We start from the raw sequence: 72,089 nt of genomic DNA on the forward strand, positions 1-72,089 counted from the left end.
TGACGGGTGGGTCCAGGGGCAAAAAGGACATTTCGCATTTTCAAATTTACGAGAAACTTTGAAAATGTGTAGAAAATGATTAAGAGCTCTAAAAAAAATAATTAAAAATATGAAAACCACTCAGCATAAAATTCTCTATCAGAATAAAATATAAAAAGGAATTTTTGGAGACAAATAAGAATAAGTCATAATTTGATGAATATTTAATTCATTAAAAATAACACACTCTATTTTAAATAATAAAATAAGTCCATAAATCCTTTTGGACTTTAAAAACACCTTGACAATATTTCAAGGTAGTACTTTACCCTAAATTGAGTATCCCCAAATTATTCTTAGTAATCACCTCTCACATAAAATGATAAAACACCGAAAGGGGGGAAACAAACCCTAAAAGCTGAATCATGCATAATTGCTTCTTTAACCATTGCCCTTATCGGACAATGATGCTATTTTTCAGCAACGGAGGACAAGGGTCAGTCCACACCTTCCAACTGCAACACTTTGCAGTCTTCAGGCAAGTTCATCGCTTGCTCATGTCATTTGAGTAATTTTATCAAATTACTTGCAAAGTACTATATTTATCGCTTGTGCATAAAAAGGCAAAACCACTATTTTCATAACTATGAATATGACTATGTGGTTGGCAATGGAACCATGGATTGTGTTGATATGGTGGAGGTTCCATTGCAATGGGTTTATATCCATCTAGGATTAAACAACAAATGTCGTCCAATGATTCTTGTGCCGTAATACCCGTGTTAACCATAAGATCTGGAGTGGGACGGAATAGTCAATTGTATTTCCACCTCTTGTACATCAACATATGCGCTTTACCGTAGACACTTGTATTCCAAGGGGACATGCGGTAGGCTGGGGAAGCCTTAAGTCCCCACGGCATTGTCCATAGACACTTGTAGCCCGAGGAGCAAGCGGTAGGCTGGGGAAGCCTTAAGTTCCCCACGGTTATTGCGGTCTATGATGGGTTGCATCTCCCGGCGAAAGAGTTTATGGTAGAGACCTGAACTGTTGTCGTGGTCGGGGGCCGTCCTTAATTGGTATAAGAGCACCGGCGAGGACCTAGGGTCGGAGTTTGCAACAAAGGGTGGGTGTATGAGGTAGCGGATGAATATGATTGGCTATGACCTTATACCGGGCCTCACACCAAAGGAAGTGTGGACGGTAAAGCTGCCCGGTTGGCACCAAGGGTAAGATCTCTTATGGGTAAAGCAACACACCTCTGCAGAGTGTAATGAATCGTGACCTGTCACTCCCTGTTCCGGGATTTGGAACTGCGAACGCTGCCGGAAAGGAACTCCATGAAGTTCTAGTAAACCGGTGAAGGCTGACGGACATAGTTCTTCTGAATAAAAACAACCTTTTGAAGAAATGGTTATGAAAACTTGCATTGGTATTAGACTTTCTAGTCTAATGCTGTAGCTAGTGCATTAAACACCTCTTTTCTATAATGAACTTGTTGAGTACGCTCGTACTCATAACACTCTTAAATCCCCTGCTTAGATTGTATGAATCGACTTGAGGAGGGCAACGACGACCCCGAAGGAGCAGAAGACATCTGCTATGAAGAACCAGACATCTCCGGAGGTATAGAAGGAGTTGACTACCTCATCGTCTACGGAACCGGGGAGGGTTCCGGAGGAGAACAAACTTAGACCTAACTAATAGTAGTAGTATCCGAGCAGTACAAACACTTAGTAATTAACTGCTCGTTGAGAACAAATGTATAACTTATTAAGACTTTTATATTGTAAGTTGAGTCGGGTTCGCCTCGAACCCAGGAGTATTCCTCTTAGGACCCAAGAGAAACTCCGAGATGACATGTATATATGGCTTGTAATAATAAATGAATGAGTTATGGACCTGCTATGTTCTGTTGTACTACTCTGAGGGATGTAATATTTGTGGATTGGTACTCCGTGAATGTTATATCAACGACTGGCATTCTACAACATGCAGTGGTATGCAGGGTCACCACACTAAGTATAAGAGATTAGATCATGTTTATTTCGCTTTGCATTAGTATTGTCTAAGTTCTAGTCGGCTGAATGTCCGACAGCATGGCGTAACGGCGGATCAGCAACACAGAGATATAGCGGAGTGCATGCAAGCAAATCAGCAAGCTAGGAGATGGGTGCCGGTGTATATGGTTTAGTGAAACTAGTCATATGCATGTGTATTAGGTGACCGAGTGAGCAGTACAGTGCATGTAGAAAGGCAGTAACACTACATCTAGTGCCCTAAAACCACAGAGAGCAAAAGAAGTCCGAACCAATACGGTTGCTCCAAATAATTTCGTAAGTCATTCCGTAACAAAATCATCTGTAGGTTTAATTCTGGTACGAAGGTGTAGCTTACGTGCAAGTGTTGGAGTTGGTAGTGTCAAGATGCGTATGCACGCATTGTGTTGGCCTGGTTGTCTGGCCGTTGAGAAGGAGCAGCGCAAGTGATAAATGTGGCGGCGGCAGTGAGGTGGAGCCGGCGGGGTTGTCGGCATTATTCCCCGTGTGGGCCGCGGGGAAGGTTGTGGAAGGGGAAGTGAGCGTCGTGGCTGACCCGCGGCTGCGCGGCGACGTCAGCGAGGAGGAGCTGGAGCGGGCGTGCAGGGTGGCGTGCTGGTGCATCCAGGACCAGGAGGATCACCGCCCCACCATGGCGCAGGTCGTGCAGGCGTTGGAGGGCGTCGTCCACGTCCACGCGCCGCCGGTGCCGCGAGGGCTGCAGCATCTCGTCTCACTCACTTAGTAAATGAATCAAGTTCAGATGCCGATCGGAATTAGTGTCAGTAGTACTGATTGACTCGACCGCTTGGTGCCGTGGCGCGGTCGACCAACCGAAGAGGGTTCTCAGCTCGCACCAGCTGTGCCAACATCAAACTAGTTTTATAAATAAAAATACTATAGTAAATGTGTTCGGCGTTGCTACTATTGCTACTACGGAATGTTTTTTATTATATAATATTTTGAATCCATACCTAGAAATCCTAGAATTCTCCCTCCCGAAGCAAACCCACGGAGGAACCTTAGCCACGCGCCACCCCTTCCACCCACCTTCAACTAATAAACACAAACACACCACAATCGATAGCAAAGCACACAACAACCAATGTCAAATATATCATTTTCGCCATCAAAAAATGAGCGACTTAAGTTTATCTAGGTATATTTTGGATAGGAGGTAGTAGCAACAATATTTTCTATCTCTCCTTTTTCTGAGAGAATTTCTGAGAGATGGTTGCACAAGCACTACAATATTTACATCACCTGCAACGAAGAGTCCATCAAAAAGGGGTGGAACTATATCAAACAAGAGACCAACAAGTTTTGCGCGGGCGATCGACCATGCCGTTAGCCACCCAGTGAGCGGAGTTGCCGTTGTGGAAGTGGTAATGGTACGAGCATGATCCAGTGACTTGGCGCTTGGAGTACTTCAACAAAATATAAGAAAAGACTACCACATGGTCCACTGTTGGAATGCCTTGAAGGAGGCTCAGGCCTAAGGAGGCTCCCAAGTGGAGGCTAGGCATTGCGGCTACATGGCCAACGTCAAGAATGGCACACCCGGGGTCAAAATGACCATTGATGGAGAAGATGAGGTTCCTGACCACAATGCGATGCCATCTCATCCAAGGGGCCACAAGTCAACCAAGGCCGATCTCTCCCACTTCAGCCATTGCGTTGAGCGAGACCTTGAAGTCCATGATGATCGAGTCTCAGAAGCACCGGGAGAAGGAGACCTATGTTGCCATCTACATCGACATCACCAAACAGGCCATAGAGGTCCAAAGGCTTGACGCCGAGGCCAAATCTCGCGCAGAAGAGACCTGGATCATGTTTGCCGATTTGAGCACCATGGATGCGGACCAACTGGCTTGGTTCGAGAAGAAGCGAACCAAAATCTGGCTACTGGACGCCTAATGGCCCGTGTCTACAAGCACTATGACCTCCTTCTACTCTTGGCCTATTGTGTCCCTTTTGGATCTCTAGTTTGTAATGAATTTGGTGTATTTTGAGCTAGTTTAAAATTGCCTCTTTTTAGATGTATTGTTTTATTCAAACTCAACTGATCTGGGCAGACACAATGCACCGGGCCACTGGCACTACCCCAGAGGCGAATGGACAATCATCGCCGAGCAGCCAATTTCGTGTGCGCTGCCTGACCCAAATGGATGTGGCCGGTCAGTTTTACTTATCGGGATTCGTCGGGCCGCTCGAGATGCCATAAGGGAAGGTGTCTGTCATATTGAGTTTCAATGCACCTTGGGAGGGTAGATCGAGACGAGTTGATCGTCCTGCTTTCCTAAGCTTTTTTTTATACGGAGGCAAAAGCTTCGCTTCGTCTACTTTGAGAAGAGAGTGCTCAGTTTCTAGGAGAAAATCGGGTGAAAACCTACAATAACAGGGTCAAGCCCACAGAAACAACACACCCACACACACCCACCGCGAAGCCTAACATAGACCCAGCCGTACAACAGGTTTGCACTCACTCTAGCCAAGACAAGGGACCACAAGGCGATATAAACGAATTGACACTCCTACACATCACCGACAAAGACAAGACATGCCATTGGGGGGCAAATCGATTAACCACGAATCCATGGTACGCATCAGCCAAGCTGGCGAGAAAAACGCAAACCTCTTTGGCGACGACAACTCCAGACACCGTTGCCAACATCCCCGATTTAGCAACCCCGTCACCAATAGAAATCACATATCTGTCGGACTCAGGCGAGAGAGAGAGAGGCTGCAGCTACAATACCACTCTTCTCAAAGCCATGTGCTTGACTCGACAGAGAATCTATAACGAAGATCTTATGCGAGTCGGACCTCACTTCCTTGACGGAAGGATGTGATGGGATTCGTAGCATAGAAAACAAAAAATTTCCTATCGCGAGAACGCAATCCAAGCCAAGATGCAATCTAGAAGACGGTAGCAACGAGGGGATGAACGAGACTAACCCTTGAAGAGTTCCAAAGCCTACGAGATTAGATCTCGTTGTTGCAGAAGATGATCACTTGTCGCTTTCAAAAGCGCGTAGAAGATCTTGACGGTGCCATAGACGGGCAGCACCTCCGTACTCGGTCACACGTTCGGTGTTGATGACGATGTCCTTCTCCCCGTTCCAGCGGGCAGCGGAAGTAGTAGATCCTCCTCGGAATCCCGGCAGCACGACGGCGTGGTGGCGGTGGTGGTGGAGAACTCCGGCAGGGCTTCGCCTATGCGCTGCGGGAGTTTTATGTGGAGGAGGGGAGGCTAGTGTTTGGGGAGAGAGGGCTATGGGCGCCGGCCTCAAGGGGGCAGGGGTGGTGCGGCCAAGCCATGGGCAGCCCCCTCCCTCTCCTCCTCATTATATAGGTGGAACCCCAAGGGTTTGCCCAAAGTCTTTGAATAAGACCCCAACAGAAAAACTGCCTTATGGACGAAACCTAGAGGGACATGGACTCTCCCCTTCCCCCTTTTCTTGGCCGGCCAAGGAGGTGGAGTCCACCATGGACTCCACCCTCCCACTTGGTTGGCTGGTTAGGGTTTGTGGAGTCCCTCCGGGACTCCTATTTCCATAGTGATTTATTCCGGATAATTCTAGAAACCACCTTCCATAAATTCACCGGATCATTTCCAAACTTGGAAAGTGACTTCCTATATATGAATCTTATTCTCCGGACCATTCTGGAACTCCTCGTGATGTCCTGGATCCCATCCGAGACTCCGAACAAAACTTCGAACTCCATTCCATATTCCATATCTACTTAAACGACATCAAACCTTAAGTGTGTCACCCTACGGTTCGCGAACTATGCAGACATGGTTGAGACTTCTCTCCGACCAATAACCAATAGCGGGATCTGGAGATCCATAATGGCTCCCACATATTCAACGATGACTTAGTGATCGAATGAACCATTCACATACGATACCGATTCCTTTTGTCACGCGATATTTTACTTGTCCGAGGTTTGATCATCGGTATCTCTATACCTCGTTCAACCTCGTATCCTGACAAGTACTCTTTACTTGTACCATGGTATGTGGTCTCTTATGAACCATTCATATGATTGCAAGCTAATTAGACGACATTCCACCGAGAGGGCCCAGAGTATATCTATCCGTCATCGGGATGGACAAATCCCACTGTTGATCCATATGCCTCAACTCATACTTTCCGAATACCTAATCCCACCTTTATAACCACCCATTTACACAGTGGCGTTTGATGTAATCAAAGTACCCTTCCGGCATAAGTGATTTATATGATCTCATGGTTGAAAGGACTAGGTAACTATGTATCGAAAGCTTATAGCAAATAGAACTTAATGACGTGATCATATGCTACGCTAAATTGGGTGTGTCCATTACATCATTCATATAATGACATAACCTTGTTTATTAATAACATCCAATGTTCATGATCATGAAACTATAATCATCTATTAATCAACAAGCTAGTTATACAAGAGGCTTACTAGGGACTCCTTGTTGTTTACATAACACACATGTATCAATGTTTCGGTTAATACAATTATAGCATGATATGTAAACATTATCATAAACACAAAGATATATAAGAACAATTTATTATTGCCTCTTGGGCATATCTCCAACAGTCTCCCACTTGCACTGGAGTCAATAATCTAGTTTACATTTGTAAAGATATAACACCTTGGCCTTCCGGTGCTTTATCATGTTTTGCTCACGGGAGAGGTTTTAGTCAACGGATCTGACATGCTCAGAAACGTATGTATTTTGCAATTCATTTGCGTCTTAACGCATCACTCATTTTCCTAATGAGTCGGCATTAAATATGTTTGGTCTTCTGGTGGAACCTTAATTCTGCAGTCTGAAATATGTCACTAATATTGTCACACACAATATAGCTTCAAAGTTCTGACACTATCGGAACTACACCAAGTTCTCAAAGAACTTCTTGACTTAACATCCTCATTCATTGTCAAAACAATGACATACTCTGCCTTCGTTTGTAGAATCCATCACAACATTTAGAACTCATCTAAATCTAGCATAGACAACTTCTAGCTTATTGTGCTACCTTTTAAACAACACTTAGCCTAATTTAAGATTGAAATTTTTATTTTTATATGTGACAAAACCAATATCGGTGCAACACCTTACAGCGATTTATTTGTCATTTCTCCATACAAAACTGTATATATATCCTTGGTTCTTGTAAAGTACTCAAGGATATTCTTATTGTCATCCAATGATTATCACATGAATCATCCTGGTATATGCTCATAACACTTTAGAGCACAGGACATCTTATTGTGTACATATTATTCGTGATCTATAATCACTCATGTGTTTTTACTCATTGAGTGTTAAATACACTCAAGTCTTGTCAAACCTTCACATGACAAGAACATTTTCTTAATATTTCTATATTGAACTACTTCAATATCTATTCTATGTACTTTGACTTAAACTTATTATGTGTTTCAATCTATCTTCATAGATCCTGACACTAAATTTGTTTCAGTCCATATCCTTTCATTGAAGTTAATTTCTCAATGAAACCTTTTAATCAAGTATATAATTACATCATTTATAACCAACTATATGTCATCTACATAAAGTATTATAAATATGTCTCAGCGCTCCCACTTAATTTCATCCGATGAAGATTCCAACTCCGCGATACTTACTTCATCCAATTGAAGTTTGTATACCTATCTAGTATTCCACGGACAAGCAAAACTCTTGGTTGTATCTTGTATACACCTTTAATACATACTTCTGATAAGTAATGTACTTTTCCATCCTACTAGCATAATCCATATAGACTATAAGCATTTCTACAGAAGATCTAATCTTATCGTAGTCAATTCTTTGAACTTTGTCGTAAACAAATTTTCGACAAGTCGAGCTTCTTCAAGGATATTCCATCCAAGTCCATCAATTTTATAGATCCATTTACTTTAAAAAAGTATTCATCTATCATGGATTCATGACGCATGGCCATTTTAACGGAGTCAGGGCCCATCACAACTTCTTTGTTTGTAATTGGTTTATCATTGTTCAAAATCAATCCTTTGTCCACAAATCATTTATTTGATCACAAAGTAAACCATACATACAAGGTTCAATAAGTACTTCGATCTCCATGGCTAAAACACTTTGTAGTCATGGAAGCCATGATCGTCGTGGCCGCTTCCGGAACCAATTTCCGATGCTGCACAACTCTGATCATTATGCTCAGGTTCATAAACCTTATCAAGTTCTATTGTCCTCCCACTCAAATACTTCGCTAGAAAACAATTTCTTGGAAATAAGCATGTAACATTAACAAACACTTTTGTCTTTTACTTCATAGTGGAAAGAATTCCCAATCAATTCTTTAGGATAACCAACAAAGACATTCATCCGATTTTGGTTGTAAACTCTTAGACCAAAATTTAAAGAAAGGACTATTAGGGTTTATACCCATGCCATAACTTGTATGGTGTCATTTCAACGGATCACGATGATGCTCTATTTAGTGTAAAAGCGGTAGTCTCTAAAGCATAATCCACAAAATATAATGGCATTAATTTATATTATCTCATCATTAATCCAACAAGGTTTGGATACGTCTTTCGGATACTTCATCATCACTATGATACTCCAAGAAACGTGAGTTGTAGAACAACTTCATAACTCTCTTAGATGTTCGCTAAAACTCGTAATTCATATATTTCCACCATGATCCAATCATAGATATTTGACTTTTCTATTACGATGATTTCCACTTCATGCTGAAATTTATTTGAATCTATTCAAATGTTTCAAACTTCTTCCTTATCGAATATATCCACATATATATACTCAATTCATTGTTGGAAGTTTTCATGAAGTGGAAGAATCTCCCGCACACAACTATGCCCAGTGAACCACATACATCATTTATGCATGTTTCCATTAAGTTAGTTGCCCGTTCAATTCTTGGGCTATGAACGGTATTTCAGCCATTCTCTTTTAGAAAAGATATGCAAGCGCCAAACGATTCAAAAATCAAATGACTCCAAAAATCCATTTGCATGGAGTTCCTTCATGCGTTCCTCTCTAACATGACCTAAATGGCGGTTCCACAAATAAGTGGAATTCAAATCATTTGCCTTATGGCATTTTAGCGTCAGTGTTATGTATGTGTGTTTCACCATTAAGATTTATAATAACTTATCCATCATACATGGAGTAATGTCATAATTTGAACAACTCATTGTTTTCATTTGACCAGAGCAGAATAACAATTATTAAGTTCTTTATTATAAATTCTAAGGGCTTGGTATAATGCCAATGACAAACATAATAACATTTTATTATGTTCCAGACGTGCATTATTACTATATTCCTTATCTGTCACTTAGGCTATCGTATTCTTGTATTGCGTTGTACTGTATGACATCTCATACCAACCAATCTGGTACGAATACCCAAGAATTTGTTTATGTGACCAAACAAGGAATACATCCATAACATGTATATCATTTATATACACCTGAGTTAGACTTTCTAGTCTTTTCTTTCTTTCTGCCAAAATATCTTTTGTAGTTTCTCTTTTAGTTTTCCTCATTCTCAGAAAACACTTCGTCTTCAATAACTTCTAGATCTATTGGTCAAATACCAATAACTTTGAGGTTTTTACTTTGAAGTTTGATCATTATATGACAAGTGTTCTAGATTTCACTATTAGTAACTTTATAATATGATGAACAATTTCACTCATAATTTTATCCATTATATCATGATGACTTTCCGAGACCATGTCTGTACATGCTAGGCTCGTAAAGTTTAACCTCAGTATTCACATGTGCAAATCTGACTTGCACCCGTTGTATGCACACGTAGAATCTATAACACCCGATCATCACGAGATGCTTCGAAACGACGAGTCTTAGCAACGTTGCATACTAAGGACGATCACTTCATGGATATGCGCATATCGTTAGTGCCAAACTTAGTTGGAGGATTGGGACGCCTGGCGTCTTCAACCTTCATACATTCCCATAAAACTTATGAGTTTATGTAGTCTCACCAAATTATATTCTATCATCTTGCAATAAGGTTTTAGATATCATATATATCTCATACCTTGTTTATTTCTGAAAACTAAATTTTCAGCTCCTTTCTTTTCAAACAGATTTGAACTTCAAGTTTCACGGAGACAAGATAACTTTAGGTACTAATTGAAACCATAATTCTTTGATTTGCAATAGGACTTAATCATTTCTTGATTCTTTAACAATACGGTACCAGTCCGTAAAGTCTCTTGTCAGATTTTAACAGTATTTCTATCTCAATTACAAGACTAGCGCATGGTAGAATACGGATGCCAACACTACAAAATTAATTCAAAATACTACTCAGACTATGTTTATGATAATTAGTTCATGTTTTAATCTAATTACTAATGAACTCTCACTTAATACAACATCCCTCATAGTTGTTAAGTGGTACACGATCCACATCCACTACACCAAAACCGATCATCACGTGAGATGATGTAGCTTCAATGGTGAACATCAACATGTTGATCATATCATCCATATGACTCGTGTTCAACCTTTCGGTTTCCGTTGTCCCGAGGCCATGTCTGGACATGCTAGGCTCGTCAAGCAAACCCAAGTATTCCGCGTGTGCAACATGGCTTACACCCGTTGTATATGAACGTTGAGTCTATCACATCCGATCATCTCGAGATGCTTCGAAACGACGAACTTTGGCAACAGTGCATATGAGGGGAGAACACTTTATTATCTTGATATTAATGTGAGGGATCATCTTATAATGCTACCGTCACGATCTAAGCAAAATAAGATGCATAAAGGATTAACATCACATGCAATTCATATGTGATATGATATGGCCCTTTAGTCTTTGCGCCTTCGATCTTCATCTCCAAAGCACGGACATGATCTCCATCATCAACGGGCATGATCTCCATCATCGTCGGCGTAGCGTCAAGGTCCATGGTGCCGTCTTCATGGTTTTTCACCTCATGTAGCAACTATTACAACTACTTTGAAATACTACTCAACATGAAATTTAAAGACAACCATAAGGCTCCTGCCGGTTTCCACAATACAATAATGATCATCTCATACATATTCATCATCACATCATGGCCATATCACATCACCAAACCCTGCAAAAACAAGTTAGACGTCTCTAATTTGGTTTGCATATTTTACGTGGTTTAGGGTTTTCGAGTAAGATCCAATCTACCTACGAACATGAACCACAACGATGATACTAGTGTTGTCAATAGAAAGAGTAAATTGAATCTTCACTATGGTGGGAGAGACAGACACCCGCAAAGCCACTTATGCAATACAAGTTGCATATCGAACGTGGAGCAAGTCTCATGAACGCGGTCATGTAAAGTTAGCCCGAGCCGCTTCATCCCACCATGCCGCAAGATGCAAAGTACACGAACTAAAGACAACAAAGCATCAACGCCCACAAAACCATTGTGTTCTACTCGTGCAACCAATCTATGCATAGACACGGCTCTGATACCACTGATGGGATTCGTAGCATAGAAAAAAAAATTTCCTACCGCGAGAACGCAATCCAAGCCAAGATGCAATCTAGAAGACGGTAGCAACAAGGGGATGAACGAGACTAACCCTTGAAGAGTTCCAAAGCCTACGAGATTAGATCTCGTTGTTGCAGAAGATGATCACTTGCCGCTTTCAAAAGCGCGTAGAAGATCTTGACGGTGCCACAGACGGGCAGCACCTCCGTACTTGGTCACACGTTCGGTGTTGATGACGACGTCCTTCTCCCCGTTCCAGCGGGCAGCGGAAGTAGTAGATCCTCCTCGGAATCCCGGCAGCACGACGGCGTGGTGGCGGTGGTGGTGGAGAACTCTGGCAGGGCTTCGCCTATGCGCTGCGGGAGTTTTATGTGGAGGAGGGGAGGCTAGGGTTTGGGGAGAGGGGGCTATGGGCGCCGGCCTCAAGGGGGCAGGGGTGGTGCGGCCAAGCCATGGGCAGCCCCCTCCCTCTCCTCCTCATTATATAGGTGGAACCCCAAGGGTTTGCCCAAAGTCTTCGAATAAGACCCCAACAGAAAAACTGCCTTATGGACGAAACCTAGAGGGACATGGACTCTCCCCTTCCCCCTTTTCTTGGCCGGCCAAGGAGGTGGAGTCCACCATGGACTCCACCCTCCAACTTGGTTGGCTAGTTAGGGTTTGTGGAGTCCCTCCGGGACACCTATTTCCATAGTGATTTATTCCGGATAATTCTAGAAACCACCTTCCATAAATTCACCGGATCATTTCCAAACTTGGAAAGTGATTTCCTATATATGAATCTTATTCTCCGGACCATTCCGGAACTCCTCGTGATGTCCTGGATCCCATCCGAGACTCCGAACAAAACTTCGAACTCCATTCCATATTCCATATCTACTTAAACGACATCAAACCTTAAGTGTGTCACCCTACGGTTCGCGAACTATGCAGACATGGTTGAGACTTCTCTCCGACCAATAACCAATAGCGGGATCTGGAGATCCATAATGGCTCCCACATATTCAACGATGACTTAGTGATCGAATGAACCATTCACATACGATACCGATTCCTTTTGTCACGCGATATTTTACTTGTCCGAGGTTTGATCATCGGTATCTCTATACCTCGTTCAACCTCGTATCCTGACAAGTACTCTTTACTCGTACCGTGGTATGTGGTCTCTTATGAACCATTCATATGATTGCAAGCTAATTAGACGACATTCCACCGAGAGGGCCCAGAGTATATCTATCCGTCATCGGGATGGACAAATCCCACTGTTGATCCATATGCCTCAACTCATACTTTCCGAATACCTAATCCCACCTTTATAACCACCCATTTACGCAGTGGCGTTTGATGTAATCAAAGTACCCTTCCGGCATAAGTAATTTATATGATCTCATGGTCGAAAGGACTAGGTAACTATGTATCGAAAGCTTATAGCAAATAGAACTTAATGACGTGATCATATGCTACGCTAAATTGGGTGTGTCCATTACATCATTCATATAATGACATAACCTTGTTTATTAATAACATCCAATGTTCATGATCATGAAACTATAATCATCTATTAATCAACAAGCTAGTTATACAAGAGGCTTACTAGGGACTCCTTGTTGTTTACATAACACACATGTATCAATGTTTCGGTTAATACAATTATAGCATGATATGTAAACATTATCATAAACACAAAGATATATAAGAACCATTTATTATTGCCTCTTGGGCATATCTCCAACAGGATGCATAACCACACGACCATACAAGTCCAGGAGATCAGGCACCACAGATGAATCACCACACAACTCATATAGCTTTGGCATCATATGCAGTACCAGAGCCAAGATCCCATGTAACTCACGTAGCTCACGACCCAATATGCTGCAGCGAATAGCAGGAACTACCTAAGGTTAAGCTCTGAGCCGAATGAGTTTTACTGTGCGCTAGAACCTAAGATTATGTTAGTTTATCAGAGGTTGTGCGAAGGAAATCCGAGGAAACACTTCATTGAAATATGGAAGATTTCCATTCCTGGATAGATCCAAATCTTTCGTTGGAAAATCTTTAACAAAATGCTTCCTCTTGAGTGACAACATTAAGAAACGGCATGTCGCCTTAGAACATATCTAACAGACTCCCTATTTTTCTGCTCCGTAAAATGCGAGTAGAGGGCCCTGTATTCACTTTTCACCGGCCGAAAACTCGTCCGAGCTAGCAGACCCCGTATCCCCACCCCGTAAAACATAATCCTACGGAATATTCTGTTTCTAGCGGCGGCGCGTGGATGGCTACGGCGGAGGCGCGTGGGTGGCTATGGCGGAGGCGCGAGGGAAAACGGTTGGGAATACTGAAATGTCTGCGCGTCCTAGCTGAAATGGGATAGGGGGTTTGCCCTGTATTTCCTCTCCCACCCCGTACAAGTAGGGCCAGAAGCCACCCCTTAACCGAAACTGTAAAAAATCGATACGGGGACCTGTTTTACGGGGTCTGCTAGACGGCCGGGTAGAGCCCTACCCCGTATTTCGGCTGTTATTTTACGGGGTCGGCCCTTTTAGGGGGTCTATTAGACATGCTCTTACATGGTGGCCTAGAGGGCATGAATTATATCCTTTTTCGTTGTTCCTTTGCTAGGCTTTTTTGGTGCACAGTTAGAAAACCGCTCTCCTGTTCTTAGAACCCCTAATGCTTCGCTGGTATCTATCGTTTGATCATTAGATCGGTAGGGCAGGCTAGGCGGATTCAGTTGATTAGTTATGCGGTTTTATGGTAGACGCTTTGAAATATTAGAAACAAGTTCACGATTTGATGCATGCTCGGCCGTATGAACTAAAAGAGTAAACTTGTTTGCTGAAACATTTTGCAGGGTAGCAGCATTGCACGAGTTGATACTTGTGTGGATAATGTGAGGGAAAACCCGAACTTACGGGTAACGACGGCGGGAGGGCCGCTCCAATGAGCCCGCTCGTCTCCCCTTTCCCGCCACCAAAGCTCTCGCCTTCCCAACGCTCCTCCGATGCTACCACCTTCCGATGCGGCGCCGCGGCTCTCCGCGACTTCCGCGCGCACCACGTCGCCGGGCGCGCCCTCCTCACCAACCCTGCCCTCATGCCCGCCCTCGCGGCCTGCGCGCGGCTGCCGACCACCGCGGCGGAGGCCGAGCAGATCCACGCCCTCCTCCTCAAGTCCGGCCTCCCCCGCTCCGCCTCCGGCGTCTACGCCTCCACCTCCCTCGCCCGTGTCTACCTGCGGCACGGCCGCCTGGGCGACGCGCGGAAGGTGTTCGACGGGATGCCGGCGAGGACGGTGGTCTCCTGGAACGTGCTCCTCGACGGCCTTGTCAGAGCCGGCGACCTGGATGCCGCCTGGGAGCTCTTCGCCGAGATGCCGGAGCGGAGCGTGGTCTCCTGGAACACCGTGATCGCCGGCTTCGCGAGGCACGGGCGGGCTGAAGAGGCGGTGGAGCTGTTCGTCGAGATGACGTCGGTTTACGGTTTGGCGCCAGACGAGGCCACGATGGCTGGCTTCGTGTCGGCTGTCCGCGGTATCGGTCTGCTTGGGCTTGGGAGGAGCGCGCATGGCTACGTGGTCCGGCGAGGGCTCTCGCTGGACGGTGCTCTGGGAGTCGCTCTGATCCACATGTACACGAGGTGCGGCAGCATGTCTTCTGCGTACCAGTGCTTCTCAACCGTCATCACCAAGAACGTGGAGCACTGGACCTCCGTCATCGGGGGTTTCGCGGCACACGGCCACCCAGAGATGGCGCTGAAACTGTTTGCCGAGATGAGGCAGCTGGGCGTCGAGCCTAACGGTGTCACCTTCGTGGCCGTTCTGAATGCCTGCAGCCATGGCGGTCTTGTCGATGAAGGTTTCAACCACTTCAGCCTAATGAGGAGCATGGGCATTAGGCCGTCGATCCAGCACTATGGCTGTTTGGTGGATCTTCTCGGCCGTGCTGGGTTCTTGGAAGAAGCCTTTGACCTTGCCAATAGTCTACCGGGAGATCAAGGCTTTGTGACATGGAGCTCCCTCCTAGCTGCCTGCCAGAGCCATGGCAATATCGACATGGCAGAGGTTGCTGCTCGCAAATTGGCAGACGCGGAGCCTAGCCATGGCAGCTCCTATGTCCTGTTATCGAATGTGTATGCACGTGCTGGTCAATGGGAGGACTTGAAGAGGACAAGACGTAGGATGGAGGAGCGTAGGGTGCTGAAGAAGCCTGGGCTCAGCTGGATCGAGGTTGATGGCAGTGTGCATTCCTTTCTCACTGCAGACAAGTCACACGCAGAAAGTGAAGATATTTATCGTATGTTGGAATACTTGAAACCGAATTTGATATCGGCTGGATCTGACCCTGAACCATTTGCTCTCCCTGAGGTTTGATCCAGGAAGTCGTTGTTGTTTGTGTTGAGTGTATATCATATATATTCTGAAAGACTGCATTGTTTGTCAATAGAAAAATGCAGCACATTAGGGATCTGTTCGAGATCATATGAGCAAGCAATAGCGAAAAATACTGTGTCAATTTGGACTTAGGAGGAGCGCATTTGGTTATGTGATCCGGCGAGGAGCATGGGTGCTGCATACCTGTGCTTCTCGAGAGTCACTAGCAAGAATGTGGAGCACTGGACCTCCATCATGTGTGTATGTGTGTGAGGCAATTGGGTATAGAGCCAACTGGTGTCACCTTCGTGGCCATTTTGAACGCCTGCAGTCATAGCGGTCTTATTGATGAAGATTTTAAGCACTTCAACCTAATGAGGAGCATGGGTATTATGCCATCAACCCAGTACTATGGTTTCCTGGTGGACCTTGTTTTGTCATGCTGGTTTCTTGGAAGAAGCCAACAATCTACCGTAAGATTCAGGCTCTGTGACATGGGAGTTGGCAGACCCAGAGCCAAGCCATGAACGTGTATGCATGTGCAGAACAATGGGAAGACTTGGAAATAACGAGAAGTAGGATGGAGGAGCATAGGGTCGTGAAGAAGCCTGGGATCAGCTGGATCAAGGTGATGGCCGTTTATCTTATGCTGGGAGACTTGAAATTTTATTTGACATCAGCTGGATCTGAACCTGAAATATCTCTTCTTCTGAAGTTTGATTCAGGAAGTCTTGTATTGAATGTATCATATATCTTTGGAAGATTGTATTATTTGTTAATAGAAATGTAGTACATGAGAGATCTGTTCAAGTCTTCAAGATCATATGAACAAGCAGCTGCGAAAAATATTGTACTGATTTGGTAAATTTCAGGTACTTTTACACTTGAACTGCATCTAAACATCTAGTGGCAACTTAAGGAAAATCACTATCATCTAGCTTAACATTTACAGGAGCACATGGACCCTGAAACTGCGACGTTCACCACTATTAGTCACTTGGTCTCTAATATCTAGCTGTCCAATTTTGCATGTGAAAGCTTCATCTAGTATGGAAGTGTGGCCGAAAACTGGATGCACTAGATGGGGTATGACGGTCTCTTGATTTGGTTTTAGCAACGTCAACAACTATCATCCAGCCGTTTATTATCTGCACATAGAAGTACAGACGTGAGCTTAAGAGATAAATTGATGCCATGTAAAGCCTATCAACAAACATAGTTTTCTCAGGTACCTCTCCATTCATTGCTTTTAGAGCAGCACCTCCAGCTTCTTCTGTGGTGTATTCTATGAAGGCATACCCCTTTGATCTTTTTGATATCCTGTCCATTATTATCTTGACTGCAATAAAATAATTACAGAATATTAAGTATCCCAAATGAAAAGAGGTAATGGATGGTTACAACGTAAACAATTCTGTGCTAGTATCACAAACCTTCAACCAGCTCACCAAAAGGCTCAAAAGCTTCCCTGAGAGTTTTCTCGGAAGTGTAAAATGAAAGTCCTACCATATCAGACCAAGTTAGTGACACCATGATAATAATATAACTCATTTTCTACCAGTGTATATCACTTATTGTGTTTAACAGTTTGCTTGTCTTGCAAAGGGAGCAATAGATGTTTGTGATCTGACCAAGTGTCCAAGACTAGTTATTTCCGTCTACTTTTGCTTTGCATTGAACCAATATGTCAAAGTGGCACTTAGCAGGTTCAAATTTCAACCCTACACCTCAAATAGGGTAGAAGTTTCTGACTTGCACTACTTAGATTTCCACAGTATTAAGAAAAAATGGGCATATAGTGTCTCTCCCACTACTTAAACTTCCCTATCCCTATGAAAGACAAGACATAACAGACTACTTCAGAGCAAGGAAGGGGGCACCATCTGACGTGGGCATAAAAGCGGTGACAGATGGCTGTCCCTCACCATCCATGGGTAAGTGATAGGTGTTCAAACAAACAAGCTAAATGTGTTTAGACAATATGATCCTTTACCTGTAACAAAGAGCCTTTTAGTTTTGATATCAGACACCTGGGCAGCATCTGAGGATTTCAAGCTATCATCACCTGAAAGCATAACGAGTCTTTACAATTTTGGCTATTTTCACCCTGCTTGCTTAGAAGCATGGAAAGAAAGTTCAAATTGTGCAAATGTACTACAGAGTTAAGGCTTACTGCTTACTAGATATGTTCCCACTGAGTAATAGACATACAAATATCAAACAGGCATCAGGTTTATATATCCGATTAAGACCCAAGGGCTCATATTATCATGGAACAAAAACTGATATCCTAATAATGCTGTTCTTCCCTAATTATCAAGTAAAACGGAAAGAAAAAAGATCATGTCCGAATATGAACCTTGAAAAGAAATCCTCCCTTATCTCTTTTCGGGTTAGGACTGAAATCAGTGCATTTTGCTGTGAAAGAACTATCAGGGGAATGAGAATTAAAAAGTAAAAAGATCGAATTTGAAAGTACTTTATATTGCCCATTTGTCTCTAATAAAGTGAACAGAGGGGAATTCTGCTTGTCAATGAAAACAGCAATATTTAACACAAATGAACAACTATAATGATAGGAGTTAAGTATTGGCCTACATAAAATTGAATGGGAGGTTATCACAAACAGAAGTAGTTTCTTTTCTAGAATACTGGAACAGAAATGATTAGACAAACCTTTGTAATCTTTGTTGTCTGATCCAAAATTTGTATCTGGTGAAACAGATAAGACTCCAGGAACATCTGGTACATAAAATTAAATTGTTGGTAATCTAAAGAAAGGCGGAATCGCCTAATAGAAAATTCTCACAGCATTGTCTACCCAGGGGAGTAAAGCATATGATGCTCACCCGCTAGCTCTTTTGCGCATTCTTCGTCAATATGACAGCAGAACCCATAATTCGTCTCCCATGATACATTATATATGCTAACTTGTGCATCCTTTTCACTAGAAAATTAAAAATATACAATATGTGGGAATTCAATATTATAAAGGACAAAGTTCATGTATGCATTTTACATGCATCAACATCCCTAAGCTTAACCTATGCACGCCCGGAGCATAAAGGTGATAAAACTAACATGAACTTTGGAGTTTAATATATATAGATTATAAATAATCATGCAAAGTATCACAAGGTTCAATCAATAAAGAATGACAATAAGTAATATGAATTTTATAGATAACTAGTATGAATCATAGAGCATGCATAATAGCAAATAGTATTGTAAGAAACATGAATGATAATTAGTATGAATCATAGAGCATGCTTAGGAGAATCCTATAAAATTGTTGGAAGACTCTTTGTCCTCTATTTTCTTTGGATATTTTTGAATCTTGAACACAAGAAAGTAAGCAGGGAATATATGTGCTAACCTCCAAAATGAAAGCAGAGAGAATAAAATAAGTTTTTGAGATATGAAATTCATGTCAACAATAATAATAAGGATGGGGTACCATGCATCTCTTGTGTGGATATATCTATGAGTCATGTGTTTGACCTCTTATGAGTAAATGTTGCCTCATTTTACTTGTTGCTAAGGACTACATCTCTTGTTACTCAGCTCCGGGTTATCAAAACTTTTCAACGCACATGTTTCAACCAAGTATCACAATGGGGTATCTTCATGCCGCATGTACATGTTGGAGATATGCCCAAGAGGCAATAATAAAGTGATTATTGTTATATCTTAGTGTTCATGATAAATGTTTACATCCCATGCTATAATTGTATTAACCGGAAATATTAATACTTGTGTGTTTTGTAAACATAAAAGAGTCCCTAGTAAGCCGCTTGTTAAACTACCTTGTTGTTTAATAGATGATCATAGTTTCGTGATCATGAACATTGGATGTTATAAATAACAAGATCATGTCATTAAGAGAATGATGTGATGGACACATACCCATAGTAAGCATAGCATATGATCAAGTCATTAAGTTCGTTTTGCTACAAGCTTTAAGATACATAGTAACCTAATCCTTCGACCATGAGATCATGTTAATCACCTGCACCGGATGGATGCTTTGATGATATCAAACACCACTTCATAATTAGGTGGTTATAAAGGTAGCATTAAATATTCGGAAAGTATGGGCTGAAGCGCATGGATCGAGAGTGGGATTTGTCCATCCAAATGACAGATAGATATACTCTCGGCCCTCTCGATGGAATGTCATCCAATTAACTTGCAAGCATGTGACTAGGTCACAAGGGATGTCATTTCACGGTACGAGTAAAGAGTACTTATCGGTAACGAGGTTGAACTAGGTATAGAGATACCGATGATCGAACCTCAGATAAGTTAAGTATCACGCGACAAAAGGAATAGGTATCGTATGTTAATGGTTCTTTTGGTCACGAAGTCATCGTTGAATATGTGGGAGCATTATGGATCTCCAGGTCCCGCTATTGGTTATTGATCGGAGAAGTGTCTCGATCATGTCTGCATAGTTCACGAACCGTAGGGTGACACACTTAAGGTTCGATGTTGTTTAAGTAGATATGGAATATGGAATGGAGACCGAATATTGTTCAGAGTCTCGTATGGGATCCAGGACATCGCGAGGAGTTCCAAAATTGTCCGGAGAATAAGATTCATATATGGAAAGTCAAATTCCAAGTTTGGGGATAGTCCGGTGAATTTCTGGAAGGTTCTAGAATTGTCCGGATTATTTCACTATGGCAGGTGGAGTCCCGGAGGGACTCCCCCAGCCTAGCCAACCCACAAGGAGGGAAGGTGAAGTCCATGGTTGGTACACCTCCTTGGCCATCCAAACCAAAAGGAAAGGGGGAAGTCCCACCTTTACTAGGTTTTGACGTTTTCTATTATGGCAGCAATAGGACTCCTAGAGGGAGTATGATTGGAACTTAGGGTTTTCCACCAATATAATGAGGAGGAGAGGGGGATGGCTGGCCACACCAAGGCTGCCCTGGCCGCACCCCCTCTCTCCCCAAACCCTAGCGCCCCACTCTCCTCCACCTCTCTCTCGCACGGCGACGGCTAAGCCTCCACCACCACCGTCACCACGCCGTCGTGCTGCCGGGATTCCGAGGAGGATCTATTACTTCCGATGTCCGCTGGAACAGGGAGAAGGACGTCTTCATCAACATTGTAAGTGTGACCGAGTGCGGAGGTGCTGCCCGATTGCGGCATTGTCGGGATCTTCTACTCGTTCATGAGAGCGGCAAGTGATCGAATACATCATCCACGAGATCCATCTCATTAAACGCTTAGCGATGTTCGAGGGTATGTTGATCCCATATCGTTGCTATCATCTAATATATTAGATCTTGGCTTGTTGTTCGTTCTTGCGGTAGGAATTTTTTTGTTTTCTATGCTACGAACCCCTACAGTACAAAGGACCAAACGAAATGGATATCTCAACTATAGGCCATCCATATCGGAACAACTTAAACAATATAAGTTGAGCATCCTCTCTAACTCTCTCTCACTTTTTTCGCTAACTCTTTTTTCTTTCGTTTTTCGTTTCTTTTTCTTTTTCCACTCTCTCATTGTTTTCTCTCTTCCTATCACACGCGAAACCCGCACGCGGTGTGTCACTGGGGCCCTCTACTTATAGAGTTGGCTTGCAAAGGTTTGAAGTTTTAGAAGGGAAAAGATTGGTTGAGAGCGGGAAGAAGAAGACGATGGGAAAATGACTAACTTGGATCCTCCCATGATGATCTTCCCCTTGATTGTTGGGAGCCATCATGAACCGCTGAGATCAATTTGCCTGCCTGTTGATTGTGGGGAGCCAAATCAATAACGTGGGCTGTGTGGTGATTAAATGACCTATAATTACGGGATGGTGGCTCAATTCCCCAGAGGTAGTAATGGGCCGTGGTTTTCCAGGCGTTTTTTCGGAGGAGAGAAGCCGATGCTATGTGACAGGTTGAGGTCCTCTACAGATGTTGTAGGTCTTAAATCCACCATTCACTCCAATCCAAAGGTTCTTTTTTTTGTCTTCCTTAGTTCTGTTACTAATTGATGAGTAAGCTGGAAGATAGAGCTCCCTATGTAAGCTGGAAGATAGAGAAAAAAAAAAAAATGAAACTGTGTCTAGGAGGAACTAGACACTTTTTGATATAGTAGAAGCGGGACTTGGCGTGACAATTCCGAAATTCGTCCCTGACAGGAATCGAACTCCGGTCGTTGGAGTGCGCCACTGCGACCCCAACCACTGGGCTAAGCCCACGTTGTCAAGCTGGAAGATAGAGGTCCCTATGTAAACATCATGGTTTTCTACTACCTGGAGAGCAAAAGTAGGAGCTGTGGAGGAACACGTACGATGTCCTGAACTCTCGAATTGGGCGACGAGAAATTGCTAAACTGCACATGGGTGCGAGGTGGGCAGGATCCTGACCTCCGACGACACCGTCTCCATTGGGGTGTACTTCACCTGCACAACTGGAGACAACCGAGCTGGCTGGCTCGAGAAAACTGAGAACCACAGCCGCGGCGTGAATGGTTTCCTCAACGTTTCTGCAGTCGGCCAATGTGTACAGATGCTGTTTAGAAGAAGTAGCTCTCAACGACGGTGACGACATGGTTTCCTCAACGTTTCTGCAATCTCTGTCGTTACCTCTCTCAAACAATGCGCAGCAAACAATGCCTGGTGGCCGACGGTTGAACAATGCCTGGCAGCTGCCTACAGAGTACCGGGTGGCCGACGGTTGAACGCGTGAAATATATTAGCAAAATGAGCAAGCCTAGTACATCAAAACATATAGTGACGGGGACTGCCGATCCAAATAAACGGTTGGTCTTATATATTACATCACCGGTACAGTAATAACCCTACAACAGATGAGCCTCTACAGATGAAAGACACTCGTTTTGCTATTGCCTTTTTTTTTAACAAGCTATTGCCTATTCATCCCTACTAAAACTTGGTGTATCCAGCAAGCCACAACAAGATCGAAACAAGTACAAACTATTGGCCTTCCACTGCCAGTATGAAACACACGCACCAAAGTTGATATCTACATCTGGGCTTTAAAATCAAGAAAAATACATCATCTGGTATCAAATTGGGGCTCAACGACTAGCAACACATGAACTCCAGCCATTCCATGGTTTCTTCACCACAATGACATGCTATCCAATCAACAAGGATAACAGATGGCTGCAATGAGCTAGATGCTGGGACATCATGTCCACTAGTTTGCGCCACGGAGGCGAGGAGTCGTCCGCCTCCAAGCCATAGCCCAGCAGTGGCCAGGGCCTGAGCAACACCCAACAATGATCAGGGTCCGAGCACTGGAGGCCGAGGTGAGCTGCACGAAAAATCCGTCAAGTTAATCCATCCAGCAGAGATCAAATGAGAGAGTTCATGACCACTTGATGATATATATTCCTCAACTACTTATTAATAATGCCTACACCACACATGGATCCATACTTTATTACTTGCTGCACAACAAAAAAGCCAACAACATTAAGAAGAATAAATTGAGGAAAGTGCATACCGGTTCTTCATATGGACGAAAAGGCGCTAGCTAGTCAAAGTACACAAGTAGGTACAAATCAGAATGAGATGATTAAGATGCCTAGGAGCATACTTGAGCGATTGAACTCCAAAAATTGCACAAGGTGTTTGACTTGGTTCCAAAAGAATAACCTGGAACTGCCACCCCGACCAGAAACTTAAACCAGCCATCTACTGACCAATGCTTCGGCACAACAAAACACTGTTAGGAGTTGACCATACAACTTAAACAGGAATTTAAAGAATAGACAGGAATTGATGAAGAAAAGGTCCTAGTTTATAACACGAGCGCAAACATGGCATCTACTCATCCTCAAATATTTCCGTAAGGTACTAATTAATACAAGGCGACAATAAACAAGAGCCATCCAATATTCACCCGAAGGCAACAATTAGCAATACAAATCACCCCCAAGCCATCATCAGTTCGAACTTAGAAAAATATAAGTAACAAAGCACCCAACAACTAAAACATCACATTAATAAGTTCTTCCATTCTCCAAAAAGAACAACAACAAAAATCTCAATACAACTTTGCTAATGGAGTTCAGCTCAGTATGATATGCTCCCAACTAAAGCATCTACCTACACTGTTTAACATTCACTTCGTAATAATGCAGAAGCGGCCGAGCAATTCTGATCATGTTCTCACAGAGAAATTTGCAGAGAAAGTCGGGGTCTCATCCAAGAAGTGAACTTGAGACAGATTTGTATTTCATGAAACAGGAAAAATAGCAGTGGCATATTCTGATGCCAATAAACAAAGTAATGAGAAGGAATTTCTCATAAAAGTGCTCACATTCAATTCTTTTAGATATCACATTCATGAATTAATTATAGTCAAACATATAGGACGTTTACCTTCTACTGGCTCCTCGTGAGGTACTTGTTGACCTTGATATCTGTCACTGATCCCTGTACGAGACCTTGACGCTCAGCATGCGCACAGACAGAGGCCCCATGCAGAACTCATCCTCCTTCTTTACCTGCTGCCACAAAGGAGACATCAAGAACAAGAGGGAACTATGTCAATTACTACTTTTAACCATCCAAAAACAAAAGCTAGTTGAGACGATGAGGCCTGTAAGCCAAATAAACAGACGGGAAAACTGTGAGTTCCGGATGCTTACACTGGCAGCGTCTTTCTATGCTATCGACGTCATTGCTCATGGGGCGATGGCGATCTGGATAGGGGACAAAACCGAATCAGCAACACTTATGAGACACCGAGAAATCCGCACACACAGTACATTGACAGAGCACATACTGTAGTCATATAGTTTATCAATATGTTGTGAAAAACATTCCGATAACCTACACAGAACTACTACTGGTATGTAAGATTAGGTGAGAAAATATGAATGTTAATTCTCTGTTGGTTCTGGACTGTTCTATCTAATTATCTATGCCTACAACCATATAGTTCCTAACATGATAAGATCAAAGCAAATCGATCTAGTTCCCAACATGATAAGATCAAAAGTAATTAAAATAAACATAAGTGGTTATATGATGCAGGTAATGCAATAGTGGTCTATTATCAAGCATAACAATATTCAGTAAAGACTAAGAATATTAAGATTCAGCAATGTATGGGTTAATACATGTACATTCATAACAGATAATATCATATTTCCAAGCACTGTACAAAATAAATTTTATTGAAAAGATAGGAAGTTTTAGAAACCCTCCAAAGAGAAAACCTGAAGGACACTTTACGTTTCATTTCATTGAAAAGATAGGACGTTTCACAACCCTCCTAAGAGGAAGATTACAAGAGGAGTGCTTAATGGACGTCCCAGGTCGTCGGTAAGAGGATACGCAGTCCCAGGGTGCCAGCTCTCAACGACATCCTGGCTTCTTCCTTGATCAGGGAGACGCTGGCACTGCCGGAAGGTTGTGCTCCCTCGAAGACGCAGTCATTCTGTTGCTTCCACACCATGTGCTGCCTGGCATCATGCCACCAGTCGAGGAGGGAGGTGGTGTCATGGCTTGGTGAAGGGCAAGGCAGACACATCCAAGCAATGATTGCATGCCATACCTGTCTGCAAACAGGCACTCGATGATCAGGTGGTGCATGGTCTCAGGTGCCTGGTTGCACAATGGGCAGACAGTCTGGTGCGGCAGCCCTCTCCTGGCCAAGCGGTGACAGTCCAGCAGCGGTCAAGGTTGGCGAGCCAGTGGAAGAATTTGACCCGCGGCTGCGGCGCCCAACACTTCCAGATCATCCTCCACGATGGTGAGGTTGTGGAGCCATGGAAGGAGGCCAGGTAGCATGACTTTGCCGCTAGCAGTCCACTTCCATTGTAGGGTGTCAGGCTCCTCGGTCAGCCATGACAACACAAATGATGTCAGTTCTAAATGAGACTTTGCAAGAATAAATTCGGAGGAGAACTGGCCCATCACATGACACACCACAGCACCTGTGTATCTACCACATGCTAGCAGGTTTGTTTCGTCAAAACAACACCCATGTGTAAAGTAAACATCATGGTTTTCTACTACCTGGAGAGGAGAAATGAGATAGAAACTCACGAAAAACATGGAAGCAGAGAAGAAGGCCACCGCTGCCATAGTTGGGTCACGGTGAACTCGCGGCCATCGCACGGTGGCAGGAGCCGAAGAGGAAGTAGATGAGGTAGTCGAAGCCGAATGAAGGCCAGGATTAAAACAATGCATTTTGCGCAGGAGGCTGCGGCCAGCACCACCGTAGCCAGAACGTGCAATTGCACTCCTTCCTGAACAAGTAGATTACACAGTTGAATAACTGATATGATTTTAACTGAACTCAGATTGAAAAAGCAAGGTATACTGGGGCTGCAGCTAGAGAAGAAGAAGATACTAAACAACTAGATCCTATGTTAATTTATGCCCACACATTAGTTTGATTACAACAGCTATCCTCAAAAGAAACCATGATGGTCAACGGATTAATTTTAGCAACAATAAATTTGGGAGAGGGTTTTGACTTAAATCCACTCCACACAGCAGCACCAGGACGTCTACATGCCTCCACGCAATCAAAAGAGCATGTCTTTAAACATGGCAAGTGCCAGATCAGAGAACACAATGCATTCAAGCTGACCACAATCTATGCTCAGGTTAAAAAATTAGACAAAAGATGGAAACCGGTTTCTTTCTTTACAGTTAGCCACAATTTCAAGTATGATGAGTGTATAACTTGTACCATACAAATAATATCCAAGAAGCCAAATCTCAGGTATTGTCACTACTATTCCTGGAATAAATTTTAGCACTCACGGATACTGGACATTAGCAGATTAAATATAGACAATGCAAGGCAGTTGTAGGTGCAACCAAAGCTTAGAACATAGCATTCTAGATGTTTGTTCAGTATACCCAGTTACCTCAGTAGCAAATACCTTGTGATTTTACAAAAGAGAGTAAGAATGCCAGGTTGCTAGTATCAATATTTGTTTCAATTCCAGACCACACCAATTCTATCATAGATTTGACTAGGTTGCTAGTAATGATTCAAATCCAACTTCGAATGTGACATGCTTCCTGACATTTATTTGATCCAAATTATGAAGAGTGGTGCCTCCTGACTTGGACACGTACCCTATATACCGAGTGCCCAAAATACAAAAGGGGATAGGATGGATTTAGGTTCAACTAACCTCAACCTCATGGAGTGCCACCAGATATAACCAAGTACAAATAAGCAGAAACGCTGGTAAATTCCAAGTTTGATGACAAACCTGTATCTTTATGTCACCAAAAATATGATGCACTGCTCGGCACATCCTCAATCATCTCATCTTGCTCCATAGTCCATGCTTCCTGACTTAGCAACGACAATAGTCAGCAGGCGTCGGTGTGGAGCTAGCCAATTTAACACACAGAAATACTTTGTCAAGGCCTACCTAACAGCCTAACACGATTTAGTTATGTACAGCATAATTCCGTGGCGTGTCTGGAATTAGCTGAAGTAGCCTTGAGAAGTTCTCTCCTTGTACCAAAAAACAAAATTGAGCAAAGTAACAGCAGTTCACCAAAGTAACAGGTGATGCAGGGATCAGGCCATCGGAGGAACACTGCAATAAACTAACTATGTGCATAGCCTAGGCTATGGACAGATTACCCAACATATATGGCATATATCGATCTAACTTCAACGGTAAGGTTTCGTCAAAAATTCAATATACAGAACAAGTGAATAATCTGTTCCCGATGGAACTTATTTACTGGTGGAATATCAAAAGAAACAAAGAATAGCAAGCAATGCAGTTTGGGCCAGATTGGTATCCACAACCATACAATCGAAAATTATCAGATAAACATACTAATGCATTGCATAGTAAAGTATGGTCAATCGTGTTCCCAAATTATACAGAAGTCGACGGACTTTTGTGCATGGCATAAGCAAGAATTCCTAAAAATATATAATGCACTTTCAATAGATAAATTGATGGATGATCACCCAAACTGACCAGTTACATGATTAGTCCATGCAATCCAAGAGTAAATAAAATTATCAGATTAACATACAAATGCATTGTATAGTAAAGTATGGTCAATTGTGTTCCCAAATTATACAGAAGTCGACGGACTTTTGTGCATGGCAGAAGCAAGAATTTCTAAAAATATATAATGCACTTTCAGTAGATAAATTGATGGATGATCACCCAAACTGACCAGTTACATGATTAGTCCATGCAATCCAAGAGTAAATAAAATAATCCCTCCGATTCATATTACTTGACATTAGTATGGATGTATCTAGAACTACAATATGTCTAGATACATCTATATTAGTTGCAACTAATATGGATCGGATGGAGTAGTTTTCTTGGCTAACTTCTCAAGTACTAAACCACATTCTTTTACTATAATAAGAAGGCATCACAAATTTTAGTTGCATGCCAATTAGAACCATATGGTTATTACTAAGAAACTTCCTAAGGCGCGGGAGATGTGTGGCACCTGACACGATTCTACACTAAGCTGTCATCAAAAAATTTAAATGCTGGCACATCCCATGGAAAGCTCAAGAAGATGGTGCCAATGACACAATGCCGCAAGACTTTTTCCAGAAGAATAAGGACGTGATACCGGCATGTCCATGCATAAGCTGCAGCCGACGATGGATGTAGAAGGACCCATGCGAGAAGAATCAATCAAAAGTTTCCAGTAAAAAGAGGCTAGACAGGGACATGCTTGACCGACGGCTCTAACCTGAAATATCAAGTAAAAAAAACTTCACTGTAAAATATAGTAAAGATATGTAATTAAGTCACACGAAGAGACAACTTAAATATTTTCAATTTGTAATTTGTTCATGAATATATGAAGCAAACATGTACAACTAGTGGTACGGAAATCTCTTGAGTTTCGTGTGTCAAGTATAAATCGAGGATTTAATCCACTACTCACTGCTACCTGGGCTTCCCTAAATTGAAACACACAAAATTACAGGGATATAGAAGTATCGCACCTGCAAATCGGGGAGGAATACAACGCCTGAAGTTCACAAGATGTTCCCTATAATAGGACACTCTAGATTAGCACAGGAGAATAAGAGCATTGGTAATTGAAAAACAAAAATTATTAACATATTGTTCAACAGACAAACACCATTCTTTCCAGAATTTATAATATAGGGAACCATAATGATTGAACAACATTACTCTTACCAAATTCAGCTCGACAACCAGACAAACCAAAATTCAGCTCGACAACCAGACAAACCGACATCAACACCCACATACATCAAAACCTCGATTGTTAGCCCCCCTCCAGCTACTCTGACGACCTTCAATACTGGTGGAAGAGACTGAAGTGTGATGCTGGTTGGAGATCAAAGCTTTTCTTTCATACATTTTAAGGATATTTGTCTAGTACTCATAAGGGGCTAGTAAACAGGGCATAAGGAGCTAGTGAACAGGACATATGTCCTACATGAAGTATGATAATTACATATTTATACGAATGAAGCCTGGTGATCAGGGGGTACGTGAGCACCCCTTCTCTGCCCGACACGTGTCTAACGGCGTTAGTATCTAATCAGTGGTCTCACGTCACGACACGAGCTAACTCAAAACACCTTTCCCTCCTCTGGTGACTCGCTCGAATCGAGCCGATTCTTTACATGGCTGCTCCACCCACCCCTCACCCCATTTCCTCCATGGTCCTGGCGCTAGTGCCCTGAGCAGGGGGCAGCGGGCGGCAGCTGCCATGCGCGCGGGCGCGATTGGCGGCGGAGGATCTCGCGCCCCTGTGGGATTGGAGGCGGCGGGGTCATGGGGACGGTGCGGCCTGCTCCCTTCACTCGATTTGGGCCGCCATGGCGCTCCTCGAGCTCCCTTTGACCTGATTGGAGATGCGCGTCGGCACGGGCAAGCGACAGCAAGCTCGTCTGCTGGAGGCTATGGTCCGCCTCTTCCCGGCCGGGCGGAAGAGATACATGGGCGCGCGCGGGAGCCTTTCTCGTAAGATCAAGAACCGAGGCCGGGATGGCTTAGCAGCGAGCGCGCGCGGTGGCAAGCATGGAGGATTGGTGCAGCCAGCTCCTAGGGGATTTTTCACTCTTGTAAGCAGAGATCCTTTTTTAATCATTTTTGTCCCTTCTTCTATTTTTGGATCTAGAAGGCTGAAGCTCAAAGAAGTAAATCGATGCTGGTAATATCTGCGCAGACACTTGTGTGGATTGCAGGATTGGCATGTATTATCAATTGACTTCGTGGATTTTGTTTGGAATGCTTTGTTTTTTAGAACAGACTCTATTTTGGTGTTCATCTGTCTACAGAAAATTTAAGAATTTATTGGCTCTGCTCCTCCGATTTTCTTTAATTTAATGATGAGTGGCTACAGGAGATACTGGTTATCTGTTCTTTGTTGAATTTAGGAGGCGCGGTGTGGGGAGCGGAGGGGGATGGGGGAGATAGGATCGATGCGATGCGGCCTCTGCAAGACAACCTCTGAACAGGAGCGTGTGTGTGCAGCTCCAGGAGCCTTTAGCAGCGTGCGTTCCTGGCATGCACCGGAGGCTGCGATGGGCAGGAAATGGGAGCTGGTGGCGGGCATGGACAAGGAGGCGGCGAGCAGGAAATAGGAACCGTCGGCGAGCTGCACGGCCTCTTCCTCCTCAGGGGCGCCCTTGAGCAGCTCAGCATCCACCGCGTAAGGCTCGTACCTGGCGGAAGGTCGGAGCACGCCCCATGCCCCACACAAAGAAGAGGAGTCGGCGGCGAGCTGCACGGCCTCGTCGTCCGCGGTGGCGCCCTCGAGCATTCCGGCGTCCCGTCGCCGGAGCGTGCCGTCCGAGGGTAGCGGATCCCCTCATCCATGTGTATGTATTGATAAGTTCTTGCTGAGGAGCGCGCCGCCGGGGATGCCGATGCGGCCGGCGGCGACGTGGACGGCGAGCACGACGTGGCCGGCAAGGAGGAGGAGGCGGCGGAAGGGAGGAGCATGGCTGGCCAATTGGAGGAATATGTACGGCCGGATATGGAGTTGCAGGGCGGATGGGGAGAGGAAGAAGACTAGGGGATGCCATGGCTAGTTCGGTTATGTGCTAGTCTGCTGCAATACTCACCTCACATGGTGCACAAGACGACAGCTAGAAAACGTGTTCACGTCGTTTGGTTGCCGTGAGATAAAAAAGGAATCTAAAAGCAAATCCAACGGTGTCTAGGGGGTGCTCACGTACCCCCCTGAACACCAAATTCGCTCTCTATTATCAAATCACAATTTATATGCATAAAAATTATCTCCGAACAAAAGCAACCATTACAAATGCAGGTTGCAAGAACAAAAGAGCTTTTATCATAATCTTGTATTGTATCCCTCACAAGAGTATTTTTTTACTTGATTAACAAAATTCAAACTGAATATATGCACGAAACAACCAAAAAACGAATATAAACTTATTAGTGCAGATGTAGCAGTGGGGGAAAGGGGGTCTAATAAAGAAACATTGCTACTACAGTAGTGAAGGCATCCTGTTGTTTAACTGATTTCAGTAATCACAGTTGCATTCATTCCACTGTAATCAAGCCCACTAAGTTAGATGCTTAATTTTTCAGTCAGATGCATCAGAGTTAAAATAGAAAACTTATCCAGTTGCTAGTAATTGGGTCTATAACATACTTTCCATACAACCTTTGCGGTAGGAGACACACCTTGTATATGAAGAATCCTAGAAATGTTGGACCTGCAGCAATAACGTGCATCAGCGTGTTAGAATTTAAATTTAATTGAAAAAATCAAAAGGAGTGTAAATTCCATCAAATATTTGAAGCAAACCTAGAACAATTGCAAATAAGTGTCATATATTGAACTGCTGGGAAAATAAACCAAACCTCTTTATTTTCAGAAATGAACCAGCAGGTGCAAATTTTCTACTTAAAACACATGCAGAGCATTTGAACTAACAATGGAATCCAACTGGCCAACAGCGAGAGTAGTAAGAAATCCCATTAAAATTTTACGGTAACACTTAAAATGTAACAAATGCTACTGCCATTGTGTACAAATGCCTTTTAATTAGTCTTTACTGACTATTCGAATTCAGAAAACTATAATACTACCTCTGTCTATAAATACATGTCTGAGATTTATTTAATTTTGAATGTATCTAGACGCTATTTAGTATCTAGATACATCCAAATTTAGACAGATTTCAGACATCTATTTATAGATGGAGGGAGTACTAAATTGTAAATTTACGAGATATGGGTAGAGGCAGTAAACTTCTTGCATGTTGTATCCATTTACCATGACTGTGAATTAACACAGTACTTCCGTCTTACATAGCTTAACAAAAATAATGTACAACAAACAACCTCAAGGGTCAAACATGCAAACATACCTAGTTTAGCCAACTCTCTAATGGGTGCAAGAACCAAGTCTTGAGGGAAATGACATCACCTACCAAAAGGAAAAAAAAAAAAACATAGTTAGGAATCAACTAATTATGTTGCTGCGTTACATGTAGTTGCAAAAACAAGATAAATGTGTATCCAAGACTCCGCCCTTCGTTCTTCTCAATTATTTGCTTGATCAGGTGTATACCAAAGTCTAATGCCTTCTCCAGTTCCCGTCTTTGAACTTGCAATCAGGTCACTGCCATCAAGGGTTGGAACCAATACATCCCTCTGGAGGAGACAAGACAAATCAGAAAGCGACCAAGCAAATAAACACCTTTCAAAACAAAACAAACACAATGGAAATATGTGTTACATATTACATGTTACACATTTTGTCAATGCCCTGATGGGTATAACTCAGACAATGTGATAAACCTATAAACTAAAATATGAATGGAACAGGATACCTTCTGGTCAAGGAAACAAATGGTACAACTGTACCCAACTATTGTTCTAGAATAGCATATCTACCAATTTGCAGGCACCGTGTGGTGTTTGTAGGAATATGGCAATTATGAGTTACAATGTAATACATCTCTAGGTTTTGCCAAATCTGGATACAAGCTGCAGTTAACATTCTATGGCTGATTGGATATTGATAGTCCAATCATAATTTGGGTGAAATGTTATTAGGCTCAAGTGTCAGCAACTTCATTTTAACACTATTCTAGCCTTTCAGAACAAAAAGGAGTAAGATCCACTTATCATGCACAAGCCTAGGCACATCAAAATACGATAACACCTACTGAATTCACCATACCAAATCCAATAGACAAAAACCACTCCACTCCCCTGCACCTCTGAACAGTCAAACCTGCTCCGAATTGCATCACCAGGCTAACAGCAATTGAATCAACTACAGTTTTGTAGCCTAAATTACTTCTGACCAGCACGATCAGCTGCCCACAATGCCACCACAAGACACCAGTTTGGCCTTGGAATTCTTGGAACTAAAAGAAGAGGGAATTTAGCAGATGCACACATACCTCGAGCATCACCGCAGAAAAGCTAGAGCCTCTTCATGGTGTCAGGGTACGAGGCAGCGAGGGAGCATCACATCGGTGCTGTGGCCAGCAGTAGGTCGAGGATGTCGCCAGTCAGCTCCAGGTGGAAGCCACCAACAGCTTGGGGAGGTCAGCGCTGCAGAAAGGGAATAATAACGCATAACACATACACTGATCGTGAGAAACACACTACTAAACATAAATAATGACATAGCACATATGAAATCTAGGTTTAGAGCATCATAGAAAACAATTAGGAATCAAAGTTCATGATCAGTTATGCATATACAGAGTCCTGCTGTAATATATTTAACCATTCATATACAAGCATGGCTAGTCCTGAACATGAAAAGGATTCCAATAATGGACAATAAAAGGACCTATGGTTATCAAATTTCCATATACGAGCATAAGTGGCTTATTGAAGTGACTTCATTACAAGCTAGATCTAGACAACAATAGACTGCTCTAATTCTGAAAACAAGTAACATGTTAGTTGCTCACACGTATCACTTTTAACAAAAACAAAACAAGGCTGAGATGAGAGGATCAATAAACATAGAGCTTCCACATCATTTTCAAATCCTAAATTGAACTTTTCAAGCATGGCATGTGCTCCAATTACAACAGTGCTCTCTATTTCAATAATAGCAACACCAAATTGTTATCCAGAGGGAGCAATCATCACATCTAAAACTAAGAATCACCCCTTATATTGTGGTAGTTTACCCACCATTTTTTTTTCGAGAAAACGCAATGACATTGCGTTTCTTTTCATTGCAAAGGAGAAGAATAGTTTGTTACAAGATCACACCTCCATGGAGGGTGAAAAACAACCGGCAACTAACAGAAAAACTAGTGCACATCCCAGTCTACAGGTAACACGGCGCGAAGGCCAAAGGCTCCAGCTCTCGCCCAAAGTGCCGCCTCTGCCTTGATCTTGTCATTCACTCTCTGGATGGACGGCTGCTCTCCATCGAAGACGCACGAGTTTCGGTGCTTCCAAATCAACCAGGGCACAAGAAGCGTGGCGGTTGCAAGGCCTTTTCGCATTGGCTTGGGTGTGTGCTGCCTTGCAGTAATCCACCATTCGTGGAGGGTAGGCTCGCTGTCAGGAGGTCGACAAGGAAGCCGTAGCCAGGACAGTGTGTCGTACCAAACCTGCCTAGAGAAGGGGCAAGCCAAGGTGAGGTGATGCATGGACTCGGCCTCTTGGTCGCATAGCAGGCACCGAGGATGGTGCTGCAGCCCTCGCCGTCGTAGCCGCTCCGCCGTCCAGCACCGGTCTTTGTTAGCCAACCAATGGAAGAATTTGACGCGCGGAGGCGCCCAAGTTTTCCACAGCAGCTTCCAGGCCGGGCAAGCCCTGGACCCCTGGAATGTGCTCCGGTAGCAGGACTTTGCCGAATAAACGCCGTTTGCACTCCATCTCCAGACGATCTGATCAGGCTGGTCTGTGAGGACAGTCGCCTCCACCCGTGTCCAGAGCATAAGGTACTGGCCCAGCTCTTGGAGTCCAAGCACGCCGTGGATGTCACGCGCCCAGCTGTGGTCGAGCAGCCCATCTCTGATGGAGGTTGCCTTCCGACGTCTCTTAGGGATACACGCGTATAGCTCAGGGGCGATTTGACTGACAGAGCGACCGGCGATCCATCTGTCTTCCCAGAATCTGGCGAGGTGTCCGTCGCCAACGATCATGTGCGTCGAGGCAAAGAACAGGCTCTGCTCCTGGCGCGAGAATTGCAGCTCAAGCCCACTCCATGCTTTGACTTGATCCGTTCTGTTATACCAAAGCCATCGCATCCGAAGCGCGAGCCCGGCCCTCTCCATGTCCTGAACACCAAGGCCTCCAAGAGATAGAGGCCTGCATACAGCTTGCCAGTTAACGTGGCAATGCCCGCCATTGGCCTCGGCGCGGCCGTCCCAAAGGAAGCCTCTCTGGATTTTCTCAAGGAGCTTTAGGATGCATTTCGGCGGCTGCAGCACAAGGATCTGATGTAGGGGGATCGCAGCCAGAACAGATTTCACAAGGACTAGTTTACCCACCATCACTTGAAATAAATGAAATAAGCAAACACAAAGACGTATTGGGACACTAAAAGAGGAGTGAATCCTTAGAACTACATGGAAAATTAATGAAACAAGTGAAACAAAACTGTATTCAAACAGATAAACTACCAGGACCAACCATACTTGCCAAATGCAAACCCTGATTAATTACATAACCAGTAGTGTAGTATTTCTGTAGTGCCTAACCTAATGCAGCAGTGGTGACATCGACTGGGGACATGTACCCAGTCCATGATGTCAGCAGTAAAGCAGCAGGAGCGACTATACATGAATATTAGCAGAGGCTCTATTTTTTAACATGGTCAAAATAGGCAGCCTAACACATGCACTTACTCTGCATCTTTGCACAGGCAAAAGTACAATCTCCGGAGTGCCTTAGAAAGAGTTCAATATTCAGTTTAAATGTTTCAATGCAAGCAAGGGCTCAATCATGATCGCTTGCAACTGTATCCATCATGCAAGGCTAAATAAAATAATCTTGGTATCTACTTGTCTATATGCAGCTGTAGATTACATATGTACATACCCCTACTATTTAACACCATGCTTGGTATCCCATTAACACAGAAAAAAAACACACACCATACTCTATAAAATAGTTTGTGTCATGAATACATACTTGATTTTCTCAAACATCTCACTGTCTCATGGATTTTTCATCTGAATTGTGTAATCGTAAATCAATTTCATTTGAATCATCATCAAGCTTTATTGCTACTTCTTTTCTTGCATGCATATGTGTTTTGGATAATTATCAATTTAAGACAATCACGACTGGATTGGCTAGTGCTAGTATATCATATTAAGACAAACACAAATCGCCTTATTCTTCTCGTTTTTGCAGCAAATTACCTCCATTCATTTTTAGCTTGTTTTGGTGGCACATTGTGATCACACTCAGTCCCTTCAACATAGAGTACTAATTAGACTACGACAATAGATCATTTCAATATATATGAACTACTAGCCTGAGGTAGTCACTGGCTCGCTAATATACAACCCTTGCATACAAAATTTATGTAAGCCAGCCTCTACTCAAACGAATCAGAACTAAGCCAGTCCAGAATATACAAACAACAGTTCTCAAGATCAACTCGAAAAGCAGTAAAAAGCGGCACCAAGAACGTATTTTTTTTACAGCCGAACAATGTCCTAAAACACACATAATAGACGAGGGATAAGATGTTTCACCAGCTGCACAGCGGGGGTAGATGCTGTCTTGCTCCCGGCAATGACATCGGAGGAGACTGCGAGGACATGGGAAGGGCGCGACCGCCGTCGCCAGGACCTTGGCAGCGGTTAAGGACACCACCACCACCATCTCCTCCTTCCTGCAATTACAAGATTACACACAACATTTTTAAAATACTACACTGCACAATTAGTTCTTGGAGAAGTTATTTTTAGATACTAGGAGCCTAAAGCATGGAAAGCCAAGTGCAGTTCATTGCATCAGCGTACACTCACAAATAAAACTGCGTGCCAAATCACCATGAAATAAGAATTCAGACTTTTTTACAACTCGCGTAAGTGTGAGATTGCATCAGGCAGGCTAATTGCTCAAAAGCAAAGAATCATCTGCACATGTTCTACTACTTAAATGCTACAGGCTAAATAAAACGTAGAAATCAATTGAATTTGAACTTGAGTTATTAACGCTCTAACAGAATCATTCTCCTAACAGGCCAGCTATCAAGTTATTCGAATTATTAAAGGCTAAAATGATGTTCCTAGATTGCTATGTGTGCATAATTTGTTCTTGGAACCCCCAACAATCGAAGCAAGCAGAGAATATCCGATCTTTGTCCCATAACAAGCCAGCCAAAATAGGATTGCAAGAAATGTGCATGTACGACGATCACCTGCGTGTCCAGATGGTGTTGCAGACATGGAGGGAGCCATCCCTGACAAGGGGTGGTTGTGGTTAGTTCATACACTGCTGCGAGTGGACGACGTCGAAGAGCAGCAATCATAACAGCTCAGAGTGCTGCCCCATCCCCGCTGGATTTCGCAGCCACCGGCGACAGGAACATGGCGGCGGCGAAGGACGCAGCCACCAGGGGCTTACGCCTGCTGGTGGGTTCTCCCCTAGGTGACTCGCGACGCCGGCGTCGCATCCTAATGGCTGACACCCCACGTCGACACCCCTAATGGCTGCCGTAAGGTCAGTCCCACTCCCTGTACTGGAAATTCAGGCTTCGATGACAAGACAACACTGTTGTATGCTGGTTCTACAAACTTCTAATAACCAACTCCGCTCAAGGAATCCGTTTCGCTGCCCGTGCTCCTCCTGCACATGAGTTTGCAGACAAGGATCAACAAACCAGTGGTCGATTCTGAAGTTTGCAGTGAGAATATGTTCAGTACTAGAACCATTTGATTACCTGGAGATGGTGAGGCAGGTGGATGTGTAAAGCTGGATGGCGGAGAGGTAGGACGTAGCCGAGGAGGCGGACAAGCACGGCGAGGCTGTAGACGCTGCTCTCAGCAAAGTGCTCCCGCACGTCAGCCAATGCCAAGCAGTCGACCGCGGCTTTGCTCTTCTCCGTGTCCGGCCCATCCAAGCGTTCCTGGTAACCAAAAAGAAAGATTGAAAATTTCATAGTAGATCAGAGCCATTGAATTTTCTGAAAAAAAATAGAGAAATCGCTGCCCATGGTTGAAACGTTGGGGTTACTTAACCCATTCAACCAGGAACAAAATAAGGACACAGATCTACTACTGTAAGCAAAACAAAATGCATACAATTTCACTTCAAAAAGGCTATTGGTTCTTCAAAGAGATCGCAAGGCTTAAACTCCGATGATAAGTTCAAATTTTAAACTGTAGAACTTCTTTTCTTCTTAATGTTGGAGTTGGCTGGTTAAATTATCTGAATTTATCTGAACCTTTTATTTTACACAAGGCCTTGCCCTTGCATAACCAGCATGCATAAGCTACTGGGTGGCATACACGTGCAATATGATAACTTAATGAAGATACAAGATTACCAATGCGAAACTATAGTTGTGAGGGACATATATAAATTCAGTAGAATATTCGGCACATCTAAATGTACCTATCATTTCTGGTCAGCAGCATTTGCACAGTTAGCTGATTAATATGATCAGTCTACTATGGCATATCAGGTAAAGAATTAGATTGACTAATGAGAAATAGCCGTGTCGTGCAGAAAAATGCATGATCAAGCCACTGTCCGATAATCATATCCCACTCTCCACTAATCATATCCCACTGTCCAAGCAAACAATTATGCAGAACAATACGCATGTGAGGAAAATCTGAATACATCCATTGTCAGTAACGTGAATAAAGATTATTTCTAACCCACAAAGAGAATTTCAATCAACGGGATTTGGAAGAATGCTCACTGGGAGGCAGCAACAGCGGCACGGAGAGGTGGATGGTGTCGGGAGCAGCAAGTCCAGCCGTCCAGGGATGTTGCCGGCGTGGGGAGAAGGTCGGAGAGGTGGTCGCCGGCTGCAGCATCCTTGTCAGGCCATCACCAGGCCTTCCTCCTCACATCCCCCTGCCGTTCATGTCGGCGTCCGGCGGCGCCGAGAACCACGGTCTGGCCGTCTTTTTTTGTCCCAGTTGATCGGGCGGCCGCCACACAGATCGGGCCGGTGATGCGGTGAAGGGTGGCCGGCGAGGGAGGGAGGGGCCGCGGTGAGGGGGAGGCGGCAGAGGGACTGCGTCGGCGGTGAGATCGATCTGGGAGAGGAGACGTCGGGGAGAGGAGGGTGGGCAGCTGCGTATCCAATCCAACAGAGTGAGGAATGGTTGGAGTCTGGGCCTCTTAGGATTATTATTAGGTTGGGTTCAGCAAGCAACGCAATTAGTGTGAGGGTTGGCCACTGCGCAATTAGTGTGAGTCTGGGGGCGCCTCGAGATCTGAGATGAGGGCTCTGGCCGATGGATTCAGCTCAGATGGACGGCTCGAATCGAGTTCAACATGATGATCCGCATGAACGCAATTAGTGCGATCTAATTGGCTCGAGGGATTTGGGGTCATGACCGACAATTCGGTTTTTGTATTTCGGTCTATTCAAAATCCGATCAAACAAAAATGAAGACCGAGATATACTTGCTCATTTTACTACCCGACAAGTTCGGGTACCTAATAATTCGGGTTCGGGTTCGGTCATGACCGAACATCATGGTCAATGTTGTCAACACAAATATTAGACATTATTTAGTAAAAAATTAGCAACATTGTAGATGTATTTTGCATGTTTTTTCATTGCATATATTATTATCAGATTGCAGGAATAAACATTGAACAATCTAAACAAAAAATTTAAAATCCTACAGAAGTTTGATCAAAATTCAAGAATACCACATCTCACGCCACGTAAAATTCGGTCAGTTCGGTCTATTCGGTTCTTGGAATATATAACCGAATTGACCAAACTAAATTCGGTCTATAAAATTGTCTACCTAATTTTTCATCGGTCATTTCGGTCTCGGACTTTTCGGGTTTGATCTCGGTCTTTTCGGTTTTGGTAATGTAGGGTTACCATCAGGAGTCTATCGAACTAGAATTTTTTTGAGGCCGCAACGAGTCTTGGAATTACAAGGATTATAGTGTAGGCTTCATACCTTGAGTGAAGAAACATTGGGTTTGAGATGGCGGAGGACATGCGGTGGAGTCGAGACCACGACACATGCATTGGTGTGATGCCAATTTAACCCGGCGACATGATATGCGTAGTCGAACGCGAATGAGAAGACGCCCATAGCTAGAGAAACTTCCAGCCGAAATGCTAGACTCTAGCTAGCTAGTGCATACTTTGTTCAGAACCTCGCGACACCGAAGGTGGTAATACCATTGGCCGATGAACTTCGCAAAGACACAATAGTACCGAGTAGTGCCTATAGCGAGAGTACATGGCATCATTGTGCATTGTCAGTGAAGCCGAAAGACAACAAGTGATTGAGACTATATATCATGAAACATCGAGGTGTCATCACCATGGTCAAAAGCGGGCGCCACCCGCCCCGGCCAACTTTGCATGGGGCTACATAAACAACAGATAGTACTAATGTAGGGTTTCCAACAATTTTAAAGTTATAAAGAGTTTTCTCGGATATGCCTAACGAGGATTTCGTCGAGGCGTGGCGGGCCCGGGGATGACAAGGATTCTAGTGTAGGCGTGCATACCTTGATTGAAGCGGCATAATGACGGCGAGGGAGCTATGGTGGAGTTGAAACCGCGGCACATGCATCGGTGTGATATCAATTTCGCCAGCAGATAGGTGTGCACGGCTAGGTTTATTTTATCGGCCGAAAATTGCGAAATGTGGCCGGTAACTGTGTAAGAAAATACCGGACGATATTTACGGAAATTTTAATTGGATGAAATGTTAAATTTAGTTTTTGAAATTAAGATGTGGGTTGGTATTTGGAACAATACGTACTTAGGGTATGTCAAGTACTAAGTAGTATTACCTAGGTCCAAACAAAATATGCGCGCGGTCGTCAACAAGCATGTGGCAGTATGTTGTGGATTAATCCGTATATATGGATGAAGTGAGTGGTGTGGTGTGGACGAGCAGGTAGCTAGGTAGGTAGGAGATGGATGGATGAATTAATGGGTTTTTGTTTTGTTTGAGGAGTTGCATGGATGAATGTTTGTTCGGCGTGCGCGACCTTCCGATGGACCGATATGCATGACGATGGATTACGTACGTACGTATGCGCGCGCGCTGTTTGGAGAAATTAATGACGGCGCCCGCCCACCGCGAGATGGAGTGTCAATTTTGTACGGAATCATCGATCCATCCAAGTAAAAACAATTCCTCCGTCACGACTACTCCTGCGTGAAAAGGAACGCGCACGGTCTGCGCGGCTCTGGCCTACTGTACGTCACGCGCGGGCGCGGCCGCTCAATACTGCACCGGACGAGTTCAACGCCACACTCACCGTGCACCCGCGCGATCACCTATCAGCCGGCCGGTATCTGCAATGCCGCCCGCGATCGGTACGCACGTGTGTACGTGATGCAATTCGTACGCGGGAGCTTGCCGCTCACGTGCGCGCGCGGTCCACCACGGACGGATTGCGGGCAACGCTCGCACGGCCGCTCAATAACGCAGAGCGAAGCAGAGTGCGAGTCTGCTTGCCTCAACTACCGGGTCCAACACCGCGGTGATCCGCGACAACGGCAACCTGGTTCTCCTCAACGTGCTGTGGCAGAGCTTCGACCACCCGACGGACACGCAGGTGCCCGGGGCGTGGCTCGGGCTCGGGGAGAACAAGCTCACGGGCGAGTACCAGACGCTCACGTCGTGGCGGAACTCCCAGGACCCGGCGCCGGGGATGTTCACCGACACGGTGGACCCCAACGGCACCAGCGAGTTCTTCTTCCTCTGGAACCGCTCCCACGTCTACTGGCGGAGCGGCGTCTGGACGGGCCGCGTCTTCGCCGCGGTGCCGGAGGCGACCAACAACGTCCTCTTCAACCAGACCTACGTCGAGACGCCGGCGTACCGGCGCGTCACCGACGTGCTCTACGACAACGCCACCATCACGCGCAGGGTGCTCGACCTCACCGGCCAGACCAAGCAGTACATCTGGGTGCCCGCCAGCCTGAGCTGGCAGTTCTTCTGGGCCGCGCCCACCGTGCAGTGCGACGTCTACGCGCTCTGCGGCGGCTTCGGTGTTTGTGACCAGAGGGGCCAGCCGCCGTGCCAGTGCCCGGCCGGGTTCGCTCCGGCGTCGGAGGGGGACTGGACGCTCAGTGACTGGAGCGGTGGGTGCCGCCGGAGCTCGCCCCTCACGTGCGCGCGTAACGGGTCGACCACGGACGGGTTCCTGCCGCTCAATAACGTGAAGCTCCCCGACGACTCGGTTTCTTTTGGCGCCGCGCAGAGCGAGGCAGAGTGCGAGTCTGCTTGCTTGAAGAACTGCTCTTGCCAGGCCTACACCTTCTCCGGTGGCCGGTGCGCCGTCTGGCACGGCGAGTTCCGCAACCTTGAGCAGCTCCACACGGACTCCGGCGCCTCCTCCGGGTCAGGCATGTATCTCCGGCTTTCAGAATCCCAACTGCATGATTTGCGCAGCGCAGACGACAAAGGGAAGAAAGTGGTTAGAACGCTGTGGCTTGTTCTTGCCATCGCATTGGCCGGCGTTGCAGCATTGGGCGTGTCCTTATTTCTAGCATGGAGGATTCTTCTAGCCCGGCGGCGGCAGAGGAGCATGTCAAGCGAGAAGGGCTCCTCCCTGGCCGTGTACAGCTACGGCGACCTCCGCGCCGCCACGAAAAACTTCTCCGAGCGGCTGGGCGGCGGCGGCTTCGGCTCAGTGTACCGCGGTGTCCTGAAGCAGAAGCACAAGGGAGGCAGCACGACGACGACCCAGGTGGCCGTGAAGAAGCTGGAAGGGCTCCGGCAGGGCGACAAGCAGTTCCGGACGGAGGTGAGCACGCTGGGGCACATCCAGCACGTGAACCTCGTCCGGCTCCTCGGCTTCTGCTCGGCGGGCGACGAGAAGATGCTCGTCTACGAGTACATGCCCAACGGCTCCCTCGACGGCTACCTCTTCGGCGGCAGCAGCGGCTCGTGCCCGAGCTGGCGCGAGCGGTACGAGATCATGCTCGGCGTCGCGAGGGGGCTCGTCTACCTGCACGACGGCTGCCGGGAGCGCATCATACACTGCGACATCAAGCCGGAGAACATACTGCTGGACGCGGGCATGTCCCCGAAGATCGCCGACTTCGGGATGGCGAAGCTGGTCGGGAGGGATTTCAGCCGCGCCCTGACCACGATGCGGGGCACCATCGGGTACCTCGCGCCCGAGTGGATCTCCGGCCAGCCCATAAGCGCCAAGGCGGACGTGTACAGCTTCGGGATGGTGCTCTTCGAGCTCGTCTCCGGACGGCGCAACTCCGAGGGGTACGGACGACGTGACAGTGGCAGTGAGGTCGAGCCGGCGGCGGGGTCGTCGGCGTTCTTCCCCGTGTGGGCCGCGGGGAAGGTTGTGGAAGGGGAAGTGGGCGCCGTGGCTGACCCGCGGCTGCGCGGCGACGTCAGCGAGGAAGAGCTGGAGCGGGCGTGCAGGGTGGCCTGCTGGTGCATCCAGGACCAGGAGGAGCACCGCCCCACCATGGCGCAGGTCGTGCAGGCGCTGGAGGGCGTCGTCCACGTCCACGCGCCGCCCGTGCCGCGACGGCTGCAGCATCTCGTCTCACTCACCTAGTAAATGAATCAAGTTCAGATGCCGATCGGAATTAGTGTCAGTAGTACTGATTGAGTCGACCGCCTGGTGCCGTGGCGCGGTCGACCAGCTGTGCCAACAGCAAACTTTTTTAAAAAATAAAAAACACTATAGTAAATGTGATCACGTTGCTACTGCGGAATGTTTTTTATTATATAATATTTTGAATCCATACCATACCTAGAAATACTAAAATTAGCAAACCAACAGAAGAACTTCTGCAACGCACCACGCCTTCCACCCATCTACAACTAATAAACATAAACACACAACAATCGATAGCAAAGCACACAACAACCAATATCATTTTCTCCATAAAAAAAATGAGCGACTTAACTTTATCTAGGCATATTTTGGATAGGAGGTAGCAGCAACAATCTGTTCTATCTCTCCTTTTTTCGAAGAGAATTCGTGAGAGATGGCTGCACAAGCCCTACAATACATCACCTGCAATGAAGAATTCATCAAAAAGAGGTGGAACTATATCAAATAAGAGACCAACAAGTTTTACGCGGCAATCAACCATGTCGTTAACCACCCAGTGAGCGGAGTTGCTGTTGTGGAAGCGGTAAGGGTACCATAATCATTCCATCCATGTACATGCATGCTTGGCATACCCAATCCTAAATTTTGCATTTATAGGTCCCAGGGACTTGGCCCTTGGAGTATTTCAAGGCAAAATATAAGAAGGGCCACGAGACTACCATCAACTCTGTTTTGGCCGTTGGCTTCGTGTTCCTATGTCCATGGTTCTTTGATGTTAGGGGACATCCGAATCATGTTGTATGCCCCGCAGGGGTGCTTATGCGAGAACTAAGTATTCCGTTGTTGATGGTTGTAAGTTAAAAGAAATTGCTAAGTTTCAGCTAGCGGAGACGTAGCTTATGTCTCAGTCACGTGCTCCAGCGTTAGATTTTGTTTCTGTTTGAAGATTCGTGTTTGCTACTATTTGTGTTTTGTTTATACCTGCATTGAAACCCGGTGATGTAATTTGACTCAGACATAAGAGTCAACTGAGATTTAGAGAAACCCTAAGTTAAAGCTAGATTCTGCTTGAGACTTTTGTCTAAAAAAAAGAACAAGGATGCATGGTCTAGATTTGATGCATGCTCGGCCGTATGTGCAACTAAAAGAGTAAACTTGTAGCAGCATTGCACGAGTTGATACTTGTGTGGATAATGTGAGGGAAAACCCGAAGTTACGGGTAACGACGGCGGGAGGCCGCTCCAATGAGCCCGTCTGGGTGCACGCTCCTCTCCCCTTTCCCGCCACCAAAGCCCTCGCCGTCCCAACGCTCCTCCGATGCCGATGCTACCACCTTCCGATGCGCCGCCGGCGCCGCGCCTCTCCGCGACTTCCGCGCGCACCACGTCGCCGGGCGCGCCCTCCTCACCAACCCTGCCCTCATGCCCGCCCTCGCGGCCTGCGCGCGGCTGCCGACCACCGCGCCGGAGGCCGAGCAGATTCACGCCCTCCTCCTCAAGTCCGGCCTCCCCCGCTCCGCCTCCGGCGTCTACGCCTCCACCTCCCTCGCCCGTGTATACCTGCGGCACGGCCGCCTGGCCGACGCGCGGAAGGTGTTCGACGGAATGCCGGCGAGGACGGTGGTCTCCTGGAACGTGCTTCTCGACGGCCTTGTCAGAGCCGGCGACCTGGATGCCGCCTGGGAGCTCTTCGCCGAGATGCCCGAGCGGAGCGTGGTCTCCTGGAACACCGTCATCGCCGGCTTCGCGAGGCACGGGCGGGCTGAAGAGGCGGTGGAGCTCTTCGTCGAGATGACGTCGGTCTACGGTTTGACGCCAGACGAGGCTACGATGGCTGGCTTAGTGTCGGCTGTCCGCGGTATCGGCCTGCTTGGGCTTGGGAGGAGTGCGCATGGCTACGTGGTCCGGCGAGGGTTCTCGCTGGACGGTGCTCTGGGTGTCGCTCTCATCAACATGTACACGAGGTGTGGCAGTATCTCTTCTGCATACCAGTGCTTCTCAACCGTCATCAGCAAGAACGTGGAGCACTGGACCTCCGTCATCGGGGGTTTCGCGGCACACGGCCACCCAGAGATGGCGCTGAAACTGTTTGCCGAGATGAGGCAGCTGGGCGTCGAGCCTAACGGTGTCACCTTCGTGGCCGTTCTGAATGCCTGCAGCCATGGCGGTCTTGTCGATGAAGGTTTCAACCACTTCAGCCTAATGAGGAGCATGGGCATTAGGCCGTCGATCCAGCACTATGGCTGTTTGGTGGATCTTCTCGGCCGTGCTGGGTTCTTGGAAGAAGCCTTTGACCTTGCCAATAGTCTACCGGGAGATCAAGGCTTTGTGACATGGAGCTCCCTCCTAGCTGCCTGCCAGAGCCATGGCAATATCGACATGGCAGAGGTTGCTGCTCGCAAATTGGCAGACGCGGAGCCTAGCCATGGCAGCTCCTATGTCCTGTTATCGAATGTGTATGCACGTGCTGGTCAATGGGAGGACTTGAAGAGGACAAGACGTAGGATGGAGGAGCGTAGGGTGCTGAAGAAGCCTGGGCTCAGCTGGATCGAGGTTGATGGCAGTGTGCATTCCTTTCTCACTGCAGACAAGTCACACGCAGAAAGTGAAGATATTTATCGTATGTTGGAATACTTGAAACCGAATTTGATATCGGCTGGATCTGACCCTGAACCATTTGCTCTCCCTGAGGTTTGATCCAGGAAGTCGTTGTTGTTTGTGTTGAGTGTATATCATATATATTCTGAAAGACTGCATTGTTTGTCAATAGAAAAATGCAGCACATTAGGGATCTGTTCGAGATCATATGAGCAAGCAATAGCGAAAAATACTGTGTCAATTTGGACTTAGGAGGAGCGCATTTGGTTATGTGATCCGGCGAGGAGCATGGGTGCTGCATACCTGTGCTTCTCGAGAGTCACTAGCAAGAATGTGGAGCACTGGACCTCCATCATGTGTGTATGTGTGTGAGGCAATTGGGTATAGAGCCAACTGGTGTCACCTTCGTGGCCATTTTGAACGCCTGCAGTCATAGCGGTCTTATTGATGAAGATTTTAAGCACTTCAACCTAATGAGGAGCATGGGTATTATGCCATCAACCCAGTACTATGGTTTCCTGGTGGACCTTGTTTTGTCATGCTGGTTTCTTGGAAGAAGCCAACAATCTACCGTAAGATTCAGGCTCTGTGACATGGGAGTTGGCAGACCCAGAGCCAAGCCATGAACGTGTATGCATGTGCAGAACAATGGGAAGACTTGGAAATAACGAGAAGTAGGATGGAGGAGCATAGGGTCGTGAAGAAGCCTGGGATCAGCTGGATCAAGGTGATGGCCGTTTATCTTATGCTGGGAGACTTGAAATTTTATTTGACATCAGCTGGATCTGAACCTGAAATATCTCTTCTTCTGAAGTTTGATTCAGGAAGTCTTGTATTGAATGTATCATATATCTTTGGAAGATTGTATTATTTGTTAATAGAAATGTAGTACATGAGAGATCTGTTCAAGTCTTCAAGATCATATGAACAAGCAGCTGCGAAAAATATTGTACTGATTTGGTAAATTTCAGGTACTTTTACACTTGAACTGCATCTAAACATCTAGTGGCAACTTAAGGAAAATCACTATCATCTAGCTTAACATTTACAGGAGCACATGGACCCTGAAACTGCGACGTTCACCACTATTAGTCACTTGGTCTCTAATATCTAGCTGTCCAATTTTGCATGTGAAAGCTTCATCTAGTATGGAAGTGTGGCCGAAAACTGGATGCACTAGATGGGGTATGACGGTCTCTTGATTTGGTTTTAGCAACGTCAACAACTATCATCCAGCCGTTTATTATCTGCACATAGAAGTACAGACGTGAGCTTAAGAGATAAATTGATGCCATGTAAAGCCTATCAACAAACATAGTTTTCTCAGGTACCTCTCCATTCATTGCTTTTAGAGCAGCACCTCCAGCTTCTTCTGTGGTGTATTCTATGAAGGCATACCCCTTTGATCTTTTTGATATCCTGTCCATTATTATCTTGACTGCAATAAAATAATTACAGAATATTAAGTATCCCAAATGAAAAGAGGTAATGGATGGTTACAACGTAAACAATTCTGTGCTAGTATCACAAACCTTCAACCAGCTCACCAAAAGGCTCAAAAGCTTCCCTGAGAGTTTTCTCGGAAGTGTAAAATGAAAGTCCTACCATATCAGACCAAGTTAGTGACACCATGATAATAATATAACTCATTTTCTACCAGTGTATATCACTTATTGTGTTTAACAGTTTGCTTGTCTTGCAAAGGGAGCAATAGATGTTTGTGATCTGACCAAGTGTCCAAGACTAGTTATTTCCGTCTACTTTTGCTTTGCATTGAACCAATATGTCAAAGTGGCACTTAGCAGGTTCAAATTTCAACCCTACACCTCAAATAGGGTAGAAGTTTCTGACTTGCACTACTTAGATTTCCACAGTATTAAGAAAAAATGGGCATATAGTGTCTCTCCCACTACTTAAACTTCCCTATCCCTATGAAAGACAAGACATAACAGACTACTTCAGAGCAAGGAAGGGGGCACCATCTGACGTGGGCATAAAAGCGGTGACAGATGGCTGTCCCTCACCATCCATGGGTAAGTGATAGGTGTTCAAACAAACAAGCTAAATGTGTTTAGACAATATGATCCTTTACCTGTAACAAAGAGCCTTTTAGTTTTGATATCAGACACCTGGGCAGCATCTGAGGATTTCAAGCTATCATCACCTGAAAGCATAACGAGTCTTTACAATTTTGGCTATTTTCACCCTGCTTGCTTAGAAGCATGGAAAGAAAGTTCAAATTGTGCAAATGTACTACAGAGTTAAGGCTTACTGCTTACTAGATATGTTCCCACTGAGTAATAGACATACAAATATCAAACAGGCATCAGGTTTATATATCCGATTAAGACCCAAGGGCTCATATTATCATGGAACAAAAACTGATATCCTAATAATGCTGTTCTTCCCTAATTATCAAGTAAAACGGAAAGAAAAAAGATCATGTCCGAATATGAACCTTGAAAAGAAATCCTCCCTTATCTCTTTTCGGGTTAGGACTGAAATCAGTGCATTTTGCTGTGAAAGAACTATCAGGGGAATGAGAATTAAAAAGTAAAAAGATCGAATTTGAAAGTACTTTATATTGCCCATTTGTCTCTAATAAAGTGAACAGAGGGGAATTCTGCTTGTCAATGAAAACAGCAATATTTAACACAAATGAACAACTATAATGATAGGATTTAAGTATTGGCCTACATAAAATTGAATGGGAGGTTATCACAAACAGAAGTAGTTTCTTTTCTAGAATACTGGAACAGAAATGATTAGACAAACCTTTGTAATCTTTGTTGTCTGATCCAAAATTTGTATCTGGTGAAACAGATAAGACTCCAGGAACATCTGGTACATAAAATTAAATTGTTGGTAATCTAAAGAAAGGCGGAATCGCCTAATAGAAAATTCTCACAGCATTGTCTACCCAGGGGAGTAAAGCATATGATGCTCACCCGCTAGCTCTTTTGCGCATTCTTCGTCAATATGACAGCAGAACCCATAATTCGTCTCCCATGATACATTATATATGCTAACTTGTGCATCCTTTTCGCTAGAAAATTAAAAATATACAATAGTCTTATCAGTCACAGGGCATATAAACAGAGAAGTGGTAGCTAGGTTGCCAATGAAACTCTACATACTTCCCCACCACTTTCATGAGGATTCGGGTATAGTGGTCTACCATTTGTGCTTTTGTCACAACTTCAACCCCAGGCTTATCCATTCGAACAAGCCAAAACCCACTTTTCTCGCTAGAAGAAGAGTAGTTAGAAGCAGCATCACTGAATCTTGCAATGCTAGCTGGTGAAAGGCTCGAGCTGAGATTATCCTTCTCTGATGCATCACCATTAATCATCCTAACAGCCAATACCCCAGGCAACTCTGCAAATTCGGAAGAGTATAAGGACCTAACATATACGAGTTCAAATCATGTATCAATGTCATTTTATTTTGAGGTTTGAGATTGGTTTATATCACGGTCATGGGTGCTCGTCACCGTGCAGGCTTTGTTTCCGCTTGGCTCCATTGAGCCGAAGTCATCGCTGGTTGAGATGACGACAGAGCTACATGAGTTGTGTGGGGATTCTTCTGTGATGCCTGAGCTCCTGGTGTTGAGTGGTGGCGTGGCTATGCCTCCTTCCGTCGAGGAAGTGAGGCTCATCTCGCACGAGATCTCGGCCGTTACTTCTCCGCCGAGTCAGGAACTTGGCTTTGACAAGATTGGTGCTGTTGTTGACGCTGATGCCCCTCTCTCGCTTGAGTCCGACAAGCATGTGGTTCCTTTTGGTGGTGAGGCTGCTGAGTCTGGAGGTGCTGTCGTCGCCCGAGAGGTTTGCGATTTTCTAGCCACCTTAGTTGCCTCCTACCCTGGATCCGCAGTTGATTGATGGGTGTCCCTAGTGTCATGGCTTGTCTGTATCGACGGGGTGGTGGTGTGTCATGTTCGGAGTTCGTTCATGTCGCCTCGTGGCTCCTTGTGTTGGCTAGACTGCTATAGTGTGTGTGGCTATGTTGTTTGGGTCTTTGTTAGGTTGGTTTGTGTGGGGTTGGCCATGTTGTTGTTGGTTTTTGCTCCGTTTTCTCCTAAAAACTGAGCACTCTCTCCTTAATTAATAGAGGGAGGCAAACCTCTGTTTCAAAAAAAAAAAACGGTCATGGGTACTACAAGGTCATGGTTCAGAGTTGCTACTTTCCAGGTGCAGCATTAGAATCAACAAATGATACTATAGAACTTATCAAACTTACACAGCACACTGAGTGAGGTATCCGTGAAGCTGAATTATTCAGAGAATAGAACAATAAGGAAGACACAAATCATCATCAACTTGTACAGTTGCCCCCATTTAGTGGCATCTATCACAATGGAAATCAATACTTGCATCACCATACTACCATTAGAATCCATCAAAAAGGTTTATAATGTTATTAACTGAAAGCATCTACCATCATAGAATTCAATTTTTTTCCTAAAAAAGGTAGCTCAGAATTAGTCTGAATTTCTCCGAGAATGGAACGATAAGGAGGACACTGAAAGCATCTATCACCCTAGCTACAATCCAAACCTTTTCATCAAAATGGTATCCCACTTTGCAAAAAATTTACCTACAGTGATTCAATTCAACAACATACTTGCAAGCTCCTTTGACGCGTCCTCATCGATCTCGCAGCAGAATTCGTAGCTCCTCTCCCATGAAGCATCATATATGCACATCTGCGCGTCCCGCTCACTGCGCATTTTTTTCGAGACATTCCAGTTTCAACATCAGAGACAGAAAAAGAAACTGAAAGATTATACTCCATCCTTCCTGCACACTCACGAGCTACAGAATGGGAAAAAGATTGCTACCTCCCCAGCACCCTGGCCAGTGTGGCGACGTAGTAGTCGACGGCCTCCGCGCGGGACACCTCGCCGCCTCCCTCTGGCGCGGGAGGATCGTCCATTACCACCGCCCACCTGGAGCAACGCGGATTGGTCGAAGCATAGGAGAGTGGCGAGGGAGGTGATGCGGCCGCGGCGAGGCGGAGGAAGCGGCGGCGAATGGTCCAAGAGAGAGCGGACGGGGGAAGGTGTGGGCTGGAGGTGGCGACAGTGGCTGTGGAAAGGGTGAGGCCGCCGCCAAGGAGGAGGGAGCGGACGGCGGCGTCCATGCCCGTCGGAGCTCGCGGGAGTGGCTGATTCCGCTGGTTCGGTAATCCACTGGATGTCTGGATTCCCAGAATCCCCGTCTCCCAAGTCTGGATTGGAAATCCGGTGTCGCTAGAGCCGGAATATTTTATAATATATCGCACTTTTACTTGATTCTCTATTATTTACCACGTGACCACCATATGTCAGTGACAATGACAGATGGTGGTCATGTGGCAAATAATAGAGATGTGAAGAAAAGTATGGTATATTATAAAATGCCCCGCTAGAGCCACCAGAACATTCCGTGCCGCTCCTCATTTCCAGCTGGGCTGGCTGCCCATTTAGCCCAGCTGGCCCAACCAAAATCACATTTTATGCATACCAGAACAAAAAAAAAACTCCCTCCGGTCCGGTTTCTTTACTATTACGGGAATCGGTGGCGTTGGTAGGTAAAAAATACGAATTAATTTTTGGTACGTCAAAAAATTCAGTCCATCGAACATTTTTGCCCTTCGCACCACGCATCCACGTACGCACGGAACTGAAAGAGTAGAGGCCCACGCACCCACGCAACAACCATCCCTTGGTACATAAAAAACCCGTCCTCTATACACTATCACGACTCTCACGGTGGTTTGTCCCTCCCTATCACATGTGCCCTCTAATTAGCCGGGCCAACAACCTACATTTCCTGGATGCTATCGCCGAGATCGTAGATTCCTTGGAAGGCAGGATCGTCGAGGTTTCGACTATCGGATCTGTCGTGCATGGAAAGCTCACGAGCACCAAGACGTCCGTGTGGCGCTGGTGGGAGGCCGTATTCGATCTACGATGCAAGCTGCTCAATGGCTGATTCTTGATAGAGATGATGCAACACATCTCTCTTATACTCCACAAGAAAGGAAAAACTCTATGCAATCTTTTATTAAGAATTAACAGAGCATAGCCATAAGTAGTTTGACATGATGTTTGAATATCAAATATGCTACCTTGAATAAACAAGATCATCACTTTTGTCACGTGACGAACATAGCACATGCATTCACTTTATCCCTAGTGAGGTAGCAAAAGAAAAGGCAAAACCATACTAGATCATGAATTTGTTGTCACTATTCAATCACTAAAACCATGCTACTCCATCTAATACACAAATCACCCCGCACACACGCTCTTGCATATAAGTTGGATCAGAACAAATATTTAAGAACGAGGTACATAATATGCATCTATCAATACAACTTGCACATAATTATAATCATATCTCATAGCACAATATCATAGAATAAGGATCCATCACATAGGTATTACAAATATGACCATAATCATGTAGGGCAGCTCATACGGCACTAAGAACTATGAAGAACATGAGAGAAATAGATTAAACTACTGCCACAAACCCGTAATCCAGAGGTGGAATACCCCCCCCCCTTGATGATGGTGATGATGATGAAGACATTGGAGAATGTGGAGATCCCTCCGGTGGTGATCCCGGCGGAATTTCCCCCTCCAATCTTCGCTGCTGCAACCTCTGTTTTTGTATTTCTTCCTTCTGTGTCCGTCTCCTCCCTAGAACTCTTCGAGGCCATATATATAGTGATTTTAGGTCAAAATACGCCGGTGGGCGAAAGAATCAAGTGAATTGGACAATCAATAGCCGAAAGACCTTGGGTGGCGCACCCTACAAGTCTAGGCGTGCCACCTAGTGTCTTTTGGGCCTCAGGCCCATCCGGGTGTGATTCCAGGTTCCAGGGTGCTTCTCCCGATGAAAAAATGACGCTCCAAAAATCCCAGATCAATTTGACTCCATATAGATCTCTGAAAGTGAAAAATACATGAAACAGGGAATTCCTGTTCTAGAGAGTTATAAACCAAATAAAGGGAACCATTGGTAAATCCTCATAAATCAATGTAAAACATGGTATCATCATCATATATGTTGCAATTATGTGGGAATTCAATATTATAAAGGACAAAGTTCATGTATGCATTTTACATGCATCAACATCCCTAAGCTTAACCTATGCACGCCCGGAGCATAAAGGTGATAAAACTAACATGAACTTTGGAGTTTAATATATATAGATTATAAATAATCATGCAAAGTATCACAAGGTTCAATCAATAAAGAATGACAATAAGTAATATGAATTTTATAGATAACTAGTATGAATCATAGAGCATGCATAATAGCAAATAGTATTGTAAGAAACATGAATGATAATTAGTATGAATCATAGAGCATGCTTAGGAGAATCCTATAAAATTGTTGGAAGACTCTTTGTCCTCTATTTTCTTTGGATATTTTTGAATCTTGAACACAAGAAAGTAAGCAGGGAATATATGTGCTAACCTCCAAAATGAAAGCAGAGAGAATAAAATAAGTTTTTTAGATATGAAATTCATGTCAACAATAATAATAAGGATGGGGTACCATGCATCTCTTGTGTGGATATATCTATGAGTCATGTGTTTGACCTCTTATGAGTAAATGTTGCCTCATTTTACTGGTTGCTAAGGACTACATCTCTTGTTACTCAGCTCCGGGTTATCAAAACTTTTCAACGCACATGTTTCAACCAAGTATCACAATGGGGTATCTTCATGCCGCATGTACATGTTGGAGATATGCCCAAGAGGCAATAATAAAGTGATTATTGTTATATCTTAGTGTTCATGATAAATGTTTACATCCCATGCTATAATTGTATTAACCGGAAACATTAATACTTGTGTGTTTTGTAAACATAAAAGAGTCCCTAGTAAGCCGCTTGTTAAACTACCTTGTTGTTTAATAGATGATCATAGTTTCGTGATCATGAACATTGGATGTTATAAATAACAAGATCATGTCATTAAGAGAATGATGTGATGGACACATACCCATAGTAAGCATAGCATATGATCAAGTCATTAAGTTCGTTTTGCTACAAGCTTTAAGATACATAGTAACCTAATCCTTCGACCATGAGATCATGTTAATCACCTGCACCGGATGGATGCTTTGATGATATCAAACACCACTTCATAATTAGGTGGTTATAAAGGTAGCATTAAATATTCGGAAAGTATGGGCTGAAGCGCATGGATCGAGAGTGGGATTTGTCCATCCAAATGACAGATAGATATACTCTCGGCCCTCTCGATGGAATGTCATCCAATTAACTTGCAAGCATGTGACTAGGTCACAAGGGATGTCATTTCACGGTACGAGTAAAGAGTACTTATCGGTAACGAGGTTGAACTAGGTATAGAGATACCGATGATCGAACCTCAGATAAGTTAAGTATCACGCGACAAAAGGAATAGGTATCGTATGTTAATGGTTCTTTTGGTCACGAAGTCATCGTTGAATATGTGGGAGCATTATGGATCTCCAGGTCCCGCTATTGGTTATTGATCGGAGAAGTGTCTCGATCATGTCTGCATAGTTCACGAACCGTAGGGTGACACACTTAAGGTTCGATGTTGTTTAAGTACATAAGGAATATGGAATGGAGACCGAATATTGTTCAGAGTCTCGTATGGGATCCAGGACATCGCGAGGAGTTCCAAAATTGTCCGGAGAATGAGATTCATATATGGAAAGTCAAATTCCAAGTTTGGGGATAGTCCGGTGAATTTCTGGAAGGTTCTAGAATTGTCCGGATTATTTCACTATGGCAGGTGGAGTCCCGGAGGGACTCCCCCAGCCTAGCAAACCCACAAGGAGGGAAGGTGAAGTCCATGGTTGGTACACCTCCTTGGCCATCCAAACCAAAAGGAAAGGGGGAAGTCCCACCTTTACTAGGTTTTGACGTTTTCTATTATGGCAGCAATAGGACTCCTAGAGGGAGTATGATTGGAACTTAGGGTTTTCCACCAATATAATGAGGAGGAGAGGGGGATGGCTGGCCACACCAAGGCTGCCCTGGCCGCACCCCCTCTCTCCCCAAACCCTAGCGCCCCACTCTCCTCCACCTCTCTCTCGCACGGCGACGGCTAAGCCTCCACCACCACCGTCACCACGCCGTCGTGCTGCCGGGATTCCGAGGAGGATCTATTACTTCCGATGTCCGCTGGAACAGGGAGAAGGACGTCTTCATCAACATTGTAAGTGTGACCGAGTGCGGAGGTGCTGCCCGATTGCGGCATTGTCGGGATCTTCTACTCGTTCATGAGAGCGGCAAGTGATCGAATACATCATCCACGAGATCCATCTCATTAAACGCTTAGCGATGTTCGAGGGTATGTTGATCCCATATCGTTGCTATCATCTAATATATTAGATCTTGGCTTGTTGTTCGTTCTTGCGGTAGGAATTTTTTTGTTTTCTATGCTACGAACCCCTACAGTACAAAGGACCAAACGAAATGGATATCTCAACTATAGGCCATCCATACCGGAACAACTTAAACAATATAAGTTGAGCATCCTCTCTAACTCTCTCTCACTTTTTTCGCTAACTCTTTTTTCTTTCGTTTTTCGTTTCTTTTTCTTTTTCCACTCTCTCATTGTTTTCTCTCTTCCTATTGAGGATGCTCTTTGCTGAAACTTTCACCATGATTTTGCATGGATTCCGTTACCGGCCCATTGCTCTTCTCTAACATGCATGCATACTTACTCTTGATAACCTCCACTTTTTTTTGCAGGGGTAAAGGGATTGTATTAATTAAATAGTAGTGTCATTACAATCCCTAAAAAGGGTATCCAAAATGGCATCTGGCCCAGACCCTAACCATACAATCGTATGGCTATTTGACATACCAAATCTTGCCAATTCATGGCTGGCACAATTCTGAGAGCGCGGTACATAAGTAAGACCAACAATTCTATCTAAATTCACTAGTGATTTGGCTGCAGTAGTGAGATTTCCCAGTTCAGACAAATACCGCTTTGTGCTCTCCATCATTCTCACTTATTAAGCAAGAGATAACCATCAACAACACAAAAGAAATGATGACCAACGCAGGGTGCAATATCCTCGATGGTGCTATGTTGAAAGACTTCCCACAACATGCATAGCGGTATTTTTCTTCCAAACCTTAGTTTCTTATGAGCTTTAAATTACACAAAAATGATATTTTGAAAAGGCTGGAGGCATAACACACACATTATACTTGGAATAGCACGTGCTATATAGGTAGGTATGATAGACATTGGATTTGAGTTGATCTTGGAAACAAGTCTATGCTTGTGTTAGAATTCAATTCTTTTGGCTAGAAAGAGGTCTAAAAGCATGCAATAGGATTCATAGAGCTATTCATTCATCATCAAACAATGATACTTAAAATTAAATATCTATGCATACTAGTAGTAAGTAGCACTAAATAAGGCACATAGCAAATCATCACTCAATAGAGCATGTGAAACTAGAAATATCATACACAAAATTAATTTCAGCTTTAGGCATGCATTCCTCTTTTTATTTTATAATCATGCAACTTAATTTTCTTTAATAACTCAGATGTAAGAGAGTTTGGTACAGTATCTCATTCATATGCATTACGAACATTCAATATGACGGTCCTTTCATTTTAAAAAAAAACTAGACACAAATAAAATAAGGACGCTTTCAAGTTTTTGTGAAAATTCTATGTTGCTCAAAAAATAGAGTTTAGAGGTGCTCAAACAAAGATTTTTAGAATGAGTCCACTGGGGTGTCATGGGAATCCCCAATATTATGATATTCAACATACTTGAATTGATCGTAGTGTGATGTTTCTCAATTTCCCATGAAAAAACTTCAACACAAAGTTTTCTTCTCATTCTTTTCTATGGGATGACATTAGAGTTACAAAGAAATCATGTTTTATGTTGTTTTAATCATAAATAAAATTATATTCATGAACCAGAGATCATATAATTTTCTACTCATTCTATCATATCAAAGGTCCTAAGAAAAAATATTTTGATACTCAAAAGAATGGATCTAACATTGAAAGGCAGAATCTGTCCATAATTTTTGCTAGAGCAAAATTGAATTTTTAGCACGACTTTGACACGTCAAGAATTTTAGAAAATTTACGTGAATATAGAGGATAAAAATTTACAGCTACTATGAATTTAGCAAGATTTTACGAGTTATCGAAAAAATCAGAAAAAAAACGTGCACTAAAAAGTGTAGTGCAGGAAACAACAACTGCATATTATGTTTGCAACTTTAAATATCCAAATGGATAAAAACTTGATACTTTATTTAAAAATCAGAGAGTAAACTAAAATAAAACTAACATGCTACTCAAGCTTGTAGAACTAAAACCAAATATAAAAACATCTCGGGTTGCCTCCCGTAAAGCGCTTTCTTTATAGCCATATAGTTAGGCTTGTTTACTTGTTTCATGTAGAAGAAATGCTCTTGTAGGAGTGATGCTTCTTGATTATCGCTTTCTCATTATTAGAAATAAAATACAACAATAAAATGCTAGGGTTCCATGGTGTGATCATACCAATAAATATATTTATCACTTTAAAACACATTAGCAGACAACATAAGATATCCAACAAGTAGTAAGGAAGTTAACTTTCTTCCTATGCATTGGGATTTTATATATGAATGAATCACATCCAATAAGAGTATGCTAAATTATATCTACAGTAGGTAAATCCATTTTATAATTATAATTAGCATATAGAGGGTGCTTATAGCCTCCTCTTTCATAATGATTGCACTTACTTGGAGGAAAGTTAATAGTGTAACTATTTGGTTCATGAATCTTAGAGAATCGTGGCATATAAAGAGGATTATTAAATTTATTAAGAGATTCATAATCATGATTTCCTCTTTCAAAATAATTATTAGTGCCACTTTTAATCATTGCATCATGGCCGCAAGAATATTTTCCATAAGCATAAGATAGTTGCAAATCATACAAGTATTTTTCAACATAAGCATATTTCTCCTTTATCGTGTAAATAGGGGATGTTAATAATAACATGGTATTCTCATGTATGAGAGCATTATCACAAACAACAAGTTTATAATTTTCATCCTCATATAACATAGTACTTTCTAAGCATGGAGGATTCTCAAGCAAATATAAGCCATCATCTAGAGCATCATCATATTCCTCTTTCTCGTTAATAATTTTAGTAGTAGAGCTAGCAGGAATATTTAGAGGTGCATTTTTGAATTATTCTATGGGATGCATGGGCATCCCCAAGCTTAGGTTTTGTTCATAATCCTCATGCACAACTTTAGTATTTTCCAAGGTAGAAAGGTTTCTTTTATTATAGTTGATAACATAGGTATTATCGCTAAATTCTGTTTTGCACATTTGAAGGATAATAGATATGTGTCCTTTCATCACACGTGCCTCATGACTAGTATCAAAATTTTCATTAATGAGGGATTCTAGTTCATGGGCTGCAACATAAGAAACATATTTCTCAACTTCCTCTATATCTTGACATGCAAATTTACACTCTTGATAAGAAGCAATTATAGGATCACTATTGTGCTTACATTGGTAGTGAGAGTGTTTGTAACCTTTTTTTAGTGCAGCAAGCTATATTATGTAGTTCACAAAAATCAGTAGCAATTTCGTTGAGGCACTCATGGAATTCATATAATCTATTTCCTTCTCTAGTTGATCTATATTCATAATAAGCTCTCAAAGTTTGGACACGCATAATTTAGAGGATAAACTAATTTTAATGGATTTTGCATTTTAGGAAAAAGAACTAGAAAGTAAAGACTAAAAACAAGACAAATAAAGTACTTTGCAAAATCTAAAAGAGATAAGAGAGCTCACAGCGGTGCAACCTCCCCAAGCTTAGGTAAGATGCAGTTGTAAGATGCTTCTTCAGTTCCACGACAATGATACCAGAAAATATTCTGGCAATTGCTGTAGGAATTGCTTGGACCTTCTTACGCAGCAACCACTATGATGTAACTCTTCCAGCTCCTCGGTAACAGCATCAGAAAATATGTCTTTATGGAGCTAAACAACACCAACAAAAACTCTTGAAACATTGGGACTCCAAGTGCATAGTGTGTAGTCCAGGAAGCAATTTTCCCCACAAGGGTGACTCAAGGGTTAATATCGAACTCTTGGGGAACTGAGCAAAGAGTTGTCTCTCCCTCTCATCTTCTAGCAATCCTGCAAAGTAAAATAAAGCCTCGTGTCCCCAAATCCACCGTGTGTTTGTCAAGCACAAGGTTTCGCGTATGTAAATAAAACACAAGTAGTAATAAAACAAGTAAACTGGATAAAATAAAATAACTAAGTAAAAACTGTAAAAAGGTTGATTGTTTTTGGTATTTTGGCAAATAAGAAAAGTAAATATTTTTGTATTTTCTGATTAAAATAATGCAACAAATAGAAAACAAGATAAACGCAATATAAATGTGTTTCTTATGATAAAAAGTGGACCGAGGTTCATGGGTTCACTTGACTATTCTCTCTTTTAAGCTGTAGTGGACAATAACAATTCATTAATGTGATATGAAGATACAAAATAACAACATGTTGTGGTGACCCAACATACCACCGCATATTGTAGTATACAAGTCGTTGACATGATACTTATGAAGGGGCTTCTTCAGAAATATCATATCCCTCGGAGTGGTACAACAGAAATATTGCAGGTCTTAAATATCACACATTATTATTACAAGCCATATGTTCACAAACTCCTTGGTATTCTCATAGGTCCAATGAGAACACCACTTAGACTTCAACTCAACTCGAAGTACTCTTACAACTAGTGAAACTACTAAGGTAATAAATATCATAAAATATCAGCAGCTTATTTAGGTAGGTCACTACGCTGCTCAGCTAAACTACAACTACTAGATCACTACTCCTGTGCCTCCACTTCTTCGTGACATAGACTATCCCATAGTCCACTCCTTTGACACCTCCGAACAAGTCTGGCTCCTCGTAGACCACCTTGTATTCGCCTTCAGGTGCTCCGGTGCAGGCTTCCTCTTTGGTCTCACAGTCTAGCAAGGGTTTAAAAGGAAAGGTGAGTACAGGGGTACTCAACAAGTTCAAAATAAAAGGTGTTTGATGCACTAGCTACGACTATTGATCAGGAGATCTCAGATCATTGCATGTTTTGAAAACATTTCTTCAAAACGTTTATTTTATCCTGAAAACTATGCCCGCCAGTCTTCACAGGTTGCTCAGAACTTCAGGAAGTTCCTTTCCTGCCGCGTTCGTAGTTCCCTTCCCGGAACAAGGAGTGGCAAGCCACAATTTCATACACTCTACAGAGGTGTGTTACTTTTCCCATAAGATAACTTATCCTTGTTGCCAACCAGGCGTACCTTCCTGTCCACACTTCTTTGGTGTGAGGCCCAGTATAAGAACCAAGCCAATAATTGCCTTCTTCGCGAACCCTGCATACCCACCCTTTTTTCCACTCACATCCCCCCGGTAGACATCTTCCGTTCATATGTCTTTACCCACGATATGCTATGGACAATCCATCATAGACGGTAGAGCGCCCTTCATCAAGGTGGATGGGGAGATTAAGTCCGTCCTAAACTACTTAGTGTTCACCAGCACACATCCAGGCTCTATCAAGTCTGTTGATATGCGGAAGGCAGAAGATACAACTAACTTCCCCAGAGCCATTATAGATCTTATGATTAACGTGATGTATAGAACCCTTGCAATGAAACATCCACCATCATCACATACCATGGTTCCATTGCCCACCACATAGTCATATTCATAATTGGAAAAGTAACATTTTATTTTCAATGCAGGAGTGATAAGTATATTGCAATATAAAGTAATCAAAGAAATGAGCAAGGGGTGAACTTGCCTGGAGACTGCGAGATAATGCAGTTTGAGGGTTTGGATGGAACCTGGACCTCGGGTTCTGAAAAGAAGCATCATTATCCGATAAGTACAATGTTATAAGGATTTAAATGATGCATGCTTGGTGGATTGCCTTTGGTTGAATCCCTTCCCTGGAGTGTTGGTTTCAAATTTTTGAGGGTTGATATATATTAAAGTTTTATTTTGCTATTAAACCCTTTACTTGTGATTTTTGATGATTTATAATTTAACAAGGAATTAACTATTTCTTTTAGAAAAAGAAATACTTAAGTCATAGGAATTAGTTTTTGAAAATATTTGAGTTAAAAATTATGCAAGGAAATGACTAGAGTTTCCTTGATTTTATTTTCAAGAAAATATTTCTATTTAAAGATTTCAACTTAAGATTAAAAGTTCGTTAAAAATCTTTTACCAAAAATTATATTGGTTATTTACTTTAAATTATATTTTGATTAAGTAATATTTTAATGTATTATTCTTATTTTTCTTGAATTTATAGAGTTCATTTAGGGCCTATTTGCATTTTTAGGAGTTTAAAGAATTAAAATGGATGTGAAAGGAACAAAATACCCCTGGGCCCACTAGTCAGGTCAACCAACTGGTTAGACTGAACCAACCCACCACGGCTAGGCCCACCGGCCTCATTTCCTCCTCTCCCTCACTCGCAACCCTAACCGTAATCCCCGTGCACGCTCTCGCGATCTCGAATCGCCGCCACCGTCGCTGGCTCACTCCGGCCGCCTCCAACGGTTCAAGGCCACATCATCAGTGTCAATCGACGCGCTTCACGACGCTGGGTCTTTCTATCCGCGTCCATTTGATGCACGCTGCCTCCTCCTCTCGCACGCAACCTAGCCCATGGCTAGGGTTTCGGTGTCCGCGGCGATCCTCGTCGAGGTACCCCTGGACGAGTTGGTGATGGTCGTCGATGTGCTGGTGGTTCTGGGGTGTGGCTTGGCGCAGGTGGTGCCGCCGTGTCCCCTGTGCCGCCACCCCCTGGTGCATCTGGTAGCTGCTACGGTGGTTGATGTCGTCGGTGTAACACTGATGCCCACCCTGGGCTTGCAGCTGCCGCGGTCGCGTGGGCACTACCCCACCATGTTGTGGCCTCTACTCCCAGGGGCAAGGTATGTTTCTCCTTCCTCCTCTCTCTCTGCTTCTCCTCTCTCAGCCACTTTGGTTGATTGCCTTGCTCCCTGATGATCATTGGATCATGCAGGAATGCCTTGTTCATTACTTGCTGCTAGCTCTCCTCTCTGGTTATGTCCTATGCCATGAAATCCTTGTAGTATCTAGCCGTTCTGGTATTCTAGTTGGTTCAGAGACAAACTTGAGCTTGCTCAAGTACTATGTTCATGCTATGGCTCAATTCAGCTCCCTGGATCATCCCTATATGACTCAACATAGTTGTATAAATTAACTGGCTGGTGCTATGGCCCTGATTTCAAAATGGAGCTTGGTTACTGGCACTGGATGACTCATTTACCACCTGTGCCAGGTTGCAGTGGATGGTCTATGTCTGTTTAATTATATACTCGCTCAATTGGTTTGCATAGCGATTGAATACTTGAATGCATTGCTTGCAGATGCTTCTCCTGTTAATTATTGAATGGGTAGCTATGGTTTTCTTTACTGGAGCTATGTCTCCCGTAGAATTTCATGTGCAGGCTTGCTTTATTAGCAGTGACCTGGTGCTATTAGCTTGTGTAGTGACTTGGCCTTATTTGAATTGTGCTCAGTGATGATATGAATAGGCATTTTTGCTTGGATTCTTGCTGGGGTAATAAGATATAGTGAACTACAGTAGCAACTTGTTATTCCTGACAGTATACTCTCTAACTGCTTCCTGTAGGGATACGTTGCATAGAAAACAAAAAATTTCCTACCGCGAGAACGCAATCCAAGCCAAGATGCAATCTAGAAGATGGGAGCAACGAGGAGATGAACGAGACTAACCCTTGAAGATTTCCAAAGCCTATAAGAGTAGGCTCTTATTGCTGCGGTAGACGATCACTTGCCGCTTGCAAAAGCGCGTAGAAGATCTTGATCACGGTGCCACGATCGGGCAGCACCTCCGTACTCGGTCACACGTTCGGTGTTGATGACGACGTCCTTCTCCCCGTTCCAGCGGGCAGCGGAAGTAGTAGATCCTCCTCGGAATCCTGGCAGCACGACGGCGTGGTGGCGGTGGTGGTGGAGAACTCCGGCAGGGCTTCGCCTATGCGCTGCGGGAGTTTGTATGTGGAGGAGGGGAGGCTAGGGTTTGGGGAGAGGGGGCTATGGGCGCCGGCCTCAAGGGGGCAGGGGTGGTGCGGCCAAGCCATGGGCTGCCCCCTCCCTCTCCTTCTCATTATATAGGTGGAACCCCAAGGGTTTGCCCAAAGTCTTCGAATAAGACCCCAACAGAAAAACTGCCTTGTGGACGAAACCTAGAGGGACAGGGACTCTCCCCTTCCCCCTTTTCTTGGCCGGCCAAGGAGGTGGAGTCCACCATGGACTCCACCCTCCCACTTGGTTGGCTGGTTAGGGTTTGTGGAGTCCCTCCGGGACTCCTCCTTCCATAATAATTTATTTCCGGATAATTCTAGAAACCACCTTCCATAAATTCACCGGATCATTTCCAAACTTGGAAAGTGACTTCCTATATATGAATCTTATTCTCCGGACCATTCCGGAACTCCTCGTGATGTCCTGGATCCCATCCGAGACTCCGAACAAAACTTCGAACTCCATTCCATATTCCATATCTACTTAAACGACATCAAACCTTAAGTGTGTCACCCTACGGTTCGTGAACTATGTAGACATGGTTGAGACTTCTCTCCGACCAATAACCAATAGCGGGATCTGGAGATCCATAATGGCTCCCACATATTCAACGATGACTTTAGTGATCGAATGAACCATCCACATATGATACCAATTCCCTTTGTCACGCGATATTTTACTTGTCCGAGGTTTGATCATCGGTATCACTCTATACCTTGTTCAACCTCGTCTCCTGACAAGTACTCTTTACTCGTACCGTGGTATGTGGTCTCTTATGAACTTATTCATATGCTTGCAAGACATTAGACGACATTCCACCGAGAGGGCCCAGAGTATATCTATCCGTCATCGGGATGGACAAATCCCACTGTTGATCCATATGCCTCAACTCATACTTTCCGGATACTTAATCCCACCTTTATAACCACCCATTTACGCAGTGGCGTTTGATGTAATCAAAGTACCTTTCCGGTATAAGTGATTTATATGATATCATGGTCATAAGGACTAGGTAACTATGTATCGAAAGCTTATAGCAAATAACTTAATGACGTGATCTTATGCTACGCTTAATTGGGTGTGTCCATTACATCATTCATATAATGACATAACCTTGTAATTAATAACATCCAATGTTCATGATCACGAAACCATGATCATCTATCAATCAACAAGCTAGTTATACAAGAGGCTTACTAGGGACTCCTTGTTGTTCACATAACACACATGTATCAATGTTTCGGTTAATACAATTATAGCATGGTATGTAAACATTATCATAAACACAAAGATATATAATAATCATTTATTATTGCCTCTTGGACATATCTCCAACAGTCTCCCACTTGCACTAGAGTCAATAATCTAGTTTACATTTGTAAAGATATAACACCTTGGCCTTCCGGTGTTTTATCATGTTATGCTCACGGGAGAGGTTTTAGTCAACGGATCTGACACGCTCAGAAACGTATGTATTTTGTAATTCATTTGCGTCTTAACGCATCACTCATTTCCAAATGAGTCGGCATTAAATATGTTTGGTCTTCTGGTGGAACCTTAATTCCGCGGTCTGAAATATGTCACTAATATTGTCATACACAATATAGCTTCAAAGTTCTGACACTATCGGAACTACACCAAGTTTTCAAAGAACCTTTTGACGTAACATCCTTAGTCATTGTCAAAACAATGACATACTCCGCCTTTCGTTTGTAGAATCCGTCACAATATTTAGAACTTTTCTAAATCTAGCATAGACAACTTCTATCTCATTGTGCCACCTTTTAAACAACACTTAGCCTAATTGAGATTGAAATTTATTTTTATATGCGACCAAACTAATATCGGTGCAACACATTACATCGATTTGTTTGTCATTACACCATATAAAATTATATATATATCCTTGGATCTTCTAAAGTACTCAAGGATATTTCTACTGTTTGTCCAATAATCATCACATGAATTATTCTGGTATATGCTCCTAACTCTTTAGAGCACATGACATCTGATTTTTGTACATATTCTTTGTGATCTAAAATCACTCATGTGTTTTTACTCATGGAGTGTCAGATACACTCAAGTCTTGTTAAACCTTCACATGACAAGAACATTTTCTTAATATTTCTATTTTGAACTACTTCAATATCCATTCTATGTACTTTGACTTAAACTTATTATGTGTTTCAATCTATCTTCATAGATCTTGACACTAAATATGTTTCAGTCCATATCCTTTCATCGAAGTTAATTTTCAATGAAACCTTTTAATCAAGTATATAATTACATCATTTATAACCAACTATATGTCATCTACATAAGTATTATAAATATGTCTCAGTGCTCCCACTTAATTTCTTGCAAATGCAAGCCTCTTCATCGTCTCTAATGAAATAAAAAAACTCTTTGACTATTTCATCCGGTGAAGATTCCAACTCCGTAATACTCACTTCATCTAATTGAAGTTCGTATACCTATCTAGTATTCCACGGACAATTTGTTGTATCTTGTATACACCTTTAATACACACTTCTGTTAAGTAGTGTATTTTGCCATCCTACTAGCATATTTCATACAAGAAATATATAGTGATTACTAGAATAATCCACATGGACTATAAGCATTGCTACGGAAGATCTAATCTTATCGTAGTCAACTCTTTGAATTTTGTCGTAAACAACTTTTCGACTAGTTGAGCTTCTTCAAGGATATTTCATCCAAGTCCATAGATCCATTTACTTTCAAGAAAGTATTCATCTATCTTGGATTTCATGGCGTACTGCCATTTTAATGGAGTCAGGGCCCATCATAACTTCTTTGTTTGTAGTTGGTTTATCATTGTTCAAAATCAATCCTTTGTCCACAAATCATTTATTTGATCACAAAGTAAACCATACCTACAAGGTTCAATAGGTACTTCGATCTCCATGGCTAAAACACTTTGTAGTCATGGGAGTCATGATCGTTGTGGCCGCTTCCGGAACCAATTCCAATGCTGCGCTACTCTGATCATTATGCTCAAGTTCATAAACCTTATCAAGTTCTATTGTCCTCCCACTCAAATACTTCGCTAGAAACAATTTCTTGGAAATAAGAAACATTGACAAACACTTTTGTCTTTGTCTCCATAGTGGGAAGAATTCCCAATCAATTCTCTGGGATAACCAACAAAGACATTCTTCCGATTTTGGTTGTAAACTTATTTACTTATGCTATGCATACCAAAATTTAAGAAAAGACTATTAGGATTCATACCCATGCCATAACTCGTATGGTGTCATTTCAACGGATCATGATGATGCTCTATTAAGTGTAAAAGCGGTAGTCACTAAAACATTATCCACAAAAAATATAATGGCATCAATATTTTATCTCATCATTGATCCAACAAGGTTTGGATACATCCCTCGGATACTATATCATCATTATGATACTCCAAGAAATGTGAGTTGTAGAACAATTTCATGACTCTCTTAGATGTTCGCTAAAAACTCGTAATTCAAATATTTTCCCAATGATCCAATCATAGATATTTGATTTTTCTATTACGATGATTTCCACTTCATGCTGAAATTTATTTGAATCCATTCAAATGTTTCAAACTTCTTCCTTATCGAATTTATCCACATATATATACTCAATTTATTGTTGGAACTTTTCATGAAGTAGAAGAATCTCCCGCACACAACTATGCCCAGTGAACCACATATATCATCATGTATGTTTTCACTAAGTTAGTTGCCCGTTCAACTCTTGGCCTATGAACGGTATTTAAATCATTCTCTTTAGAAAAGATTTGCAAGCGCCAAATGATTCAAAAATCAAATGACTCCAAAAATCCATTTGCATGGAGTTCCTTCATGCGTTCCTTTCTAACATGACCTAAATGGCGGTTCCACAAATAAATGGAATTCAAATCATTTGCCTTATGGCATTTTAGCGTCAGTGTTATGTATGTGTGTTTCACCATTAAGATTTATAATAACTTGTCCATCGTATATGGAGTAATGTCATAATTTGAACAACTCATTGTTTTCATTTGACCAGAGCAAAATAACAATTATTATGTTCTTTATTATAAATTCTAAGGGCTAGATAGAATGCTAACGATGAACATAATAACACTTTATTTTGTTCCAGTCGTCCATTCCTATCATATTCCTTGTTAGTCACTTAGGCCATTGTATTCTTGTATTGCGTTGTTTTGTATGACACTTCATACCAACCAATATGGTACAAATACCCAAGAATTTCATTGTGTGACCTAACTAGGAATATAACCATAACATGTATATCATTTATATACACCTGAGCTAGACATTCTAGTCTTTTCTTTCTTTCTGCCAATAATCTTTTGTAGTTTCTCTTTTAGCTTTCCTCATTATTCAGAAAAACACATCAACTTCAATAACTTCTCGGTTTGTTGGTCAAATACCAATAACCTTGAGGTTCTTACTTTGAAGTTGATCATCATATGACAAGTGTTCCGGATTTCACTATTAGTAACCTTGTAATATGATGAACAATTTCACTCATAATTTTATCCATTGTATCATGATGACTTTCTGAGACCATGTCTGTACATGCTAGGCTCATAAAGTTTTAGCCTTGGTATTCGCATGTGCAAATCTGGCTTGCACCCGTTGTATGCACACGTAGAATCTATAACACCCGATCGTCACGTGATGCTTCGATACGACGAGTCTTAGCAACGATGCATACTAAGGATGATAACTTCATGGATATGCGAATATTGTTAGTGCCCCAATAGTTGGAGGATTGGGACGCCTTGCGTCTTCAACCTTCGTACATTCCCATAAAACTTATGAGTTTATGTAGTCTCACCAAATTATATTCTATCATCTTGCAATAAGGTCTTAGATATCACATATATCTCATACCTTGATTATTTCTGAAAACTAAATTTTCAGCTCCTTACTTTTCAAACAGATTTGAACTTCGAGTTTCACGGAGACGAGATAACTTTATGTACTAATTGAAACCATAGCTCTTTGAATCAACAATGTGAGGTTTACTAAAAGTTTGCTATAGGACTTAATCACTTCTTGATTCTTTAACAATACGGTACCAGTCCGTAAAGTTTTTTGTCAGATTTTAACAGTATTTCTATCTCAATAAAAATACTAGCGCATGGTAGAAAAATGGATGCCAATACTACAAAATTAATTCAAAATACTACTCAGACTATGTTTATGATAATTAGTTCATGTTTTAATCTAATTACTAATGAACTCCCACTTAATACAACATCCCTCATAGTTGTTAAGTGGTACACGATCCAAATCCACTACACCAAAACCGATCATCACGTGAGATGATGTAGCTTCAATGGTGAACATCAACATGTTGATCATATCATCCATATGACTCGTGTTCAACCTTTCGGTTTCTGTTGTCCCGAGGCCATGTCAGTACATGCTAGGCTCGTCAAGCAAACCCAAGTATTCCGCGTGTGCAACATGGCTTACACCCGTTGTATATGAACGTTGAATCTATCACATCCGATCATCACGAGATGCTTTGAAACGACGAACTTTGGCAACGGTGCATACGAGGGGAGAACACTTTATTATCTTGATATTAATGTGAGGGATCATCTTATAATGCTACCGTCGCGTTCTAAGCAAAATAAGATGCATAAAGGATTAACATCACATGCAATTCATATGTGATATGATATGGCCCTTTTGTCTTTGCGCCTTTGATCTTCATCTCCAAAGCACGGACATGATCTCCATCATCAACGGGCATGATCTCCATCATCGTCGGCGTAGCGTCAAGGTCCATGGCGCCGTCTTCATGGTTGTTCACCTCATGTAGCAACTATTACAACTACTTTGAAATACTACTCAACATGAAAATTAAAGACAACCATAAGGCTCCTGCCGGTTGCCATAATACAATAATGATCATCTCATACATATTCATCATCACATTATGGCCATATCACATCACCAAACCCTGCAAAAACAAGTTAGACGTCTCTAATTTGGTTTGCATATTTTACGTGGTTTAGGGTTTTCGAGAGAGATCTAATCTACCTACGAACATGAACCACAACGGTGATACTAGTGTTGTCAATAGAAGAGTAAATTGAATCTTCACTATAGTAGGAGAGACAGACACCCGCAAAGCCTCTTATGCAATACAAGTTGCATGTCGAACGAGGAACAAGTCTCATGAACGCGGTCATGTAAAGTTAGTCCGGGCCGCTTCATCCCACTATGCCACAAAGATGCAAAGTACTCAAACTAAAGACAACAAGAGCATCAACGCCCACAAAACCATTGTGTTCTACTCGTGCAACCATCTATGCATAGACACGGCTCTGATACCACTGTAGGGATACGTTGCATAGAAAATAAAAAATTTCCTACCGCGAGAACGCAATCCAAGCCAAGATGCAATCTAGAAGATGGGAGCAACGAGGGGATGAATGAGACTAACCCTTGACGATTTCCAAAGCCTATAAGAGTAGGCTCTTATTGCTGCGGTAGACGATCACTTGCCGCTTGCAAAAGCGCGTAGAAGATCTTGATCACGGTGCCACGATCGGGCAGCACCTCCGTACTCGGTCACACGTTCTGTGTTGATGACGACGTCCTTCTCCCCGTTCCAGCGGGCAGCAGAAGTAGTAGATCCTCCTCGGAATCCCGGCAGCACGACGGCGTGGTGGCGGTGGTGGTGGAGAACTCCGGCAGGGCTTCGCCTATGCGCTGCGGGAGTTTGTATGTGGAGGAGGGGAGGCTAGGGTTTGGGGAGAGGGGGCTATGGGCGCCGGCCTCAAGGGGGCAGGGGTGGTGCGGCCAAGCCATGGGCTGCCCCCTCCCTCTCCTTCTCATTATATAGGTGGAACCCCAAGGGTTTGCCCAAAGTCTTCGAATAAGACCCCAACAGAAAAACTGCCTTGTGGACGAAACCTAGAGGGACAGGGACTCTCCCCTTCCCCCTTTTCTTGGCCGGCCAAGGAGGTGGAGTCCACCATGGACTCCACCCTCCCACTTGGTTGGCTGGTTAGGGTTTGTGGAGTCCCTCCGGGACTCCTCCTTCCATAGTAATTTATTTCCGGATAATTCTAGAAACCACCTTCCATAAATTCACCGGATCATTTCCAAACTTGGAAAGTGACTTCCTATATATGAATCTTATTCTCCGGACCATTCCGGAACTCCTCGTGATGTCCTGGATCCCATCCGAGACTCCGAACAAAACTTCGAACTCCATTCCATATTCCATATCTACTTAAACGACATCAAACCTTAAGTGTGTCACCCTACGGTTCGTGAACTATGTAGACATGGTTGAGACTTCTCTCCGACCAATAACCAATAGCGGGATCTGGAGATCCATAATGGCTCCCACATATTCAACGATGACTTTAGTGATCGAATGAACCATCCACATATGATACCAATTCCCTTTGTCACGCGATATTTTACTTGTCCGAGGTTTGATCATCGGTATCACTCTATACCTTGTTCAACCTCGTCTCCTGACAAGTACTCTTTACTCGTACCGTGGTATGTGGTCTCTTATGAACTTATTCATATGCTTGCAAGACATTAGACGACATTCCACCGAGAGGGCCCAGAGTATATCTATCCGTCATCGGGATGGACAAATCCCACTGTTGATCCATATGCCTCAACTCATACTTTCCGGATACTTAATCCCACCTTTATAACCACCCATTTACGCAGTGGCGTTTGATGTAATCAAAGTACCTTTCCGGTATAAGTGATTTATATGATCTCATGGTCATAAGGACTAGGTAACTATGTATCGAAAGCTTATAGCAAATAACTTAATGACGTGATCTTATGCTACGCTTAATTGGGTGTGTCCATTACATCATTCATATAATGACATAACCTTGTAATTAATAACATCCAATGTTCATGATCACGAAACCATGATCATCTATTAATCAACAAGCTAGTTATACAAGAGGCTTACTAGGGACTCCTTGTTGTTCACATAACACACATGTATCAATGTTTCAGTTAATACAATTATAGCATGGTATGTAAACATTATCATAAACACAAAGATATATAATAATCATTTATTATTGCCTCTTGGGCATATCTCCAACACTTCTAACTAGTTGATATTTAACTGAATGGTTGGTTTGTAGTAGGTGGTCTTGATTGATTGCCACTGCTGTCCCTTTTGATGTTGAAATTTTTGTATAGGCCAATAGCTAGAATACATAGCTTGCCAATTTGTCTTTTGGGCCTGAGGCCCATCCATGTGTGCTTCCAGGTTCCAGGGTGCTTCTCCCAATGAAAAAATGATGTTTCAAAAATCCCAGATCAATTTGACTCTGTATAGGTCTCTGAAAGTGAAAATATGCAAAATAGGGAATTCCTATTCTTCAGAGTTATAAACGAAATAAAGTGGATCATTGGTAAATCCCCATAAATCAATGTAAAACATGGTATTATCATCATATATGTTGCAAATATGTGAGAATTCAATATGATAAAGGACAAAGTTCATGTATGCATTTTACATGCATCAATATGTCATATGTTCATGTATGCATTTCTCTTCTCCTTTCTCGTAGAAGCTTGGCGAAGCCCTGCCAAAATTCTCCATGATACACAATTGTGATGCATGTGTGCACATCTGGGAGGTGTCGCTCGTTGCGGTGCTGATCATATTGGACCGGGAATAGTACGACTATATCAACCACAATTATAAACCGTTTCCGCCCACTTTCT

General features: G+C 43.5%; 4 protein-coding genes and 2 long non-coding RNA genes across 35 annotated transcripts; 3 read left to right on the forward strand and 3 right to left on the reverse strand.

Moving 5' to 3' along the window:
- The first annotated feature begins 14,494 nt into the window (after nucleotides 1-14,494).
- On the forward strand, nucleotides 14,495-15,922 carry LOC127310085 (pentatricopeptide repeat-containing protein At3g22690-like). Its single transcript, XM_051340787.1, has one exon. The coding sequence runs from the start codon at nucleotides 14,495-14,497 to the stop codon at nucleotides 15,920-15,922; it is 1,428 nt and encodes a 475-aa protein (XP_051196747.1).
- Nucleotides 15,923-16,759: 837 nt separating this feature from the next.
- Nucleotides 16,760-18,887, reverse strand: LOC127306272 (uncharacterized). The gene is made up of 6 exons (XR_007854585.2): nucleotides 18,772-18,887; nucleotides 18,599-18,664; nucleotides 17,916-17,987; nucleotides 17,356-17,424; nucleotides 17,155-17,261; nucleotides 16,760-17,070 (listed from the first exon to the last, which is right to left on the reverse strand). It is a non-coding gene; the product is annotated as an uncharacterized lncRNA (long non-coding RNA).
- Nucleotides 18,888-22,666: 3,779 nt separating this feature from the next.
- LOC127306271 (uncharacterized) lies at nucleotides 22,667-39,278 on the reverse strand. 30 transcript variants are annotated; one of them, XR_007854564.2, is made up of 19 exons: nucleotides 38,751-39,278; nucleotides 37,764-37,949; nucleotides 37,242-37,669; nucleotides 36,571-36,710; nucleotides 33,292-33,445; nucleotides 32,451-32,533; nucleotides 32,248-32,306; nucleotides 31,559-31,590; nucleotides 28,873-28,919; nucleotides 27,302-28,613; nucleotides 27,056-27,218; nucleotides 25,950-26,152; nucleotides 25,456-25,733; nucleotides 25,118-25,363; nucleotides 24,545-24,598; nucleotides 24,276-24,403; nucleotides 23,547-23,588; nucleotides 23,395-23,424; nucleotides 22,667-23,202 (listed from the first exon to the last, which is right to left on the reverse strand). It is a non-coding gene; the product is annotated as an uncharacterized lncRNA (long non-coding RNA). The 30 variants fall into 30 exon arrangements; XR_007854563.2 differs by having other exon boundaries at nucleotides 23,547-23,598; XR_007854559.2 differs by having other exon boundaries at nucleotides 23,395-23,588.
- Nucleotides 39,279-41,630: 2,352 nt separating this feature from the next.
- Nucleotides 41,631-43,598, forward strand: LOC127305297 (G-type lectin S-receptor-like serine/threonine-protein kinase At2g19130). The gene has a single exon (XM_071822835.1). The coding sequence runs from the start codon at nucleotides 41,702-41,704 to the stop codon at nucleotides 43,577-43,579; it is 1,878 nt and encodes a 625-aa protein (XP_071678936.1). The 5' UTR covers nucleotides 41,631-41,701; the 3' UTR covers nucleotides 43,580-43,598.
- Nucleotides 43,599-44,826: 1,228 nt separating this feature from the next.
- Nucleotides 44,827-46,369, forward strand: LOC139832607 (pentatricopeptide repeat-containing protein At3g22690-like). Its single transcript, XM_071822400.1, has one exon. It carries the CDS (start codon nucleotides 44,827-44,829, stop codon nucleotides 46,276-46,278), a length of 1,452 nt encoding a protein of 483 aa, XP_071678501.1. The 3' UTR covers nucleotides 46,279-46,369.
- A 746-nt stretch (nucleotides 46,370-47,115) lies between these two features.
- Nucleotides 47,116-51,427, reverse strand: LOC127306270 (organelle RRM domain-containing protein 1, chloroplastic). The gene is made up of 9 exons (XM_051336884.1): nucleotides 51,023-51,427; nucleotides 50,806-50,903; nucleotides 49,317-49,557; nucleotides 49,128-49,225; nucleotides 48,955-49,020; nucleotides 48,272-48,343; nucleotides 47,712-47,780; nucleotides 47,511-47,617; nucleotides 47,116-47,426 (listed from the first exon to the last, which is right to left on the reverse strand). The coding sequence occupies exons 1-9, from the start codon at nucleotides 51,322-51,324 to the stop codon at nucleotides 47,319-47,321; spliced, it is 1,161 nt and encodes a 386-aa protein (XP_051192844.1). The 5' UTR covers nucleotides 51,325-51,427; the 3' UTR covers nucleotides 47,116-47,318.
- Nucleotides 51,428-72,089: the final 20,662 nt, after the last annotated feature.

Source organism: Lolium perenne, chromosome 6 (assembly GCF_019359855.2).
Source record: "Lolium perenne isolate Kyuss_39 chromosome 6, Kyuss_2.0, whole genome shotgun sequence".
In the NCBI taxonomy this organism is placed as follows: domain Eukaryota; kingdom Viridiplantae; phylum Streptophyta; class Magnoliopsida; order Poales; family Poaceae; genus Lolium; species Lolium perenne.

Coding starts and splice junctions, on each gene's coding strand:
- LOC127306270 (XM_051336884.1), bottom strand. CDS start 51,324: ATGGACGCCGCCGTCCGCTCCCTCCTCCTTGGCGGCGGCCTCACCCTT. Junction 50,904..51,022: donor CTGGCCAGGGTGCTGGGGAG/GTAGCAATCTTT, acceptor AAAAATGCGCAG/TGAGCGGGACGCGCAGATGT. Junction 49,558..50,805: donor CGCGTCAAAGGAGCTTGCAA/GTATGTTGTTGA, acceptor CCGAATTTGCAG/AGTTGCCTGGGGTATTGGCT.
- LOC139832607 (XM_071822400.1), top strand. CDS start 44,827: ATGAGCCCGTCTGGGTGCACGCTCCTCTCCCCTTTCCCGCCACCAAAG.
- LOC127305297 (XM_071822835.1), top strand. CDS start 41,702: ATGTTCACCGACACGGTGGACCCCAACGGCACCAGCGAGTTCTTCTTC.
- LOC127310085 (XM_051340787.1), top strand. CDS start 14,495: ATGAGCCCGCTCGTCTCCCCTTTCCCGCCACCAAAGCTCTCGCCTTCC.